Here is a 60,948-nt window from a genome sequence, read left to right on the forward strand (position 1 = left end):
CGGCGGTTCCGGCGGTTTTCCGCCAAAAACCGCCGGTTTTTGCGAAAATTGAATTTTTTTTTTTTCAAATTTCAAATTCGAAATTCTTCCATTTTCTCCCCATTTTTATCTATAAATACCCCCCTCTATCCTCATTTACATTCACCACACTCTTGTGTTAATAAGAGTTTCTCTCTTCAATCTCCCAATTCTCTCTCTTTGTCTCCAATTTCTCATTTGTGCTATTGTGCTTCCATTTAATTACGCAAGTGCTACTCTTATTACGCATTGTTATACACTTATACTTGTTCCCGTAGTTCTATCTATAAGTTGTCTTCCTTTCTCAATTGCTAAAACAAAAAAAATATTATTCCATATTTCTACATTTCTACTTCTACATAGCAATATGTCTTCATCCCGAGAAGGTCGTGTTGATAAGGGAAAGGGAAAGGCCAAGAGGCCATCTCGGAGATCCGTTATTGATGAAATTTCTCAAATGAACATGGATGAGTTGCAGGTTAATATTTATTATCTACTAATTTAATTAATTTTGAATTACATTACATTATTGTTCATAATTTTATTTTGTATTTACAATACAAATATTATTTTGTAGGCTCGAGAAGAGCAAGATGTGGCACATGCTATTGCTCTCTCTCGCTCTCAATACCAAGGCGATGCTTATGTTGGTACCGGTAGTGGTGCTCCCGGTCGCGGTGCCTATTCCCAACAAAGTCCAACCCCTGTGAATGTTGATGAAGACGATGATGATGATGACGACGAGGAGGAGGGGGAGGAGGTAGAAGAGGTTCAAGAAATGCCACCCCCACCACCACCAAGGAGTCGGCGTGGTCGTGGACAACCTCGTCCTCCTCAACCTCCTAGACCAGCTGACAGGTCTTTAACCTCCAACATCATGGTGAAACACTTCAAGAAGGTACAAGATAGTAACGATCCTAACACTTATAATGTGTATTGCAACTATTGCGAAAACGTATACACATTCCGAAGGGGTGGAGGATACGGTACATTTACCCGTCACATGGAGAAAGCGCATCCGGTCGAGTTTGGTATCGCTCCAACCCAAACTCAACTCAACTTTCAACATGGAGTCGGGACCGGGAGTGGGACGGATTCATCCCAAACATCAGGTACGTGTAGCAATACTCTTTTGAAATATGATCACAAAAATGCTCTTAATGTGATGTCTAGATTTGCCGTTATGAAACATTTTCCATTCAATGCTTTTGATAACGATGCTTTTGAGTCGAGTATGCGGCAAGTTTATAATGCCGCTGCAAGAAAATTGAGTCGAACTTCAATGACTCGGGCCGTTGTTCGACAATGCATGGAAAAGAAGGCGCAATTAGGTACGTTTATTATTAACTTAGGGCATAAAGTTTCTATTTGTTCTGATGTGTGGACTGATTGTTTTTGTAAAAATTCGTATATGGGCATCACTGTGCATTTCGTTGATCACAGTTGGACTTTAAACAAACGTTTGATTGCATTTCGGGAATTTCCCGCACCACACACTGCACAAGCAATTGCTCAATTGATCATTCAAGTTTTGAATGAATTTCAATTGATCAATAAAATTTTTTCTATTGGTTTTGACAATGCTAGCGCTAACACTGCTAGCATAGATGAACTAATCAGTGCATGTTCTCCTGTTATTGATGGTAAATATTTTCATGTGCGATGTATTGCCCATATTTTGAATTTATGTGTTCAAGATGCGATCGATTTGTGGCAAAAGTATGTTGATCCTATTAGAACTGCTGTGAAGTTGATTCATAACAAAGCTCCTATTGGTAGAGCTTGGAAGAGATATTGTCATGGTAAGCAATGCAGGTACACCAACTTTCGTTTGGATGTTTCAACTCGTTGGAACTCGACATATGATATGTTGGAGTCGACTTTGAACCACATTGAGTATTTATGTGATTTTTTTAGAAGTTGTCCTCATGTTCCTTCTGATTTGATTTTGATACCCGCTTGTTGGGACCACAGCATGGATTTATTTCGATTATTCCGCGCTTTCAAAAATGCCACTGTTGAGTTATCCGGAGTTTATTATCCTACTTCTGTGCGCGTTTTGGAGCATTGCATGTATGTGGCAATTGGTTTTAAAACTTGTGTGAAAAATACTCAATTCATTGAGTTGAAGGCTATTTTGTTTTACATGGTTGAAAAATGGTTAAAATATTTGTCACGTATTCCAAATGTGTTTTTGATTGCAAAATGCTTGGATCCAAAGTGGAAGTTGCATGGTGTTTATAAAATTTTAGACATGTACTATGGTTGTTTGCACGCTTTGGATTTTTCTCAACTCCGCGAAATGGGCTTGACAAGAGGAGAATGCTTCGAACTAAGTATTCCGGATGTTGATGAAATCAAACTAAGGTTAGATAGTGCACTTCGTTCTCTCTACGCGAAATATGAAATGCGGTATAACACCGCTCACCAGGTACGTGCTCCTCCTAGTCCGTCTACATTTGATTTTGGTGGAGGGGATTTTACCAATATCATGATTGATCCCGACGTAGTATCACAATTGCAAGATCTATACGGTACTACAACCAATAGGACTAGAGCGACTAGTGAATTAGATATATATTTGGAATCGCGCTCTATTTTTCAAGATGCAGGTCCTCCTACTCAACAAATTGACGTCCTTAATTGGTGGGGAACACATGACAAAGAGTTTCTGATACTCTTCATCATGGCTAAGGAGATATTCGTCGTTCCCGCTTCCACCGTCGCCGTTGAACAAGCTTTTAGTGTCGGCGGTTGTGTCCTAGACGACAGAAGGAGCAATCTCTCCGCCAAGAACATGGAAGCCACTATGTTACTTGACGATTGGGCAAAGGCGGACATGAGAGCACAAGAGCCGGATTTCGACTTCCGTGTAGAGAGTGATGGTGAAGAATTTTCTTCCGATGGCTATGACGAGGTCAGAAGCGAGAGCACTCAACATTAGCAATGAGTCGACGAGGGGCGGTGAACGGCGAGCACAGCCGACCAAAAAGGTAAGCAAGGTAAGAGAACTACGTGGGCTTTGATTCCTCAATAAAATTGTGGATACGTAGGCACCTCAACTTAAATTTGAAAAGTTTAACTTCGAAAGTTTAAGTTGAGCTCAAGCCCTTTTCAATTTTTTTCCCCCCCATTTCATGTTTTTTTATTTGTAATTGTAATGTATCATTAAAATATATTCCCCATTTGATATGTATCTTATTGGTGAAAAAGTGGATATCTTTGGGGCAAATGGTACTGGAACACAAATTTATATATGATCTTGAAGTATCATCCAGATTCCATATATAAATTTGTGTTCCAGTACCATCTGCCTCAAAGATACCCACTTTTTCACCAATAAGATATTTATCAAATGGAGAATATATTTTAATGATCTTCAAGTACAATTTACCTTAGGATCAACCATTTTTTCTTGCAAAATGTTGCCCATTTTCTAAGCAAACACGTATCAGCACGCCATATACACATTGCTGCATTTCTAATAGGGGCAATTTGATCTTCCAAAGCAATCAATGCATCTCGAACACACATAGTCAGAACATTATTCAAGCATCTATCATGGAAAAAATCAGAACAAACTATCTATTAGTGCTAATTTTTTCCATGCTTGAATAATATTCTGACTATGTGTGTTCGAGATGCATTGATTGCTTTGGAAGATCAAATTGCCCCTATTAGAAATGCAGCAATGTGTATATGGCGTGCTGATATGTGTTTGCTTAGAAAATGGGCAACATTTTGCAAGAAAAAATGGTTGATCCTAAGGTAAGAGAACTACGTGGGCTTTGATTCCTCAATAAAATTGTGGATACGTAGGCAACTCAACTTAAATTTGAAAAGTTTAACTTTGAAAGTTTAAGTTGATCCCAAGCCCTTTTCAATTTTTCCTTTTTCCCCCCTATTTCATGTTTTTTTTATTTACCTTCCGAGTCCCACGAGGCGACGACACTTGTAAATTATATTATATTGTTGTATGTTGTTGTATTGTATACTTATGTATTGTAAATTGTAATGTATCGTTGTCCGTTACAACTCAAAATCAATAAAATTTATTTCATTTTCTCCTTATTCGTCTTATTTGTGCTTGAATTATGCATTGTCTTGTTCCGATTTATTGTATAAAGCCAAATTTCAATTTTTTTTTAAAAAACAAAAAAATTGAACCGGCGGTTCCGCCGGTTCGAAAACCGGAACCGCCAAAATCGCCGGAAAACCGGCGGTTCCGAAACGGAACCGGAACCGCCGGTTTTCGAACCGGAACCGGAACTGGAACCGTGAAATAGCCTCACGGTTCGGTTCCGGTTCCGAAGACGACCGAACCGGAACCGGCGGTTCCGAACCGGAACCGCCGGTTCGTGAACCGTGGGCATGTTTAGTCGCCATAGGCCTCTACTATCCCCCGACAAAAGTACTTCAGACACTCGCGGCCTGTAGTCTCCCCACATTGGAGGTACTAGTCAAAAAGGTCCGCCGTGGTGCCGTATGCTAACTAACGAATAGCAGTCGTGCACTTTTGCAATGGTGTAAGGCCGGGTTTCCCGATGGCGTCCTCCCGAAACGTGAAGTATTCTTCACGTGAAGACAATGTACGAACAATGCTGAGAAAAAGGTACCTCGACATTCGAAACCGGCAGCGGAAAACAGTCGGGCCCCAACGTGGTTGATCGGCAAAATAGTCTTCAACCAGACGCCTGTGAGCTTCCTCGTGGTTGCGTCGGACATACGTCCTAGGTCGAATAGGACGATGGACTTGCTCAGCCGCCGCCTTCTCGCGCTGCATTTGCGAATAGCATGCCGCCATGGCCTCTTCAACGGTTGCATCTAATGCTTCGTCAATCGAACGACCGGAATCAGACGAACTAGAATTATTGGTGTCTTCGCCGGGATTCATTTTCGTTGGATGTGGAGAGAGAATATGTTGAGAGATAGTCGATATGTTCGTATGCACAACTGAATGAGAAACGAGATTTATATAAAAAAACGAAACTGCGTGCCATCGTCCGCGTGCCATCGTCCGCGGCCTTCACAATGGGGCGGACGATGTCGCGGACGATGGCCATCGTCCGCGACCATCGTCCGCTGCGTCTGCAATGAGGCGGACGATGGCGCGGACGATGGCCATCGTCCGCGGTTTAAGTCGCGCCCGAAGCATAGGCCGCGACTATCGTCCGCGGCCTATGCCACACACCCACAGTGGGGGCGGACGATGAATGGCGCGGACGATGCACGCCATCGGGCGTGCCATCGTCCGCCCATTGCAGATGGTCTTAATATTATAGGGCGGGCTATAGGGTGTCCCACTGCAGGTGAATGGGATGGAGGATAAAATGCTGATGCAGCGGAGGGTAGGGCGCCCCGTTTGTGGATGTTCTAACACTATTAAGAGATTATAATCAAAATAAATATACTAATATGGACTCAACAAAAATCATGCTAGTAAAAAGTACTCCTCTTATATCTCTAGGCATGTGATCGAAATTGAGATTTGTGGCCTTTTGCTAACAACAAGCATTTCTTTGTACTGAAATTGAGATTTGTGTTAAGCCCACAAATAAGAAAGTGCAAAGTTAATGACTTTGTTGATTTCATGTCCCCTCTTTTTAGATCATCAATCCAAATGGTGCAAATTGCAATGCATTTTGTCAAAAGTTATTTAAGAAAAAAAGGTAATCCATCGTCATGTATATAAAATAAATAAATAAACAGAATAGTAAAGTGGTCACATTTTTTATTCACCAAATTTCACGTGTAAAAGAGTGCCATGATCACTCCACTTTCCAGAGTATGCAAACCTTAGTGCCATATAATCAAGTAAATTGTTGAATTTTAGATTGAGAGTATCTTTTATTTATATATACGACCACTTGAGAATAGTCTAAATACATCAATGTTATCATTCCCTTTGAAAGTAAATAAAATGCATATATGGAGTCTTTTAAGGTGGGGTATGGTTTACTAAATAAAATATTAGTAAAATATAATTTAGTATTAAGTTGTGAGATTATTTAATAGGACTGGTTTGGCTATAACTAATTATCACATGACTATCAATTTAAAATTAAGTCATGAGATTCAATCTCGTGAACCAAACATAATACAAATTTAATTATAGAATATAATCTTATAAACCAAACACCACTAACAATACTCATGAACCAAGGCTAGGGTAGTCGACGACCCAACCTAGGATTGTCTGAAATATTGTGTCACATGAAATCATACACTAAAGCTTTCTTGAGAAGAATTGTTGGTTGAATAAATGATTGAGTTTTGTAATTTCAAGTCAATGAATTTAAATCTCGTCATAATTTTTTTTTATTAAATTTTTAAAGATATTTTGAACAATCTACAACCTATCCTTGAATCGGGTTATAATGGGACCATCCAAGAAAAATGTAGAGTAAAAACTTTTCAATAATAGTATATAAATAAATATTGCCTGCCTCTGTCACTAGATGAAAGGCCATAGTTACAAATCATAGTCGAGTAAATTCCAATGGAGTTAATTTTATTAAAAAACTTACTAAACCAACTCTATATCAATATATAATATTCAAATAAATATACATCTACACACAAATAAATTCTGTACAACTGAGAAAACAAGATGCCCACAACCCATAACGACAGTACGACATGTAGGAAGAAAACAAATGAATCATATTGTCCACAGCAATAGTTAATAATTTAACAACTATTTCAATGCATTGGATTTGGTCTATATTTTAACTAAAAGAGGGAAAAAAAGAGAATATATACTAGGAAAAAATATAAATAAAAAAAGCCAAAGGTGAGGTCCCCTCATTGTCAATAAATTGGCAAACATTAAATAAAAAATGGCCACTATTGACTTTAAGGGTCTCTACACTTTATCAACTTTGGATCTATTCATGAAAACTTATATTGGAATTAATTATTTGAAAGCAACAAAAGGAAAGGGAGAATTGAAAGCATCGTTGCTAGTATAGCTTGCCTTTTAGACAACTTATATGGCACAATATGTATTTTGAATTTTTATTCATGAATTTTATGTTATATTGTATACTAGTAAATATATACTCCATAATTATAAAAATTGGTTTATAATGAAATGACCAAACCTATAAAGTTGCCCATATTCATCTATTCACGTGACTGTCCAAGTTAAGCTCAAAATCATGATATTTGACTCCAAATATAGCACTAATATTTTAAGTTTTCTTTAAGCCTATTTAATAATTTGGTTTCATTTAATTTCTCGTGCCAATTTAGTAATCAGTCAAAACTATTTTATATAGAAGACTATTTTACTTTATACTTGCATCAATACATTATTGTATTGGACTACGAAACACAACTTATTAAGTCAAACGTTTCTTCTCCATTCTCCAATTAATTATTGTGAATGGGCAAATGGGGTGTGTGCATTGTAATTTAAAAAATATACTACACTATTATAATACTCCACTACTACAAGATAAATTAAAATCTATTTTTTTAGATATTTCTAAATTGATTCCAATAAAATGGGGTTTTGCTATTGGGCCATTAGTTGAAGCCAACTATCAACTTATTGGGCCAATAGAAGGCCCAAAATATCGACAAGCAAAAAACCCCAATGATATGTATACTGTTATGATTTTGCTTTCTCTCTCAAAAAAGAAAATGGCGGTAGCGATAATGGTGTTTGCTCCAACTACCTTTAATACAGTGAAACATTACCGTTTCAGGCGATTATGCTCAAAGGATTGGGATTCCGTCCAGTCATTTCGCTCAAAGGTACTCGTTTTCTCTTGAATCGTTTTTTTTGCATTAAGAATTGGATTGTAATTTCATAATAATTCATTTCATGTGATAATGTATCAAGTGCAGAAGTACTAACTTCGGATTAGCAACAGTATACTTTTGGATTAAACTGATTTAATTCAGCATTGCGTTGGTTCACTGCGTGTATTGGATAGTAGTTTCATTCCATATGATAACGTATATAAGAACTAGCTGCATAAGTACTAACTCCGGATTAGTAATGGTGTAATTTTGGATGAATCTGGTAGTATATTTCAGTGTTGATTTGGTTCTCTTACGTTTGAAAATTGGAGAATTGATTAAGTTCAATAATAGTAGTATTAGTTTGGGTTAAACTGAAACGGTGCTCTCAGTAGGTTAGCCGAGAAGGTTGTTTTTCCTTATTAAGAGGAAACGAACAAATCCTTCAAGGTTTTCTGTCATTATTGCCATTTTGATTAAGAAATTGAAATTAATTGAACTACAAGTTATAGTCCAAGGTGGCACTTTACTATGGTAGTCAGCTTTTATTTGGATGTTTATGGTACTGCATTGTTTGCTTCAATTTAATAGGAATATGTAGTATTTGTGTGCAGTGTGCCCTTAATGTACTAACATGTTGAAAGACGAGTTGTGGGTATTCTTAGAACAGAGTTTGCAGGGGAACTACGAGGATTATGCTGATAGACGTGATGCTCACAGTTCTGATTCACTTGCACATGGCTTAAGTGGAGAAAGATTGCCTCTGGTTCCCAAAGAAAAATTTCTTGAGAATACACCGGATGTGCTGTTGCCCGAAAACACTACTTTATCAATTCTGGTGCTGCATTATGCTTGCAATGGGTTGTTCTCTAAAGCATTGGAAATTTGGGATGAATTGATGAACAGTGCATGTGTTCCTGATGCTGAAGTATTTTTTAATTAATCATTCTGTATGGCAGCATTCATGATTTTAGCATGGTTAACAGAATTCTGCTCCAAATGCAACTGAAAGATGCTAATCTACTTCAGGAAATTTTTAGTTTGGCTATTTCTTATTTTGGAAGGACCGGGAGGCTGGAATGCATGGAAATTTTAATTAAGGAGATGGTCTCAATGAGTTATTCTGTGGATTCAGTGACTGGGAATGCTTATATATTGTATTATTGTGCATTTTGTCCGCTGGCTGATGTTGAAGTTGCTTATGGTCGTCTGAAGAGGTCAAGGATTCTGATTGAGGAAGAAGGTATTAGGGCCATTGCATTTGCATATATAAAGGAAAATAAGTTCTATGATTTAGGTCGTTTCATATATGATGTAGGTATTGGTAGAAGAAATGTTGGGAATCTTCTTTGGAACCTTCTCCTACTATCTTATGCTTCTAACTTTAATTAAGGAGATGGTTCACTCCCGATCTCACTACATTTAATATCAGGACACTTGCATTCTCTAAAATGTCTTTGCTATGGGATCTGCATTTGAGCCTTGACCATATGAGACATGAAGGAGTGGTTCCTGATCTTGTGACATATGGATGTGTTGTTGATGCCTACCTGGATAAGAGGCTTGGAAGGAATTTAAATTTTGCCTTGACAAAGCTCAACTCCAGTAATTTGGTGCCGGTGCAGACAGATCCACTAGTGTTTGAGGTTGTGGGAAAAGGAGACTTTCACTTGAGCTCAGATGCAGTTATGGAGTATACAAAGAAAAAGCAGGGGATATACAAAATGCTCATCTCAATCTACCTTAAGAAAAAATTCCGAAGTAATCAAATCTTTTGGAATTACTGATGAATTGATGAGTAGACCTCACTATCATATCAATCAAATGCATTCTGATAGTTTTCTTCCTGTCAGCTCAAACTCCTTCAGATAATTTATGTCTTCTATTTTCAGCAGACAAAGACTGAACACTACATGGTATTCCTATACATGCGATGGAGTTGGTGAAATTATCTATGGAATGGACAAGAATGTTTGTCTACCTTGGATTGGAATGGTGCTTAAGCTGGTCGTAGGTGGTGCATATGTAGGATCATTCAACATACAGAATTTGTAGAGGCAGTTTGTTTGAGGTTTGCTTTGATTCTAGATAGAAAACTCTTATCCCGACAGATTATGTTCTGATTGAAACCTTTAAAAGATGAAGCCTACAGAAAACCTGAGGATATGTGGTAAACCAAGAGTGGAATTTCCTTTTATTCAGATTTTCCTCTTTAGAGGTTGATTGAAAAGCAAGGGTATGGGCTCAGAGTTCATGTCATGAAGGGTTGAATGAAAAAAATGCCCGCTGCAGTTGGTGTATACTTTTATAATATATCATTATTTAGTTTTTACTTTGTAAAATATTGTGGCATATTTCTATCCATATCTCACAAATTATGTGATTTTGAGGCAAACATCAATGAGTTATGTGCAAACACTTAACCATGTTTGCTTGTGTATTTTGATTCAATTGTCCAGGTGTCTTGACTACCTAGATAGAATACAAATTCGGATTTATTCCGATTAAGCTTATGTAGTAGGGTGCTTCCGTTCTCTAAACTCAAATTTTAGTCCTTCTAACATCCAAAATATGCCTTCCTAACAAAATGTAAACGAGGTATATGTAGGATGGCACATCTTCAGGAGAACAAATAACTATGTCTTATGTTTGTCCGAAACATCTGCTTTATTTCATGTAGCATCTTATATTGCAGATACATAAGATGCACCTAACTCCATAAATGTAAGTTTAAACAAAGTAGTGATAACAAAACTTGGTTATGTCACGAGAATAATTCTGTACTTGTAGGCAAGGTTTCTATGGCAAACATATTACACATTTGTACATGGGGATTTTTTAATTACATTCTTTTGATTGAGTCAGATTGACAACTAACATATAGCTGCAAGGCTGTAGGAATAGAATTGATCTTCATTCTTAGATTTGTAAAAATCATACACACAAAATCTGAATCAGAGTAAGGTGCAAAAAAGATGTCTGTCTTAAAAAACCAACAAAAATGTGTTAGGTGGCTGTCTTTAGATTTCTGTATTGTATGCATCCAGCCACTGAAAGGCCTTTTATGCCTACATGATCCGAGTATAACTTCTGAGGTTGATCAAGAGGCTGTTATATGGAAGAAGAGGGCAGATCATATCAGGAGTTCGGTTTTTTGCAGTTAGTGATAGCTGGGCATGGATTCTTCAGCAAGCATTCTTAATCTGTTCAGTTCGGGTAACACCACAGTTCCAAGATCAGGTCTGTCTTTTCTTCTCAATTCCGTGCACTTAAGTGCTAGCCTGGCAAAAGTTATGGCCTCTTCGACAGGCCAGTCATGAACTTCTGGATCAAGCATCTCAGCGAAGGTCCCCCTCTCAATGGACTTCTCAACATGATGAGTCAATCCCATTGGGGATCTGGCTGTTACAATTTGGAGCAGCATAACCCCAAGTGAGTATACATCAGATTTTAGGCCAAGCATTCCGGTCTGTTGATATTCGGGGTCTATGTAGCAGAATGTTCCAGCAGCTGATGTCATTCGATATTGTGTAACTGAATCAGCTACTGAAGGGGGAACAAGCCTGGCCAATCCAACATCACTTATCTTGCTCACAAAGTTGCGGTCAAGCAAAATGTTGCCTGGTTTTAGATCTCTGTGTACAAGTGGTTCTGGCTTTGCCTGATGGAGGAAAAGGAGTCCAGTGGCTATTTCTGCAGCTATACGGAATCTGAGTTGCCAAGGGAGCACTGGAGTGTTTCCTCGCCTAAATAGGCGATCATCTAAGCTTCCATTAGCCATGTACTCATAGACAAGGCACCCGTACTCTGGACATGCTCCTAGGAGGAGAACCATGTTAGGATGTCGAATGCAACAAAGAACTTCAACCTGCATCACAACAGAAAGAGTTAACTTACTATGAGTTGTAACTGTTTTAACAAAATCATGAACATGTATCAATTATCCTTTAAAACAGGCATGTATTTTCAGCACCTAAAATCTTATTTTTACAAGATGTTCAACAAGTTATGAATGAGTCAGAAGAGGTCCTACATATTTGTTAAGTAATTAAGTTTGGTTCTTCATTTTTTTTTGTAGAGAAAACAGAGATTTTTTCCATCTTCAGCAAGTATTCGGGTAAGAATTCAAATTTTCAAAATGATAAAACATTGCTCCATAGAGTGAATATTGAGATTTTAATAGGTTGGATATAGTGTATAGAACTTCACCTCCTGCTGAAATTGTGATCTTCCCTGGGCTGCATCCGGGCGAAGAACCTTTATTGCAACTTCTGTATGATCTAGGCTGCTCTTGTAAACTGGCCCATATCCACCTTCCCCAATTTTACGAGATTCTGCAAAGTACTCTGTGGCTGATTCGATCTCCTCAATGCTGTACTTGCGATATCTAGCATCATTTTGTGACAACTTATCCAGCACTTTATTTTTCTCATCTGCTTCTCTCAGTGCCTTCATTTCAGCATTGATTCTTTTTTGTGCTTCGAGTTCAGCTACTCTCTGAGCTGCTTCTGCTTTCTCAATAGCAGCCCTGCATTTTTGTTTCTCCATCTCTGCAATTGCTAATGCCGCTTCCTCAGCTTGGTGTGCCTCCTCAAGTTTCTTTTGTTCTTCTACTTTCCAGCGATGAAGCTCCAATGCCTACAAATATGTCCGTATCCCTTATTTATAATCTTTTAATGAAAATATTATGGTACTCCTTTTCAGTTTCCCTATTGTATATGTTCAGGAAATCCAATACAAAGTTTATAACATACTTTCTGTTTGGCTGTGAGTGCTTCCTTGCATGCTGTGCTATACATGTCCATTGTCTGTTTGAGCTCCTGCTTGAGCCTTCTCATCTCTGCTTCCACATCATCCTGCATATATCGTGTAACTAACGTTAATCTAAGCAACAGATTTGGTCATATGATAAGCTTTTGTTTTCAAGTCATGCTTGAAAATCATGTTTAAACCTATTTACTTCTTTACTGCCCTTTGCAGGAGTGATGTGTTCTTACCATGTTTTGGGAACCGGACCATGAAAAGTCTCCACTTTCCTGGGAGGTGGATGAGTAGACTCCAAAACCGTTGGTTGCATCAGATGTTCTAGCATTGGAGAATGGAGATCCAAAACTCAACCGGCCATCTATGTCAGAGCCGCTGGAGAGACGGCCTGGAACGAAGGGATCCTGATCGAATGCTGACATCATGCGATCGCTGCTTGGCCTAGCTGAGCCCACAAATGATATGTCGCTCTCACCCATAGAAAGCTCTCCATACGACCGATTAGCTTTGCCTCTGGTGAAAGGTGACCTGTTTATGCATGCGCTGTTATATTTCCTTGCTTTTTTCTTAAATCTGAACTTGATAAAAACCTGCGTTTACCTGATTGAATCTGTTTCCTCCATTGATGGCCTACCTGCAAATGGTGATGACGTGCTACCTGTCAATAGGGGGAGGGGCGAATGGATTCAGTAGTGTTGTGTAGCACTGTGAAGAAATGAGAATTGGAAGATTGTGAAAAAGACAGACCTCGTCCTCCATTGAGCTGTGCGTTGCGTGAATCATGCAGGCTACCCGAGTTATGAAGTGAACGCTCTCTTTGAGGGGGAATTGACGGAGATCTGCATGACGCGACCTTCCCTTTGGAGATGACGTAGACAGTGCAGAAGTCTGGCACCATTTTCGTCACGTTGCCAGGAATATCAACCGTCTTGAATCTTCTGTGCCAAGAGATTTGTAAGTAGCCATTCTTCTTATATGGAGTATAATATGTGATATTAAAAAAAATAGCATTAACATAAGCTGAAACAGGTAAATCTGTTACCTGACAAAGCCATTCTTGGGTGAGGAACCGATCACCAGCGTCTCGATGGAGTTGTTCTTGATGTACTCGCTCAGGGCCTTTGCTACGTCCGAGTCTTCTAGTATCACTTCATGCACTTGAATCTGAGCCCAGAATTCGTGTAAGATAATGAGAGAAAATTTGAGTCGATAATTCGGGTAAGAAGGTGGCATGTTCTTACGTCCTTGCGTGTGCAGAAGCAGCGGAAAGGAAGGAACAGTTCTTTTGCGGACTCATTGTCGGAGAAACTCATTCGACCTCCCACTGAATCATATCATCATAAAGGTAACAATTAGATTTATATCTTTGAATCTCTAATAACATACATACATATATATATATATACATAGAGAGAGAGAGAGAGAGAGAGAGAGAGAGAGAGAGTACGTGGGAAAGAGTTCTTGAGTTTGACATGAACAAGGGTGACATTTTTGCCTTTGCCCAAGAGATGATCGACAGCCCATTTCAATGCAGCTTGGCTCCCTTTGTCTTTGTCTATGGCTACTGCAACCGTCTCTTGGTTCTTCTCTCCATTCCCTCTTTGGCTTGACATTTTTTCAATCCTGATTCTTTTATTTTCTTCTTTGAAAGAATAAATAATTTGTTGATTGGCCAAAAGAGAGAATGGATATGAGAAAAAGGCAAAAATGTAAGAAAGTCCCTCAAGATCTCTTTGTTCCCTCTTTGGAGATGATTAAGACAGTGAATCCTGTTACAGATTCATTGAGGCAAATGAAATCCATATTGGATGGAGTTTTGTGTAACTTGGTTGTTTCATTCCCCTAATAAGATGGGTTTCAGCTGCACCATCCGCTCTAGGTGATAGATAGAGCCCTTCCATCCGAATTCTCCGGCCTGATTATAGTCTCATTTTATCGTTGTAGGTTTAATATAACATCGTAATCATATACATATTGCGGTTTCTTATAAAATAGAAAATCATTTCACTACTAAGATTGAATTTTGTGATTGAAATATAGTTGTATAGAGAGTAATACCATGGTAAATGTCCATGTTGGATGGGTTCAAATTGCATTATAGTACTAAATTCTTAAGATTGCTATATTCAATCATTCATGAATGCGATATATGTATTACCATATCATAATAAAAGATGTCAATTTTTTGAATTGTTATCTTATGTCAATCTACTTATAGTGGTATTTCAGTCTAATAACGCTCCTTGACTAAATAATTACTATATATTATACGTATTTTATTTAACTTCACAATTAGTTGCACGTCGAAATATTAATCCATAACATTTTATCCTTGTTTTCTTGTAATTTAACAATGCATGCGTATATCTATTAGACCCAAATTTCTTTAGGATCTCTTGTTGTTTCCTATGGGTAACGAGAATAATATTCTCTGATTTCCAAAATTTCAATTCGATCCAAATTTTAAATCCTTCCCAAGATTGACTTGGACAAAATAATTGTCAAAGTAAAGATGGAGAAGGGAGTAATAATACAGTACTAGTATAAAATGATATATAATGGAAATATTGGGTGGTCATTATTAAACCTTGTATAAATATTGAAGATGTGAAAGAGATGATATCTAATTAAATAGTATGGAGTAAAAAAAGTGAATGGCTAGGATGGATTGGATGGTTGGTGTAAATGGTCTAAATAACGAGGGAGGGTTGTTGGGACCCACAATTTTCATTTATAGGACTTAACATTATTTTCCTATATCCAATTGTCGAGATACGATAATAATATTCTTCACTTTATATGACTCTATGAATTTCATTTTCTGAGTCGGTCTTTAAATTGTTCAATTCGTATGTATTTATTGTATTTTGCCCCATGCCATTTATTCCATACAGAATTTTATAAATAATTCGAAATGAATTGCAATTAATTAAGAAATTGATTTTGTGTTTTAAAACGTTCATAAAAAATAAGGAACTAATTTTGTTCATAATTCTCCAATGTAACTAAGATCAATAAACTAATTATATACAATCCATTAACAAATCTGATCTCCTAGAGCTGATTTACTAACACCTACCAAACTAATCTCACACTATCATCAGATGATAACTAAAAAAAACCCACTACCATTAATATCAAGCTCAGCACATTAATCATATATGAATTATGTACATATATATTAATCAACCCCCTAAGACCATCCACAATAGAAATAGCCCAGCAATAGCCCAGCCATAGCCTAGCTACTGCCACATCATCAGCACTCAAAATCCTCCTGCCACATCATCAAAACCAGCAAATAGCCCAGCAATAGCCCAGCCATAGCCTAACCACATAATATCCACATCACTATTAACAAATATATACAAAATGAAATAATTAACAATCACACAATATACGAAATTTAATTTACGAGACATATACGGGAAAAGTTTAATAATAATATTAAAATTTAAAAAAGTACAATAATTTAAAAAATACATTAATTTAAAAAAAATACAATAATAAAAAGGAGTGCCTATTCACTCCTCGTCTCCGTCGTCGCCGCCTCCGTCGCTGTCGCCACCATCGCCGCCGCCGCCGCCGGTCTCCCTCCGTGCCACTTCCAACTCGTCCTGCAGGCTCATGAGCAAGGTTTGAAGCACGCTCTTCTCCACGGGATCCGTCGCCACCCGCCATTCGGCCATCGTCTTGATCAACTGAGCGCGCGTTTGGGCGCGAGCGAAGAATTTGAGATCATCGGTGGATTGGCCAAGGGGGGATGCCGACTGGACCTCCTGGGAAGCCCCGGCGTTCCCCCTCGCCTCCCGCTGAGCGCGCTTGCGCCCCATCGGGCGAGGTCGGCGACCGACCGAACGCGGCGTGGGGAACTCCTGCGTCGTCTCGGGGACGTCGTGGGAACCACCGCTGCTGCCGCTGAAATCGCCGGTGTAGTTCAGTCGTTGCTTCTTCGGCCAGCCAGAGTCGACACCTACTCGGAACTTCTCGGACTCGTTCAGCACAAGATAGCAGTTCCAGTAGGTGAAGTCCTTGTATACCCCCTTCAGTGGGAAGGCTTTCTCAGCTATTCTCCTGCAGTCCTCCTCCGTTTGGCCACTGCTCATCATGCGGAGTGCGTTGGTGTACAAACCCGAAAATCGGGAGACCGCTAAGCTGATATTATTATAATCAATATTAATAGCTCGATTATCTAAATAAGTAACTTTTGTGCGATTAAATCCGAGCCACGATAGATTGTCGTCGTTGTTTGTTTTGACGTTAGGCAAGTAAATATAACACATAAATATGTTATATCTATATGAATATAATAAATTTAAATAAACAAATAAAGTCCCATAATTTTAATGTCCTATACATCCAACAAAATTTAATTTATACAATGTATGTTTTAAGAAAGCGGGTACTTTAACGCGGGCACCACGAGCTTGAACCGAGTTTCCTCCTGCACTAAATTAAACAATAAATATACAAATAAAAAAAAGAAGGGATTAAATATAAAGAAAGGAGTAGATAGACCTGATCAGATTTTTTTCGGCAGCAGCAATTAATGTGCATTAAGTGAGATGTCAGAATAATCTTCATTTTCTCTGGCAGAAGAATATTTGGGTGATTTTGTCACGCCACTTGTTATATTCCTAAATATATATATTTTCCAACCAACAATTACTTTCACTACCCCACCAACAAACAACATACTCCTCCTAATTACTTCCAACAAGGCAGAAAAAGAGAGGACGTAGAAGTTGGCAGTAAAGAATTTTCCTAACACACAAAAAAGAAAAAAAAAAGGCAAGTTACAACAACATAACTTTTTTTTTTCCTTTTCTTCTGCTTTCCACATATACTGTCACGCCCGCATTTCCTAAGGATAGGAAGTACGGTGGACCGCGACTAGGGGAGGAATAAAGAAGCGGGGAAGAAAGGGGAGAACAAGAATACTTGACCCGAAAACGTTTAATTAGAGGAAGTTCACTTCAAAACAATGTACTGTAGCGACATTTCTAAAGTTAAAGTAAACAGAGTTTAAATGAAAACATTGTATCGGGTTACAAAGCAGCGGAACAGACCAAGAGATAGATAATGCCGGGTATGACGACACGACACCATCCAAAAGGCAAAGTAAAAACACAATTTTGACTTTAATTGCTCAACATCCGTCATCCCCATCGTCGCTCAACCTGCACATTAAGAAACAACATGCAGGGCTGAGTACTTATTGCACTCAGTGGACACACGCCAAAATCATAGTTTGTCATGCCATAACAGTGTAACCTTGGGGTTTTAAGTGTAAAGAAAATAACCCAAGTACACTAAAACATATTTCATAAATTCGACTGCGCAGTCATTTTCAGATATTGCCACCCTTATTCCCACCATCATACACTATCTGATCCAACGGGTGACAAGGGGCGTGGCCACACCCCAGGTCAACTAGACCGGCCAACTTGCTCTCAGATGGCTCCCGATCTCGTGTACACTAGCCTGAGGGTTCGCAGCCCAACAGACCCGAATTCGATTAAACATATGTGGTAAACCACTTCAGATAGGTTTCAAAACAAAACAGTTGGCAAGACAAACAGTTCATCTCCATAAACATTTCCGGAACAGCGTCCGTATTAAAGATAACCCACAAAATAGTAGGGTAGAAAAGCCCACCTCAATTGCTTAGCTTTTAAATAGTTCCCTTCTTCAACCACAATTTCCTCGTAAAAGATCACCCTTTTGAAAGATAAATAAATATCATAATTAGAGTCAGGAAAGACGAGGTTTAAACGACAATGCATGATTCCTACGTGGATGACTTCAACATCTAGCACGTTACACGTACACACACTTAACAACATCTTATAAGTCAATCACACAAAATCACACGTCCGAAACACACCACGCACGCACCCGACACGCATACCACGCACCCACGACGCGCACACGACACACACCCGAAACACTCGTACTCCCGGTATACCCTCCTTGTGCAAACGGCTCACTTGGCTCGGAAAAGGTTCGGAAAAGGCTCGGTGTCTCGGCCTGGCTCGGCACCTCGGCCGACCGTCTCGGCCGCCTGGCTCGGCACCTCGGCCGACCGTCTCGGCCGCCTGGCTCGGCACATGTCTCGGCATCTGGCTCGGCCCTGGCTCGGCACCCGTCTCGGCACCTCTCTCGGCACTAGCTCGGCACCTGTCTCGGCATCTGGCTCGGCATCTGGCTCGGCGTCTCGGCCGCTGGCCCGATCAAGTGCACACCAGTTTTCCCCCAACCAACGATTCTCAAACCGTATACGACATTCACAACACACATTCTACATCCCAAAACACACCCGAAAACATGAGATCAACCCTCCAAAACTCTCCACAACACCACCCTAGGCCAAACCCTAAAACTCTCGGCCAACACACACAAAACACTCGAACCAAACGCTGATTCCTCCGAGCCATCCCTTGGCCAAACACACCCACATACATCATAATATCAAAACACCCAGATTCACACCCATTGCACAAAAACACATCACCCAGAAACGTACATCTCGCAGAACTGCGCAGTTTACTTACAAAAATCATTATAAAATCATCCGACGTCCAATGAAGCTGAAATTTACACACCACACAGAAGACACACCCAAGTTTACACAGTTAAAATTTCGTACCAAAAGGAGATCGTTTGATCAGTCAAAAAGGGGTCGGAACCCACTGTCAGTCACCACCGAAAACATACTCAACATAAACACATGATCACAAAACCTATTCAGCATTTAAAACATTCAAAACGTCCTAAATGCATGTGGTTCGGGTATGGAAATAGGGTTTTGGACTACCTTCTCGAAGAGTTCAAATGTAGTTCGAAAGCCTTCCCTACTCCGACTCCAAATCGGTACGCGAGAGTGTGATACCTTGATGAATTCAAGAAATCAATGAGAGGGAGTGAGTGGGGGAAAGGTGAGAACCGAGAGGGAGGAAGAGAGAGAGAGACCTTACCGGTGTTGAGAACAAAAGCGAGAGGGAGATGAGAGAAACCGATGAGTGATTGGAAAGGAGATAATGTATCGGTTATGTGGGAGTGGGGAGGTTGAGAAAATAGTGGGGTGAGGGGGAGGGGTTTCGAAAATAGGGAGAGAGAGGTTTAATTTGTTAATTAGGATTTTAATTCATAGCTTAATTAATTATTTTAATTACATGTTGCTTAGGTAAATAAAATCATATCCACAACAAGATATTCACAAAAAGAAACATCCCTTAAAAAAAACAATATTCAAAATATTTTTTTTTTTCGGATATTACATTCCTCCCACCTTAAAAACAATTTCGTCCCGAAATTTGCCTAGATCACTCAAACAGCTCTGGAAACTTCTCTCTCATCTTATCTTCTAATTCCCATGTTGCTTCTTCGACTCCATGATTCCTCCATCGTACTTTCACCGAAACAATTGACTTATTCCTCAATTCTTGCACCCTTCGATCCAAAATGGCCTCGGGCTTCTCCTCATAACTTAGATCGGGATTTAGGACCATCATCTCTTCTTGGTGAACTATGTGTGCGGGGTCAAACACATACTTCCTCAATTGTGACACATGGAAGACATTGTGCACCTTCCCAAAGCTTGGTGGTAGGGCCAATCTGTATGCTACCGCGCCGACTCTATCCAAAATCTCATACGGTCCGATAAATCGGGGTCTCAGCTTTCCTTTCACTCCAAATCGAGTTATTCCTTTAGAAGGGGCAACTTTCAGAAAAACTTTCTCTCCAGATTCGAATTGTAGATCGGTCCTCCGAGCATCGGCGTATGATTTCTGTCGATCCTGCGCCTCCTTGATCCTCCCACGGATTTGTCGAACAATCTCTATCATCTCTTCTACAGAGTCTGGTCCGAGAATTCTTCTCTCACCCACTTCATCCCAATAAAGTGGCGATCTACACTTCTTTCCATACAATGCCTCATATGGAGCCATCTTGATAGTCGCTTGGTAACTATTATTGTACGCGAACTCAACCAATGGCAACACTTCTTCCCAACCCCAACCTCGATCTAGCACCACGGCTCGCAGCATATCCTCTAAGGCTTGAATCGTTCTCTCTGACTGCCCATCGGTTTGTGGGTGGAAGGCAGTACTAAAATTCAACTTAGTCCCCAACTCGCGCTGCAGGCTCGTCCAAAATCTAGAAGTAAATTTAGCATCGCGATCGGATGTAATTGTCGCTGGTACTCCATGCAAGCGTATAATCTCCCGCACATATATCTTAGCCAACTGGTTGGATCCATAGGTAGCACGAACCGGTACAAAATGAGCAGATTTGGTGAGGCGATCTATAATCACCCAAATCACAGTGTTTCCTCGCTGGGATTTTGGCAGTCCTGTCACAAAGTCCATTGCAATATGTTCCCACTTCCATTCTGGAATCTCAAGGGGTTGCAATCTCCCATAGGGCCGTTGGTGTAGCGCCTTTACTTGTTGACATGCTAGGCATCTCTCCACAAAAGCTGCAACATGCTTTTTCATACCGTTCCACCAAAATTGCCTCTTCAAGTCTTGATACATCTTGGTGCTTCCTGGGTGTGCAGCGTATGGGGTTTCATGTGCTTCTCTCATGATTTCGATCCTCAGGCCTTCATCCTTAGGCACACACAACCTTCCCTTGTATGTGAGACCATTATCCGCTGCCTCGTGAAAGTTTCCGAGTTCACCCGCCCTCACTTCTGAGCGAATCTTTTCTAGTAACGTATCCCGCCGTTGAGCTTCCACAATTCTGGCTCTTAAGTCGGGTTCCATCACCAACGTGGCTATTATTCCTTCCACAGTCTCGGGCATTCTCACTACTTCCAACCGCATCTTACTGAACTCTTGGATTAAACTCTCCTCGATAGTAAGAAAGGTGGCCAGCTGAGATTGCGACTTCCTACTAAGAGCATCGGCCACTACGTTTGCTTTTCCCGGATGGTAATTTATACCACAATCGTAGTCCTTCACCAACTCGAGCCACCTACGTTGGCGCATGTTCAACTCCTTTTGCTCAAAGAAGTACTTTAGACTCTTATGGTCCGTATATATCTCACAACGGACTCCATAGAGATGATGTCTCCAGATCTTCAGTGCATGTACCACGGCTGCCAGTTCTAAGTCATGCGTCGGATAATTCAGCTCGTGGGGCTTCAATTGCCTCGATGCATATGCAATCACTTTCCCCTTCTGCATAAGTACACATCCAAGTCCCACCTTCGACGCATCCGTGTACACCTCATAGTCAGTCCCTGACTCCGGTACAGCTAGAATTGGTGCGGTGGTCAATTTCTCCTTCAACAACTGAAAGTTCGCCTCACATTCTGGTGTCCAAATCATCTTGACTCCCTTTTTCAGTTACTGTGTCATTGGCCTGGCTATCTTCGAGAATCCCTCAATGAATCTTCGATAATAGCCCGCCAGTCCTAAGAAGCTTCGAATTTCATTTTGTGTAGAAGGCGACTTCCATTCCTGCACCGCTTCCACCTTGGCCGGATCTACACGAATTCCATCTGAAGTTACTACATGTCCAAGAAAATTCACTTCCTTGAGCCAAAACTCGCATTTACTGAACTTGGCATATAGTTTCTCGTCCCTTAGGGTTGCTAGGACGGTTCTCAAGTGCGCTTTGTGCTCCTCCACGTTCTTTGAGTAAACGAGCACATCATCGATGAAAACTAGGACAAACCGATCCAAATACGGTTGGAACACGCGGTTCATAAGGTCCATGAACACTGCCGGGGCGTTCGTCAGTCCAAAAGGCATCACAACGAACTCATAGTGACCATATCTTGTTCGAAAAGCCGTCTTGGGTACATCTTCTCGCCGAACCCTCAGCTGATGGTACCCAGACCTCAAGTCCATCTTAGAGAAGACTCATGCCCCTCGAAGTTGGTCAAACAAGTCGTCTATCCTTGGTAGTGGATACTTGTTCTTCAGCGTCAGTTTGTTTAGCTCTCGATAGTCGATGCACATCCTCATCGTTCCATCCTTCTTCTTCACAAACAACACTGGTGCTCCCCATGGCGACACGCTAGGTCTAATGAATCCCAATTCCAGTAGCTCTTGTAGTTGCACCTTAAGCTCCTCCAACTCTTTTGGCGCCATCCTATAAGGTGCCTTGGATATTGGTGCCGATCCGGGCTCCAGATCGATCGTGAATTCTACTTGCCTGTCGGGTGGGGGTCCCGGCAATGCATCGGGGAAGACATCGGGATATTCACTCACTATCGCCACATCTTCTATCTTCCTGTCTTTCTTCTCCTCCCCATTCAAATAAACAAGGTACGCTGGACATCCCTTCCTCATCATTGTAGTGGCTTGCAGCGCGGAGACAATGGACTTGCGTCGGTTCATTGAGATTCCGTAAAACCTCGTCGGCTCTTTTCCTGGGGTTTCAAACGAAATTTCCCTTTCTCTACAATGAAGGGTAACGTGGTTCTCCGCTAACCAATCCATACCCAAGATTATGTCTACGCTACCCATCGTCATTACTTGTAAATTATGAGCCAACAAACTGAGTTCACCTATTCCAAAGTTCACACACGCACAAGATCGGGATATATCTATAGTCCCGCCTACCGGTGAGGTCACACTCATAGTGGGTTCGGTCTTAACAGTAGGTAATCTTAATGTATCCACACAAGAAGTTGATATAAAGGAATGCGATGCACCCGTATCAAACAAGACAACTATAGGCATGTTGAGAAGGGTGCCCATACCTGCCAAGTTTTCTTGCCCAAAGGTTTCTTTCCCGTTTGCCGGCTGCTTCCCCTTCAAGGCGTAGGCTCTTGCTTGCGACGGCAGTCCTTGGCGGCGTTGTGGCGGTTGAGGTGCAGGTAGTGCCTGGGATGGTGGACGGAAGCCTAACTGGTTCTGTCTCGTCCCCGTTCCCATGTTCTTATTTGGGCAACTTCGGAAGTAATGGCCACTTCCACCACAGCTGAAGCATCTAGGGTCTCGACACTCTCCGGTGTGGTACTTGAAGCATCTTCCACATTGAGGGTTCCTCGGCGGAAAGCTTGCCCTCGGGTGATAGGTATTCTGTCTCCCGCCATTGTAGGGTGGGTTCTTCATGTGTTGTGGCCTCTTGCCACCATACTGAGTGTGATCACCATCCCACCTCCTCTTCTCTTGATGACCTGACTGAGCTTGTAGGGGTGTCGCGTTTGTTGTCGCCACCACTTTTGGTTTAGGGAGTGCATCTTCCACGTCCAGTGCACAAGTCAAGATCTCCGAGTAGGAGAGTTCTCCTAGACAAGCCAATGCGGCCTTTATCTCATCCTTGAGCCCGGCCCGGAACTTCACCGCCCATTTCTCGTCGGTGTCCATCAACTCGGGCGCATATCGTGCCATCTGTGCGAGGGCTCGGTCGTACTCAGTTACAGTCATTCGGCCTTGGCTCAGCGTGTGGAATTCTACCACCTTGGCCCGTCTGTACGTCTTTGGGACATACTTGTTATCAATCTCCATTTTAAACTCCTTCCATGTTAACGCTTCAAAGCGTGCAGGATTCATAGTTCTTTGCCGAGTCTCCCACCAGTAATCGGCATCACCTGATAGTTGAAAGGTGGCGCAAGCAATGCGCTCCCTATCTGTGCACTCCATGACCCTGAAAATACGCTCGAGGCCGCGTATCCACTCTTCGGCTTTTGAGGGATCTCCCTGTCCATCGAATTTAGGGGGATTCTGCCTGGAGAACGTAACTATGAATCTTTCTTGCTGAGGCGGGGGTGGAGGTGGTGGTGGAGGTGGTGCCTCAGCGTTGGGTCCTTGTCGTGGGTGGCGTCCACGTCTTGGCGGCATTCTGATTCAATATCCATAAAGTGTTACTACAAATATCATCCACAATTACCACCTTCTCAAAAATTTCTCAAAAGAAAAACTTCGTGTGGTTCAAGATACAACACATAGGATATAAATCAAATCCAAATCCTCATTAAAAGAAAGAAGGTTAAACGTTGTTTCACAAGAGCAGTTCACACTAAAAGCAAAAACTAAAAAGACATCGAACTATTTTATTTCTAGACTACGACTCGATCATCTTCATCCATAGGCCCTTCCTCCGGATCTTCGTCATCGTCCTCCTCGGAATTCCCTTGCTGAGCCACCTCGGGTTCCTCCTCGGGATCCTCTTCGGTTTCCTCCTCATAGTTATCTTCAAACCCTTGCTCACCCTCGTACATACTCACGTACTTGTCCTGATACACGATCCTCTCTTGCACATCCTGTGGGGGCTGCTCCTCTCGAGAGTCTACCAGTGCACAATACACGGCCTTCCGAAAGCCAGCCATGTCGCCCACCATGTCATCGGTAACGGGCTCATGCCACGTGTACCTCCTCGCCGTTCTTTCAGCCCACTCCTTCCAGCTGTCAGGGAGCAATTCTATTAGCTTCTCAATGCCGTCAAGCTCTGTCACTCCGAACTCCTGAGCTGCCCTCCAGAGGGTGTCGAAGTGCGCTACGAACTCAATCAACGGTATGTGATCCTTCTTTCGATACACTCTATACTCTCTGAGCACCCTCTGTGCCCTAAGTCTATCACGATCACTCCGTCGCGGGGTTCGGAACATACGCGCCATCTATAGAAAAACAGAAACAATCGCCTCGCATATAAAAACAGGGTGCATAACCGAAGAAGAGAGAGATATGTGTATGCAGACGTATCACTGTTCTAATTCCAAGCCCGCTGGTGTTCAAAGGCCATAAGTCCTTATCTACTATAGGTCCAAGAAGCACTAGTGAAACCTCTCACGTCTAAGTTCAATCATTCAAAAGGCCAACACATTCACACGTAAAAGCTCACATCAACATTCACGTCGTCATAGCATCACACATCAGCCACATGCTTTCATATAAATTCAACACACAATAACAGTTCATAACTCTCATAATTTCCAACTTTTCACATCACTTTGTACCCTTCCACATGCATCAATATTTACTTAAACTTTCCAAAAATCATTTTCAAAACCCAAAATCACAATTTCCTCCACTTCCATATACTTTCCAAAAATTCAAAATTTTCATTACCTCATTTCAGGTTGAGTGCGATGAGTCGGATGTTGAGCCAATGACACTTTTGAAAACTTACTCAAAACAGAAAAAGACTCTTGGATCCAGAGCAGAAAGAAAACCTAGGCTCTGATACCACTCTGTCACGCCCGCATTTCCTAAGGATAGGAAGTACGGTGGACCGCGACTAGGGGAGGAATAAAGAAGCGGGGAAGAAAGGGGAGAACAAGAATACTTGACCCGAAAACGTTTAATTAGAGGAAGTTCACTTCAAAACAATGTACTGTAGCGACATTTCTAAAGTTAAAGTAAACAGAGTTTAAATGAAAACATTGTATCGGGTTACAAAGCAGCGGAACAGACCAAGAGATAGATAATGCCGGGTATGACGACACGACACCATCCAAAAGGCAAAGTAAAAACACAATTTTGACTTTAATTGCTCAACATCCGTCATCCCCATCGTCGCTCAACCTGCACATTAAGAAAACAACATGCAGGGCTGAGTACTTATTGCACTCAGTGGACACACGCCAAAATCATAGTTTGTCATGCCATAACAGTGTAACCTTGGGGTTTTAAGTGTAAAGAAAATAACCCAAGTACACTAAAACATATTTCATAAATTCGACCGCGCAGTCATTTTCAGATATTGCCACCCTTATTCCCACCATCATACACTATCTGATCCAACGGGTGACAAGGGGCATGGCCACACCCCAGGTCAACTAGACCGGCCAACTTGCTCTCAGATGGCTCCCGATCTCGTGTACACTAGCCTGAGGGTTCGCAGCCCAACAGACCCGAATTCGATTAAACATATGTGGTAAACCACTTCAGATAGGTTTCAAAACAAAACAGTTGGCAAGACAAACAGTTCATCTCCATAAACATTTCCGGAACAGCGTCCGTATTAAAGATAACCCACAAAATAGTAGGGTAGAAAAGCCCACCTCAATTGCTTAGCTTTTAAATAGTTCCCTTCTTCAACCACAATTTCCTCGTAAAAGATCACCCTTTTGAAAGATAAATAAATATCATAATTAGAGTCAGGAAAGACGAGGTTTAAACGACAATGCATGATTCCTACGTGGATGACTTCAACATCTAGCACGTTACACGTACACACACTTAACAACATCTTATAAGTCAATCACACAAAATCACACGTCCGAAACACACCACGCACGCACCCGACACGCATACCACGCACCCACGACGCGCACACGACACACACCCGGAACACTCGTACTCCCGGTATACCCTCCTTGTGCAAACGGCTCACTTGGCTCGGAAAAGGTTCGGAAAAGGCTCGGTGTCTCGGCCTGGCTCGGCACCTCGGCCGACCGTCTCGGCCGCCTGGCTCGGCACATGTCTCGGCATCTGGCTCGGCCCTGGCTCGGCACCCGTCTCGGCACCTCTCTCGGCATCTGTCTCGGCATCTGGCTCGGCGTCTCGGCCGCTGGCCCGATCAAGTGCACACCAGTTTTCCCCCAACCAACGATTCTCAAACCGTATACGACATTCACAACACACATTCTACATCCCAAAACACACCCGAAAACATGAGATCAACCCTCCAAAACTCTCTACAACACCACCCTAGGCCAAACCCTAAAACTCTCGGCCAACACACACAAAACACTCGAACCAAACGCTGATTCCTCCGAGCCATCCCTTGGCCAAACACACCCACATACATCATAATATCAAAACACCCAGATTCACACCCATTGCACAAAAACACATCACCCAGAAACGTACATCTCGCAGAACTGCGCAGTTTACTTACAAAAATCATTATAAAATCATCCGACGTCCAATGAAGCTGAAATTTACACACCACATAGAAGATACACCCAAGTTTACACAGTTAAAATTTCGTACCAAAAGGAGATCGTTTGATCAGTCAAAAAGGGGTCGGAACCCACTGTCAGTCACCACCGAAAACATACTCAACATAAACACATGATCACAAAACCTATTCAGCATTTAAAACATTCAAAACGTCCTAAATGCATGTGGTTCGGGTATGGAAATAGGGTTTTGGACTACCTTCTCGAAGAGTTCAAATGTAGTTCGAAAGCATTCCCTACTCCGACTCCAAATCGGTACGCGAGAGTGTGATACCTTGATGAATTCAAGAAATCAATGAGAGGGAGTGAGTGGGGGAAAGGTGAGAACCGAGAGGGAGGAAGAGAGAGAGACCTTACCGGTGTTGAGAACAAAAGCGAGAGGGAGATGAGAGAAACCGATGAGTGATTGGAAAGGAGATAATGTATCGGTTATGTGGGAGTGGGGAGGTTGAGAAAATAGTGGGGTGAGGGGGAGGGGTTTCGAAAATAGGGAGAGAGAGGTTTAATTTGTTAATTAGGATTTTAATTCATAGCTTAATTAATTATTTCAATTACATGTTGCTTAGGTAAATAAAATCATATCCACAACAAGATATTCACAAAAAGAAACATCCCTTAAAAAAAACAATATTCAAAATATTTTTTTTTTCGGATATTACATATACATATAGTAAGATTTTAGCCCCTGTCAAGAACTAGCATTTTACAACTCCTAGCAAAGAACATTGAATAGCAAATCCTAGCAACTAACAACTACATTAAAGAATATAGGAATTTATTTCTAGGAAAGAACACAGAGGCTTATCTTAGACAAAAAAAAATAAGCTGCCTTATCGCCAAAGTCTACTTTCCAAATTTATGATGGCCAAAAACACAAATTTATAAATAAAGGATGGAACTTTAGAAGATGTAAAATGAATATCATTTTTTTACCTCTCGGAAGTCGGTGTAATGGCGGCAGATCCGAGAGAGAAGAGAGGGAGGGAGCCAAGAGAGAGGAATGGAGAAGAGAAGATGATGGAGGAAGTAGCCGACGACGGCGGATCCGCGACGGAGGATTCGTGACGACGGCGGCTGGTCTGAACGACGGGAAAATATGGAGATGACAGCGGAGACTGTGCTGCGCACGGTGGTGGTGGTGGTGCGTCGTCGTGCCCGCAGCGGTGCGGCAAATCTGACCGAGAGGGAGAGAGACAATGGAGAAAGAAGGGGCGCCGCCGCTGGCAGGGCGGCGGATCGGCGACGAGAGAGAGAGGGGAAAGAAAGAGGTTGTGCATTTTGTGAAATTAGGGGAGAAGGTGAATAGTGATTAGGTAATAGAGAGTAGTGATACGTGTGGTGGAAGGGGAGTATGGCTAAATTAATTAATGAAATGGGCTTATCCCTTTTTAGATGTTGGGCCTTTAATTTAACTAGGATTTGGTTCTTTTATTTTTTTTGGTAAAGGGAGAGTGAGCTTTGTTATGGAAATTATAGTAGGCTAAAATAATTTGAGAAGAGCCCAAATTTAAATTTCAATTAGTATGAGCCTAATAATAATAATAATAATAATAATAATAATAATAATAATAATTACAATAATAATAATAATAAATAAGTGCTATTAATTAAATTTCCCGATTTAATTAATATGCAAGTTTCTAAAATTTTCTAACGGTGAACAAATGATAAAAGAAATAAAGTAGGGGCATGCATTCCTATAAGTAGGGATGTCAATCGGGCCAACCCGTTCGGGTTGTCGGGCCATTCGGGTACGGGCTATTCGGGTTATGATTTTTTCGGGTTATAAAAGTTCGACCCTAACCCTAACCCTTCGGGTTTCGGGCTAACCCACCGGGTTATTCGGGCCAATGCGTATTTTTAATTCTTTTAATATTTTCAAAAATATTACGTGTTTTAAATTTTCTTTAATTATATACATATTTTTAATTAATCATTCAACAATGAAATACATATTTTTAATTTTCTTTAATATTTTTAAAAAAGATTAAGTTATTTAAATTTAAATAACTTATTCATTACATAATTATTTACAGAATATCTATCAATAGTATGTTTATGTTTATGTATTTAAAACATAAATCAACACTTTGTTTCAAAGTTCAAACATAAATCAATTCGTAGAAAATTAAATAAAATTTTCATAACGTGAGAGGTGCATCGTAGATGTAACAAAAATATTTTGAATTGTTAAAGAGTAAATTATCAAGATGTTAGCTAGTTGGAGTAACTCTAAGTTTTCTTGAATTATGATTGGTCAAATTTAATTTATTCCAGCTGTAAATAAGTCAAATAATAATTTATCTTTGTTTTAAGAATCATCAAAGTACGCATAATTCAATGACGAAGCGGCGTCAAACACTTTGCACTATTATATTGGAAATATACTAAAAGAAAGTTTTTATATACGAGTATTTATGAATCCATGAACCAAATGGTGATTTTTTTCGTGATCTTATATAGTCGGTTGGCGTATTTGGATTTTGCATGATTTTAGAGGGTTGTCTTGGATGATTTTGATTATATTTCTATATTTTGGTATGTTTATATGTTTGTTGAGAAATGATAGAAAATTGATTAGAAAATGTACACAAAATATGTGGATGTGCAGCAGCCTTATTTGAGTCAATGTTTCTCTCGATTTTGAAGTCTGATAAACCTATAATACATATCATTCTCTTCGTCTTCGAAAGAGCTTCGCGTGGATATATTGCACGCCTCAATCGGAGCTTTGTAGAGAAAGTTATGACCGTTACAAAAACTGCTCGCTGTGCAGAAGCCTTCAACCCGACGGGCCGACCCGTAACCCGAACGGGTCAGTCCGCCTAACCCGACAACCCGAACGGGTCAGCCCGAATGGCCCGATTTTAAATTCGGGCTGCGAAATTACAACCCTAACCCTGTATTTTTATCGGGTTATTCGGGCCGGCCCGCGGGTTCGGGTTACATTGACATCCCTACCTATAAGTATGTGAATTTCTCGAGTCTTATTAGTACGTTGTTGTTTTCAAAAGGCTATCTCCGTGAGTTAAGGGTGGAGTCAGAAAAATTCAAGTTAAAGAAACTAAACGATCAAGGTGAGCTTTCTTATACTAAAAAAACAAATCGTATTATATGAAAACACGAACACATGTTCGTGATTTTTAAAGATGTTGTCTTGCCATAAATGATTTTGTATGATGCCTATCTGTTTGGCTAAGGCCAAGTGAATTATGAATGCTGATATAAGTCGAATTCGGGTCCCAGTGAGGGTGGTGTCCCCGCTCGGACTAGTGTACACAAGCTACCTCTGACATGTTGGGCAGAGCAGGTGACCGTGGAAGGTCGCCACCTTCCCGGCACAAGAATACCTCTGACATGATGGGCAGAGAAGGTGACCGTGTGAGAACACCATCTCGACGGCATAATGTGATCAGATATGGCTAAGTACCGAAAAAAGGGGTTGCAACCCAATGTGATATTTTTAGTAAGCTCGGGTCTTTTCAACAACACCCCGAGTGTTACTGTGATGATGGCTTGACAATATTTTTTAAATGTATATGTGTAATTTTCGGCAATGTGTTCACTGAGTACTTTTTGTACTCAGCCATGCATATATTTCTAAATGTGCAGGTTGAGCAGCGAAGTGGTGGAGGAAGTGCTATTGAGACAAGACATTTAATTCAGTCAGATTTTGACTCTTGGAGGTTCATGTCTTCATACATGGAACCGCGTTCATTTGCTTCCATTGTGCATCTTAAAAGACTCAAGTCTATTTTGTTCAAAACTCTGATTTTATTTTGAGCTTTTCCCATTTGTTTGGTGCTATGGTCGAGTTGTGTTGCTTTTCCCTTTTCTTCCCCGCTTCTTTAGTCCTCCCCTAGTCGCGATCAACCGTGTTTTCTATCCTTAGAAAATACGGTCGTGACAGGTACCCCCCCGGGCATCATCTGCATCCCGGGTGCCCATCCCGTTGGTGCCCACCCCGGTATCGCCGGATACCCCCCCGGCGGACCCCCCCCCCCCGTTGGCGGCCCGGAATACATCTGCTGCCACAGGTACATGTTGTAGTACCCGGGCATCTGAACCCATCCACTTCCCACGGGGATCGACGGAGTTTGTGACCCGCTACTCCCGGAACTAGGCTCGTTGTTGAGATCCATTTCCCTTGTTGATCTTGTACAGAAATTAAGATAGAGAGAGTACTCGTTAAAACAAGTGGTGCGAATGAAAATGACGAGCAAAGCGCGTATATATAGTGTTTCGAAAAAAAAAATTTAATTTCGCGCTAGGCGGTGCGCTGGGCGATCCGGGCGCTGCAATAGCGCCGAGCGGACCGCCCAGCGCCACGCGACCGCCCAGCGCTGCGCGGTTTACCTCTCCATTCGCCCGCTGGGCGACTGCTATAGACCGCCCAGCGAACCGCCCAGCGCCGGCGCTCGGCTGGGCGGCATTGTGGATGGTCTAAAAACCAATCTAGTTAATCCATCTCTACATTTCCATATTCAAACAGTTTCTCTCTCCCTTACCTCCTCAATCAGCCGCGCCGCCTCCTTAATATCCGGCCGCTCCTCCACATCCGCCTTACAACACTCCAACCCTATTTTCAACAGCTTCGCCATCTCCCCCTCGCACCCTCCTCCCCTCCCCATGCCCGCGTCGAACACGTCGACGCCGCCAGCCTCGTCGTTCGCCACCGCCGCCACCCACGCCGCCACGTCGGCGTCCGGCGCGTCCGTCCTCTGCTTGATGAACGCCGCCGGAAACCGCCCCGTGAGGATCTCGAGGATGAGGATCCCCAAGCTCCACACGTCGGTCTTCTTCGTGATCCGGCCGGAGCGCTTGTACTTCGGCGACCTGTACGAGATCATGTGCTGCTCAGCGTGCTCCTGGTTCACCACCGGGGCGAGCCCGTAGTCGGTGGCCGTGGGCGGCGGTGAGGATGAGGAGCTCGTCGTGGAGGTAGAGGAGCCCCCGGGCGATGCCCTTCGCGATGCGGAGGCGCGTCGGCCAGTCGGGGATTTTCCTGCCGGGGCGGGAGTGGGAACGGTTGGCGTGGAGGAGGGCGGCGAGGCTGGTCTTGTCGACGTAGTCGTAGACAAGGAGTTTCTCCTCGCGGCGGTAGTAGAAAGCGACGAGCGGGATGACGTTCGGGTGGTGGAGGCTGCCGAGCCGCCGCATGTGCTCTTGGAAGTCGTCCCGGCTCACGTTGCCCATGTGGCGGTAGCGCTTCACCACCACGCTCTGCCGCTCCGTCAGGGCGGCCTTGTAGGTCGACCCGAAGATGCCGCTCCCGAGGATCTCTGCCGACGCCTTTAGCAAGTCCGTCATGTCGAATGTGTCTCGGTCCTCTTGGAGGAACGTCATCCGCACGGCGTTGCCCTCCGATTTACGCACGGCGGGGGCCAACGGCAGGCAATACCCTCGACACTCGCCACGCTCCATTCTCTCCGGGTCTGGACCCGGGACCAGGACCGCCGCTCGAGCAAGCTCGTCAGGGTCCTGCATTAAGGCGCAGCGACGACGGCGGGCACGGCAGAGGATGGGTATCGCCGCTACTAGGGCCGCCGATGCCGCCACGACCACGATTGACATCATTACTACCGTAACAACGGAAAGCCGCAACGGGTGGTCCGGGCATAGTAATAGTGGTTTCCCACATAAATTCTTGTTACCTGATACGAATAAAATATGAGTGAGAAAAAAACGAAATGGATTAATAATCGAATTCATCCCGATCATTAGTGATTATACTATCTATATCACAAAATCCTTTCAACTTTTCAATTCTATTGTACAATCCAAATAAACTTTTCAACATGTTCAATTTTATCATCAAAATTATCACTTCAATGCTTGAGTGAGATGACCACATGAGTTACAAGTAGGATAAGCACACTCATCATCACAGAAGATAAAATTAAATAAATTTCAAATTTTGAAATAGAGTGAATGAATAGTTAGAGCACCCGCAATGCGGGCCGCCGGCGTTCCGCGTGCCGTTCCGCCGGAACGGTTTCGCCGCGGAACGCGTTGCGGCGCATGGTTTCGTCCCGGTTCCGTTCCCATTCCGTGCCGGGTGCCGACGGAACGAAACGCGGCACGGTCTGTGCCGCCACGCGCTTCGGCGACGTGGCGCTCCCCGCGGCGTGCATGAGTCCCACTCGCCGGCCCGCGAGTGGGACACGTCACCTGCTGACGCAATAATTATTTTTTTAAAAAAAATTGATTTTTTTGAATTTTTTTATAACGGTAATATTACCGTTTTTTTTAACATTTTTAATTATTTTTTATTTTTATTTTTATTTTCTTATTCTATAAATACTCCTACTTCATTCTCATTTCACACACAACCAACATCATTTCCTCTCCAATTTTCATATTCAATCTCTACACAAAATGTCCGGCGACGTCAACTACGGCGGTGACGGCTCCGGTGGGTGAGATCTCAACGCGTTCGGCGATTGGCAGACCATGTACAACAAGCCAGCCGTGGGCGCCGTCGGCCGCAAGGGACGAAGGCGGCTAAGGCGGCTAGAGCGAGGAAGGGCCGAGGCGAATCAAGCCAGCCGGCCTCGGGATCGGGCTCGCGGGGAGGCTCGGACACACTTATGGTGGCGTACATGACCGCCACAATGGCGGACACTTCCCGCTTCTCGTACGCCCAATTCGCGGCCTGGTGGAACGGAATTGTGCATATGGCAGCACAACTTGGCCTTCCGACTCTCCCTCAACCTCAACCGCCTCCGGAGGATGATTAGCCGGCGGAGTAGTTTTTTATTTTCCCACATTTAATTGTGTGTTTATTATTGTGTGTTTTTTATTTTTTTTAGGATTTTAATTGTGTGTTTTTTATTTTTTTTAAGTTTAAGTTGTAATTTTTTGAATGTTGTGTGTTTTTTAATAAAGTGTGTTTGTTTTAATTGAATTGGGTTGGAAATAAAAATAAGAAATGAAATTGAATGAATAGTAATTTAAGGAACGATTAAGGAACGACTAAGGAACGGAGGGTTGCAGGTTCCGTTCCTTAGTTAAGGAATGAAGTAAAAAAGTACAGTGGGACCCGCAAATAGTAGTTTAAGGAACGGTTTATGAACATTATAGGCACAGCGTTGTGGATGGCCTTAGTACTACTAAGATTAAGGACATACTGAAGAAATTAAGAAGTGGAGATTAATTAACCTGCAAAAGCAGAAGTATCGAGATGGCTGAGGCCGGTAGGGATTATTCCGGTGAGGCCGTTGTTGGCGACGCTGAAGTTCTTCAATTGACCATCTCGGAACTGCGGCAATCCGCCTTTGAACCTATTGTTCTGCAGCATCAGCTCCTGCAGCGCCTGGAGACCGGCCAGAGACGTCGGAATCTCGCCGGAGAATCTGTTGTTATCCAAATCAAGCAGCGCCAACGCCGACATTCCTACAAACGCATTCGCCGCAATCGCGCCGGACATCTTATTATTCGAGAGATAAATAGCTCTCACGCTGGGGAGCGCCGCCAGATTAGGCAGAAGACCGCCGAATCCGTTGCGGGAGAAGATGAGGACCTTCAGATTAGGCAGCAGCGCGAGCGCGTCGACGTCGATCGCCCCCTCCAAGCTCATGCCGTGGAGCTGGAGGCCGCCGACGGTTCCGTTCTCGCACAGGACGCCGATCCAATTCGCTGTGCTGAAGATATGGCTCATAAGACATAATAGGTGTACTTATGGAACATGGTTTGGGATAAAGGGCCTGATAGCAGCTGGCAGAAACTTCAGATTTAGTATGAGCTTATGTCTCATGTGCGAATATTTTGCAGGTATGGCTCATGTCGTGCTTAGATTTAGTATGCATAATAGGTGCTCGGTTTTCCATTTACGGGTCAAGAGTCGAACCCAGACAAGCTTACAACAACATAATGTCGGCGAATCGAGAGAGAGAGAGAGAGACCGTGTGACACTACGAGACCAGGATTTAATCACTAATTAGCACAGCTAAATGCAATGAACGTCACAACTCATATTTAATACAGTACATATTCATGAAAGCTTCAAAATGAGTTACGAAAATACAGTACATATTTAGGTAAGCTAATTGGTTAAATTCAATAAATTGGGTTTTCAAAATAATTAATACTCGAATATATATGGTTGATTCGTCGCTGTTGGACCACGCTGTGTTGATGTTTCAGCTGGAAATTCAATTCGCCTAAAACCCATATCAATAAATACTCTCAACAACTAATTTTGTTTGCTCATTTGACCTTTTATTTTCTTCATTATCTTTTAGTTCCACTTATATTGCCATTAACAATAGAGAATATTTAAGTGAGTTTCAAATAATTATAAATACAGTACATGTGAGATTTTAAGTAGAAACAATTAATGATTTGGTAAAATATTAATTTACTAAAAACATGGAGTATTTTTTATAGCTTTATTCTTCAAAATACAATAAAACCATGCACGTTATGCAAGCCACATAAAGTAACTTTAATAAATATTCGTAAAAACAACAATAATAAATTAATAATTCTGTTTAATGCTTAAATACTCTTAAATACTTAATCTCTTCCACCAATTTTAAATAGAAATTATTTATGACTGTTAATTTATTTTCTCCAAATTCTTTCCACCAAAATTATTTAGAGGCACACACTAAATTATTATTTAAATAATGTATCAAGAGTTAAAATAAAAAAAATTAAAAATTTATTTCAAATAAATTTTTTTTACAGATTTTTTATTTATGTTTTCTCATTGACTAGATGGAATTATTCTTTAGTTGCGATGTTTTTTAGTTAAAGGAAGGACCACTTTTAGTCTCATTCATCATTTTATTAAATTTTATTTGAGTCATCAATCAAATCGAACATGTCTTCATTATTATCCCCGGCTTCATCGCAAAATCATTAATTTCAAATGTCGCTGAACCTCAAATTATATGAAATTAAATGCAAGATGATCAAGAAGCTTCTATAGAAAAACATAAAACTATAGATGAAAGAAGTATTAATAATTTTATAATCTAACAATCTTTTGGGTAACCAAAAAAGATATCACTGTCACAATCTCTATGAGTGTATGAAGACAACGTAACACCACAGAATCTCTAATATCTTATGTGTTAATTTGTCACATCTTAATCAAGACTAATACTTAATAACAAGAAACTATATTGAGCTTTCTATTTACCATTAGCTTAAAAGAAAGAGTTACTCTTCTTGTATATAAAAATAATTTGTTTTTTAACCACTTTTAGAATAATAGTATTTGGGTCACAAATAGGGTCGGACCACGATGGGAGAGGTCCAGTTCGGCCCATGCGCATTGGCGGGAGGAGGGGCGGCACCGGGTCATGTCTTGGCACCACTGTAGAGGTCTCAAACCTAACTTTGGCGAGGGGTCGGGTACAACTAAACCACACGTTACAGTGTATTGGACCACCCCAGAAGGTGGATGTCGGGTGCAACTAAACCATGCACTACAACGTATTGGACCACCCAGAAGGTGGGTGGGGGTGGGTGAGGAGATCGATTTTTGTTTTTAATTTTCATATTATATCTATAAATACATGCACAATACATTTTTTTGCATGATCCAAATAGGACATTGTTTGCTCAAAAGCCGGAGGTAATTGTGGAGTGGGATTTGAATGTACTTTAAACATGCTGGATGATAGTCAAAGGTCCAGTACGTATGTGGTAATCATTCATAACTGACATCATGTATGTATGTATGTATTATACTGCATAATATGACAACAGAAGATGAATGAAACAATATGATTTATCGGTCAAATAAAGATGTCAGTTCTAGCTCTAGAGCCGCAAGCTAAGAGCATCCGCAGCGGTGGCGAAAGTCGCCACCGCCGTCCGCGCCGTTGGCAAGGCGAAGGACCGCCGCCGCTGCAGCCGCGCCGCTGGCACGGCGCTGCTCGATGTATCGAGCACGTCCGTGCCAGCGGACGCACACGTGTCGCCCTCCCATTCGTCAACGGCATAGCCGTTGAGTTTAAAATTTTTTTATTTTTTTTAAAAAATCGGTTTTTTAATTAAAAAACCGATAAAAAATAAAAAAAAATTCACTTCCCCAAAAAAATATATCCGTTTATAACCGTTTTTTACAACTTTTTAATTTTTTTTTCATTTTTTTTACCCCAAAAATACACACTTTCATCTATAAATATCCCCAATTTCACTCCCAAAAATTCACACTTTCACTACACAATTCTCATCATCATTCTCTCATCTCCTTCTCATCTTCAATCTCTCATATCCATTTTCATCTTCCTCTCACACCCTACAACACCACTATGTCCGGTCACGACGACAACCCAAGCGGCTCCCACGGTTGGAACCCCGAATGGTTCGGTTCGCAACCGTTTCCTAGTCCGGATACGGAATATTCGGCCCCTCCTCAAACCCAAGATTCGGGCGTTCCGGGTGGCTACCGGCCATACCCGGTCGACGACCAAGGTGGCTCCGATGGGCGATACGGGTGGACTCCGGAGCCTAGGCCTCCCGTCCCTTCCCAAACGCAGACTCCTCCATCTCGCGCCGGTGTCCGCACACCGTACTCACCGGCGGAGATGGATAGATTGTTCAAGTCGTACTTGGAAATCTCCGAAGATGCGGTGGTTGGCACGAACCAATCCGGCGATCACTTTTGGTGGCGCGTCTCTCGGCGGTACAATGCAAACCGGCCGCCGGGAACGATCGAGCGCAACGAGAGTATGGTGCGCAACGGCATCGGCCGAGCCAACGACGAAATTGGCAAGTTCAACGGCTATTTCCTCCAGGAGTCGCGGAATGCCGGGAGCGGGCGGAGCGAGGTCGACATCATCACTGCCGCGCTGAGCACCTACCAATCCATGAACGGTAAGTCGTTCAAGTACGTTAATGTTTGGCAGGAAACGAGGACGCACCCGAAATATCTGGGAGGCGTAACATCCTCCTCTAGCGGCTCCTCCAAACGCTCACGGTCGGCATCCCTATCCGACGCCGGCGAAGAAGTGGCTAGCCAACTCGCCGAAGCTAACTTGGGTAGCCCCGACGCCGGACCAAGCGGTTCCCGACGCCGACCGCAAGGAAGGAAGAAGGCGGCGGCCGAACGCCGTCGCGCCGCGACTCCATCTGCCCCCGCTCCCGAACCCGCACCCTATGTTCCACCTCCACCCCCGAACAACTCGTTGTGGACCCTTTTGGCCCAACTCAATATGGCCGATAGGTCAACTATGACCCCCACGCAACTTCAAACGCACGAGTCCATGATATTGGGTCTCCAAAAACAATTGGGGTTGGTGCCGCCGGATGCGTAGTCTTCATCGGGTAATATTAGCCAATAATTATGTAATTTTTAATTTTTAGGAGTTTAATTATGTAATTTTTAATTTTTAGTATTTTAATTATGTAATTTTTAATTTTTAGGATTTTAATTATGTCTTTTTATTTTATTTGTAATTTGTAATTTGTAATTTTAATTGTGGTTTTTTTAATGAATTTTAGTATTATGAAAATGTTTTTGTGTAATTGAATTTTATATTAATTGTGCTCGTCCTTGCGAAAGAGCACAGATGTGGGTGTTGTGCTCTTGCCAGAGAGCAGGCATGAATAGTACCGCCCGGGCCCACAACCGTGCCGCTGGCAAGAGCACGGTTGTGGGTGCTCTAACCCTTAAGTCAAGATGCAACGCCTTAATTTTGAGAAATTGCATGTCAAAATACTTTTATGCGCGAAGAATAAGCTCATGAGCGCCTTTAATGAGGTCTCATTGAAGTAGTCTATCATGCCCCCAACTAATTTCGGAATTGAAATTTAAACTATATACTAGTATTTCAGAAGGTAATTTTTGGTATTTATGAATTATGCAATTTTCGATAATTAAAAATGATGAAAGAAAATTGAATTGTGTTATGATTTGGGTTTGTGATTATAAGTTCTGGCATGATCTGAGATATGATGATTGGTGAATAATAGTTTCCATTTTCCAATTCTTTTATACTCCTAAAATTGATTTTTAAGAATGATCGATAAGCATTGTGTGAGAATCCTCACGACAATTCGGGTCATACATTTAATTACGTAAAACACGTGTGACCCAACCAGTTTATTAAATCAATTTAAATAAGAAAGTGCCTCGTCCACAAAAATCATCAAAAGTAGGAACAATTGAAAAATGACAGCTGCATAATAGGCTGTTAAGTAGTGATGTTTATATTCAAAAGAATTTTGAATTACCAATTTTGTCTTCTTCTTTATAAACAGGCAGGCAGATCGGCTATAATTCTAGTTACAGCCAAATCAGCATGTGGATGTCCACTATCCATTTTCCAATTTTATTTGGCTTTTGTAGGAGTATCCATTGGAATCAACTACTACAAATTTTAAAAATTGAAATTTAAACAATGAAGATAGTCACTAAAGTTAAGGTAGAGTAGAGACACTGTAGTAATCGTCATTAATAATTGATGGCGAACACAAACGAACATGAACCCCAACCCTCAAAGGTGTCTAACTCCAAAAATTGAATTTAATAAAAAAATTTAACATTCGTAGGTCGAAAGCGTGTATATCGACCCCCTAATCCCATCTGAATTTGACATTTATCGAAACTAAGAGCATCCGCAATGGGGCGGACGATAGGCCGCCCGATGCCTCGGGCGGGCCATCGTCCGCCCACTGCATCGTCCGCGGACGATATGCGGACGATAGGGCATCGTCCGCGCCATCGTCCGTCCACTGTGGGCGACGCGGACGATAGCGCGGACGATGCAACGCGTTTTTGCCGTTTTTAATTAATCGTGGTATTTTTTAATTATTTTGCATTGACATATTTGAAAACATTTAAATTAATTAATAAAACAATAGTAAAACCTATAGGGCGGCATTTAAGGTGGCTTATATGGCGCCCCACTGCAGATGGAAGGATAAGAGAATAAAATGCTGACGTGGCGATGCATAGGGCGGGCTTTAGGGTGTCCCTTAGGGTGCCTCACTGCTAATGCTCTAATGGAATGCCCATATAAATAGAACAGAAAAAATATGGCTATTATCAAGTAAAAAATTTCATCCGCCAGCGGTATAAATTTTTAGAAATAAGTAAGAAGTAAGTATTTCGAAAGTCAGTCACATTTTTATATATTAGTATTAGTTAGGATTAATATTATCATAAGTGAGAGAAATTATTTAGTTTAGTGAAATGCGACGGTAACGAAGAAAAATGAGATATTATATTGCGGACAAAGAGTAATTAGTAAAGAAAATGCTTCAAATTCCGAGGTAATCAATAAGTCGATTGGCCATAATTGGAAATAGTGTGAGATCGAGTATAGATTAATCCGATTGACATCTCTAAGAGCATTGCAGTGGGGCGCAGTAAGGGACGTTCTAAAGCCCACCCTATGTACTGTCATGTTAGCATTTTATCCTCCTACTCTTACATCTACAGTGGGGCGCCCTATAAGCCGCCCTATAGATTTCACTATTGTTTTGTTTACATTAATTAAAAAAAAGTTTTACACGAGTCAGAAATGAAACGATTAATTAAAAACGACAAATCCTACATTGATTAAAAAATACCACGATTAATTAAAAACGTCAAATCCCAAACATCGGACTATTCGGACTTGGGTATTCATCGGAATCCATTTTATAGTGTAATTTGAGTGTGGAAAAGTGAATGGAAAAGTAACAAATGAAGGTGGGGTAGTGGTATTTATATAAATAAAATTTTCAGAATTAAAAATAAAAATAAAAAATAAAAACGTGCATCCTCCGCCTCGGACATTTGCCCCATTGCAGATGCTCTAATTTTATCAACCACACCGAAAAATATAGTTCGGTTTACCAATTTTATGCCCTAAATTCGTGTGCAGTGATTCATTCAGTCAGATACTACAACTGATCTGAGCAAAAGGCTTATTTCCCACTCATTTTAAAACACTGCTGAATTTGTTTATATAATACTGGAATAATACACCGTCTTCCCCTCTCTCTCTCTAGATCAGATTAGAAGGTGTTTGCTCTACACCATCGCTTGATTCATCGGTTGTAACGTAAGTTGGTTAATCTTCGCCTATCTATTCAAACAACATTGCCGCTGTTGTGCGGGAACTGTGTGCCATTTCTGTGATCTGCTGCAGTAAATTGCGCTGAAGTGAATTTTGATGGACATTTTTTGTTTTGATTTTGATTGTTATCGGTGATGTGTTTCTTTGTACACGGTGATTACAATTAATGTATGATTAGATTAGATCAGCTAGGTTAGTACGTTGAAAATTGCGATATCTGTTAAATCAATCGCTGGCCACCTACCTGGGGGTGTAGCCAGAAAATCACGCCATAGAGGGTAAAATTATATTCAGATTAATTTTATGAATTTTAATAAGGGGCATTTAGTGAAGAAGTTGATATATTATTTGGAAATTTGTACCAAAATATAGAAGGATGAGTGGGGATGAGGAGTTGGCTGTGTTTTTTGCTAGTGTTTTTGCTATTCGAGAATTGATCTGTAAATAGTGGTTTTTTTGGAACTCCAGCGGTCCAGCCTGATTTAATTTGTTTTTCTTCTCTAGAGGGCTAAATGATATAGAGAAGGGGATATAGAGTGAAGAAGAGAGAGTTATAATGTGGAAGCTGAAGTTTGCGGATGGATCAAGCCCGTGGCTGCGCTCTTTGAATGGACATGTGGGCCGCCAAACCTGGGAGTTTGATCCTAGCCTTGGGTCCCCGGAGGAGTTGGCTGAGATTGAGAAGCTCCGAGAGCAATTCCGCAGTAATCGCTTTGAAAAGCGTCATTCTGCAGATCTTCTCATGAGACTTCAAGTTCAGTGAGATATATAATTAGCTTTATTCATTTAATTTTATAGTACTTCTTTGTGCCACTTTGATAACCTGATAGCCCTAGCTTGTTTTCCCCAACAAGCCTGAAATTTGGACAAATGAGTCTAGTTACTTTATGTCACGTATTGATTGAGAGGTTTTTGTTTTTTTTTTAACTTTATATTGTCAAAGATTGTTAACCTTGTAGAAGCAGAGTATTGTTTCCCTATGTTATTTTTTCAACAATTAATGATTCTTAATGTGGTTGGAGATTGGAATGTCACTATTATCAGCAGTAAGATTTCACTGCTGGTATGTAAATCTGTGTTACAAATGATGGTTGACTTATGAATGTAAATTTATTCTTGACTTATTCAAGATACTGACTATGGGACTAACTTTTTTTACTTTTAATTTATTTTAAATCCTAGTTTTCGAAGGAGAATCATGTTACCAATAATTTGCCCCAAGTCAAAGTGAAGGATGTGGAAGATATTACTGAAGAAAAAGTAGATAATACATTGAGGAGGGCCATCAGTTTCCATTCAACTCTGCAGGCTCATGATGGTCATTGGCCTGGAGACTATGGAGGTCCAATGTTTTTATTGCCTGGCCTGGTAAACATTAGAGTTTTGTCCTTTATGCTTTCCTGTGCTTAATTTGGAGCAAATTTTTTTAGATGAACACTGGAATTGGGGATAGGTTATATCTGTCTGTTTTTGTTCTGAAAGTTGATCGTCCAGTTTGATGACTTACTCATAGTTAACTAACTTGAAGAAAATTTATAATTAGTTAGTCATGATATGCTTCTCTCATTGACGTATGTGGACCTTAATTGGATATAAATTAATGAGAAGGGGTTTCCATGTGCTCACATCAATGAGCTCCATGAGTTGGATTCTTATTAATCAGTTCAAATCTTTCTAGTGCATGTGATGCTATGTATTATATGCTAAACATTTTTTTCTTGAAAAATTGAATTTGTGATTGCACATCAATTTTCATCTTGAAAGAAAGTAGTTTTGACGCTTTGCTAAAGTATCTTAAACCCCTGACGTCCTCATGTTTTCATACCCCCCCCCTGGAGCAGGTAATTACGTTGTCAATCACTGGGGCGCTAAATGCAATATTGTCAAAAGAGCATAAACGTGAGATTTGTCGCTATCTCTACAATCACCAGGTGAAGACTATATTAAGCACACACTTTTCCATGATTTGGTTCTAGGGTGTCAAATCTACTTATTGGTCTATCACGGAAAACTATATGTTTGATGCTAATATGCAGTTATGCATTGTAACAGAACAGAGATGGTGGATGGGGTCTGCACATTGAGGGGCCAAGCACTATGTTTGGTTCTGTTTTGACCTATGTCACTTTGAGGTTGCTTGGTGAAGGAGCAAATGAAGGAGATGGATCAATGGTGAAAGGCCGAGATTGGATTTTGAATCATGGTGGGGCAACTGCAATAACATCTTGGGGAAAGATGTGGCTCTCGGTTCAGACTCATCCCTTATTGTTGTTCATGTAATTTGCGTATAGTGGCATCATAGCTACTGTATGCTAACTCTTGATTGTTTGTTCTTGTTTCCTTTGTGTATTAGGTACTTGGGGTCTTTGAATGGTCTGGAAACAATCCTTTGCCTCCTGAGATATGGATTCTTCCCTACATCCTTCCATTCCATCCAGGTAAAACATACTATCATGAAACCATTGCCCTTCTTTTCTTTACATTTTCTAATAGTTTGTTATTGTCAGTACAACTTATTTATTTGTTTTTTTTTGTGTAAGAGTAACAAAAATATACTTCAATGGTCAAGAATACCTGCTTTCTGCATTGTGTCTTTACTTCCATCACAGTGATTCTCAAATGGGTCAAAAGCATATTATCGAACTTTTTACTCAATTGTGTTAGGATAATAACTACTGGTCTTAGTTTTGGAAGCTAATTTTATCCCACATTTGCAACATAACCCAAGAAGCCACCATAAACTATCAAACCCTGGATATTATTGTGCATGTTCATACATTTTAGAATATCTAGGTAAACTACAAGTAGAAGTATGACAAATTTTACAGCAATCTTCTGAAGTAGAGATGCTCATGAAATTTACATGCCCACCAGTTGGAGTAGATAGATGTCACCTATTATAATGCAAGACTTTCTTCATTATGCATTATTGGTAGACTTGTGATATTGGGGCTGATAGTGATAGTCTGCGAATGTTACGAGCAGTTTCTAGTAAATATTTTACATCTCCATAAAGTTTTTGGTTAGAGAGAAAGTCCTTAGTTATGATGTGTTCAACAAATTATTTTTGTACAAGTTACACAATATTCTTCAATTTGTTTTGCAGGAAGGATGTGGTGCCATTGTCGGATGGTGTATCTCCCTATGTCCTATCTGTATGGGAAAAGATTTGTTGGCCCGATCACACCTACAGTTCTTTCTCTGAGGAAGGAGCTTTTTACTGTTCCATACCATGAAATAGACTGGGATAGAGCTCGCAATGAATGTGCAAAGGTCAGCAAAGTCCATGCATGTATTCCTTCAAATTGGTGTGGTAGTTTGTAACCACAATCAGTAGTAAAGTTTTGGGAAAACGTATAGATGGCATTGGCAAAGTAACATCTGATCTCCATTCTCACAGAGAGTTTATTTCTTTCTTCAGTTCTTGTAATTTGTAAGCATAACCTCATTGCCTGTCACTGCTGCAGGAAGATCTATACTACCCACACCCTCTTGTACAGGATGTACTTTGGGCGACTCTTCACAAAGCCGTGGAACCTGTTTTATTGCGTTGGCCAGGGAAAAAGTTGAGAGAAAAATCATTGCGGAGTGTTATGGAGCACATACATTATGAGGATGAAAACACGCGCTATATATGCATAGGCCCTGTAAATAAGGTTGAAAATCGTTATATCATAGTTCTGTTAGAAGCTAGAGTAGTGAATTTTTTTAAGTAAGGTTGAAAATTGTTTGTATGAAGTACTATATGCTTATCTGATTGTGGTAGTTGAATTTTATTATTTTCTGAAGGGTGTTCTGCTTGTATAACATGTCAGACTGACATTTTGTGTACCTTCATTCCCCAGAATGGAGTCATCTGTAAAAAATATTGGCATGGTTGATTTTGTTTCATTGTTTTACCTAATAACCATTCTGTAGAATACAGCAACTGCTAAAATATCTTGTCACCTATTCTCATATGTCTTCTTTCAAATGAAATTTCAGGTGCTGAATATGCTTTGCTGCTGGGTGGAAGATCCAAATTCAGAAGCTTTCAAGTTACATCTTCCAAGGATCCATGATTATCTATGGCTTGCTGAAGATGGCATGAAAATGCAGGTTGAGTTTCTCGGATATATATGTATTGTTTTGGTTTACTTTTCTGCTATTTCTGCTAGAATATCATTTGCAAACTAGAACATTTGTTAGGCACAGGACCACATGACTTGCACAATTGACAAACCCAGCCTGTTGTTCAAATATTCTAAAGTTTACAGATTTGTGATATGGAATATACTCCTGTTTCATTGAGTCTCTAAGTCAATCATACATTATTTTTTTAATGATTGTTACAGTGAGATTATCTTCTATTGAGCATTTGCAGGAATAATATCATACTTAAATTTCAGGGGTACAATGGGAGTCAGTTATGGGATACTGCCTTTACTGTCCAGGCAATTATTTCCACAAAGCTGGTTGAAGAATTTGGCCCAACTTTAAGAAAAGCACATAGCTATATAAAGCACTCCCAGGTAAACGGTGAACTCTCTTTTATCCCATTTGTTTATGTTTCATCATCCATGGAAATATCTCAGTCTTGATCCTACCTTTAAAGGTGTCAGACGATTGCGAAGGTAATCTAGATTCATGGTATAGACACATTTCAAAAGGTGCCTGGCCATTTTCAACTGCAGATCATGGTTGGCCTATTTCAGATTGCACTGCTGAGGGATTAAAAGTGAGATATTCAATATGAAGAGCTTTTTAATTCATCTAAATTCTTCTTGTTTGGATTTCTCAATATTAGTACAACTTCCTTGTAATTTGTGCCTGTTTAATGTTTATCCAGGCAGCCCTGTTACTATCCAAGCTACCTGCAGAAACTGTCGGTGAACAAGTAGATGCACACAGGTTGTTTGATGCTGTGAATGTTATTTTTTCACTGCAGGTACTTTTCTGTTATTGACCGCCATTTAATAACTTAAATGGCATTGCATAAGTAGTAAAATATCTTTGTTGAATGGACAAAGAGAAGTTATTTAAATATATTATGTTGAATTATGCTGGTGAGATTCGTTTAGAGAAACCGGATGAGAAAAAGTGATATTGAGCTTGAATATAGATTCGAAGTAAATTTTAGACATTGTTCCAGTGCCGCTGATCAAGTTGAAGCTTCTTGTCTGCAAAGACATGCTCACACGTGACTTCATAATAAAAGATATCTAACTTTGTCATAACTTATAAATAATGATATCTTTTCTATTTCTTTTACTCATAAAGAGATACCAACCAGGACTATAGGAATTTTCAGTTACTGGACTTCCATTGAGTTAGAGAACATGAAACCTGACCAAGTTTGTGAAAGTCAATTTCTTAATCACCTGTAATGTGAGGAAATTGGCACACTTATCTCAGGGTGCCTTCTTCTAGGTCACTTCAGTTTAAACATCTTATTCATCCTTTCCTGACTGCTTTCAAAGTTGTAATTTGTGAACACTTCACGATGATGAGGCAAATGTTCCTGACATATTTTGCAGAACGCGGATGGAGGATTTGCAACATATGAATTGACAAGATCCTATAGTTGGTTGGAGGTAAGTTATTCCATGTATAAAAGTTACCTAGTATTTCTAGCTATTATTTCTTGCACCTTATTTTCTATACTTCTCCAACAAAAGTGAATGCGATTTGTTATAGCACTAAAATTAGCTGGAACTGAACATGTTGTAACTGAACCGAAGGTTTTAATGAGTGTTGCTAAAAGGTGATTCAGTCAATGGTAATCGAGCCTCTGGATTGTTCTGGCTTGCATGCTGAATAACTCTCACCCATCCTGTTTCTCTAGTTATGCACTTATGAAAGTAGAACTCAAAGGTTAAGCTATTTTAAGCAAGGCACAAAGATTGCTATCCTACTATCTTATGCATGATATAATCATCCATTTCTGACATTACATGCCATATTTTAGTTATTATGGTCTAACAGCAATTTGTTGTTCTAATCTGTTGTGCTTTATAAATTCTTTCAAACTTGATGAATAACCATTGATATGACACTGGATGTTTTCTTTCACAGCTAATCAATCCTGCTGAGACTTTTGGTGACATTGTCATTGATTACCCGTAAGATACCTCTGCTTCTGCAATATCTGTTGAAAACTTCTTTGAATGTTACTTTTCTCTGCAGTCCAAGTCATTAAAAAACCACAGAAAAGGTCAATTGGTTTAGCAATCATGAACATATTAATCTTTTGCATGATAGATTTCGGTTTCGTTAGCTCCCATCATCTGCTACTATGAATTCTCTCAAACAAGTTGATATGGCACTACTCATCAGAAACCTTTAATAAATTTGAATCCATTGACCTTGTAGCTATGTTGAATGCACCTCGGCTGCTATTCAAGCATTAGCAGCATTTAAGGAATTATACCCCGAACATCGAACTGAAGAAGTGGAACGCTGTATTGAGAAAAGTGCTAAGTTCATTGAGAAGATTCAGGAGGCAGATGGGTCCTGGTTAGTTTCCCTTTTTTTGTAATCTTCTCTCTTCCTCCAATCACTGGACTGATATATCTGCTCTTAGCTCGATTCTTTAATCAGCTTTTTTATTCCCGAGTATGCGTTTACATTACTTTCTACTTGATGTAGTCTTAAGTATTAACTATCAACTATGACCGCGAATGTTTTGCAGGTATGGTTCTTGGGCAGTATGCTACACTTATGGAACATGGTTTGGGATAAAGGGCCTGATAGCAGCTGGCAGAAACTTCAGTAATAGCTCTACCATACGCAAAGCTTGTGAATTTCTATTGTCTAAACAGCTTCCTTGTGGTGGTTGGGGAGAAAGTTATCTTTCATGTCAAAACAAGGTTGAGAATTTATAAGCTCATCGCTTTTTTTTCCCTCTCATACGGTGTGTTCTAATTTGTTAGTATATCAAAATTTCTAATGGTTAAATGTCATGATCACTATCTTTTCAGGTCTATTCTAATCTAGAAGGCAACAAGTCTCATGTGGTGAATACTGGTTGGGCTCTGATGTCTCTCATTGATGCTGGACAGGTAACATTGTTTGGATTACCTATATGATTTGTTTTGTTCTGTTGTTTCGATTTCTTTTCCGAAAGGCAGAAGTTAGTTTATACATGCAACCAGCACCCTATGAGAATAATGAATTAACTGGAACATCTGTAATTGTGAAATTGATTATAGGTCTATTCAAACAGGCTACAATAATTTTACATTGAGAACTAAAACGTCAACTTATGTGTGTCGTGCAGGCTGAGAGGGACCCCTTGCCATTGCACTGTGCAGCAAAAGTCCTCATAAACACGCAATGTGAAAATGGAGATTTCCCACAGCAGGTAAGTTTGTTTAGTAGCTGTAATGAAATCCGGCACATATTCTGTCTAAAGCTGAGAAACAAAAGAAATGTTAATCTTTTGCCTTTAACTTTCAGGAGATCATGGGTGTTTTCAACCGGAATTGTATGATCACGTATGCTGCATACAGGAACATATTCCCCATCTGGGCATTAGGAGAGTATCGATCTCGTGTTCTGCTCAACTAATGAATTTGCTGCAATCGAACCCCGACAGGTTTTCCAGCTTTAATTTGCTTTGTACCACATCTGACTTGGATCAATAATCCTGTGCCATCATCTTTGGTCTTAGTTGATTTTGTTACTAAGGTTTCGGTTGAAGTAGCCAGGTAAAATTGGTTTATGCTTTTCGTAGTCAAGCTTCATCTATGTTAAGTGTCCCAGGTTGATGATTCGATTCATGGTTTCATGTTTTGTGTCGATGTTGTTGTTGCTGATGTTTCGTATCGTAAGGAAGAAAATGAGATTTAAGTGATACCCTTTGGATTCTGGAAAGGAAAGATGAAAATTTTAGGGCAGCATGTTAGTCCAAATATATTTAAGAAATGAGCAAAATTTAAGAATTGTAAAGGAAAGTTTGTGGAAAAAGTTAATAAAATGAGTCGTATTATTATGATATCAGTTGCACATATGGTTGGCTGATGTGTGACATGATATCAACCAATAGCTATCCAATATGCTAAAGTAAAATCCTTTCTATTTTAGATTTAATCAAGCAATGTTGAGAAACTTGCTCTGCTAAAAAACAAACATGTAAATCGCTAATACGTGTTTGTATTCACAAACTACATTTGGAAAATCGTGCATATTCGTCAGTTGCCTTTTATTAAATTTATTTATTATGTATAGATCACTATTAAGGGGGCCTTATTAATCATGAAAAGGACCTAATTAGTTTGATAATTACGTCAGCTTAAATATTCGTAAATGAACATTAAGAGAAGACATAACTAGATTTAATTTATACTCCTAATATTTTGTTAGAATTATAATATATAAAGTATTCAATCGGTTTTGCTAATATAACATACTTTCCTTTTTAACTATGTTCCAAATAATGTTTATTTATGTATTTGAAATCAATAAAGTAATATTCTCTTTTCAATTAATATACTTAACTACTTTTTCTCTCCTTTTTAATTATGTTCCAAATAATGTTTATTTATGTATTTGGAATCAATAAAGTAATATTCTCTTTTCAATTAATATACTTAAACTACTTTTTCTCTCCCCAGTTACTATATTGAACTTACTTTCTCTCCCCAATTACTATTTTACTTCAAACTCTTTTTCTCTCTTTAATTAATCAAAATTATCAAAACACCTCAAACAAAATGATCAAAATAAGTAAATTCAGTAACAATAGTTTTGTGATTATATATTATGTTGTGATATAAAATAACAGCATTTTAGTTGAGCATTATAAGAGTTTTAAGAATAAATTGCTTAAATTATCTTTAGTTTAGTTTTGAAGAAAACGGTAGATTTAATCATTAGGAAGCTATTTGCAATGGGCACTGGCGGGCCGGTGCCGGTCCACAATTTTATTATTTTAATAATTTTAAATTAAAATTCAACTCCTAATATCTAATTATCAGTTCAATTTCAAAATCAATGCTTTGCTTCATCATGTTGGATCTTTAATTCTATGCTAATTTAATCATTAATATTATAATAGAAATACTACTAATTGTTTGGAAATTGATTAAATTTCTGTATTTAATTTTCTTCATGTAATCACAGGATTTGAGATGTTAATGACCTCACCCTTAACTTAATCTACTATTTGATTTTTACAGAAATATTGTTGTTACGCTTCTTTTCATACTTATATTTTGGGACGTGTGTTAAAAAATATACTTTATTTTCGCATATCAATGCAAATTATATTATATTACTATTGTTCAGTGCTCTTTTTTCAATGATTACAAAAATGTACACTATATTTCAAGAATGCAATAATCTCATTTTCCAACCTTTTAAAGCACGCAGTTGAGAGTCGAAATCACATATCAGAAAAAGACAAAGCATGAAAACCGTGGACTCCCAAACAAACTCGTGATATATCAATTTTTGACTACGACATTCGGTTCATTAAATTAAATTAAATTAAATTAAATTAAATTAATAAGATACTCAAGAAGAATTATTTGTAATTGTAAGCATCCTGGCACCGGTTTCTTAGAAACATGTCACCTGAAATTGGCAGGAAAACATTTACTTTTATTATTAAAATATGACAAAACTTTATATTTTGTAGTATGTTATTTTTTTATGATGGTTTAAGGCAAAAATCTCGAAATAATTGTATATGAAAACAAGTGTATTTATGGAAAATACTAAAATTAGACCAAAATTTGTATTTTAGGGATCAATATCCTTTATATGTGCACATTGTTTTTTTTAAATAGACACAATTAATACGAAATGTTTCATTTGTTGCATTTCAAACAGTCAATTTAAATCACAAAACAACGCTTAATTTATATGTCTGGATCGACCTGATATTACACGGATGAAGTCATGTCAACTTTTCGTTTTGGTATTTATGGTCGATGGTGCTTGGTGGACTCACATAAACACCATTGAGGCTTTAGTATTCTAATATAGTAGTAGTACCTTATTACCTATGTCTCATCTTAAATGAGACATCTCCCCTATTAGTATGTCTCCCACCCTAAGTGAGATATTTCATCTTAGGGCATCCACAGTAGGGCGAACGATGGCACATCCACCGTCCGCGCCCTATGCTTCGTCCGCGGACGATAGGCCTTTGACCAGGCATCGTCTGTGGTATCGTCCGCCCCACTGTGAGCGAGGCGGACTATACCGCGGACGATGCAACGCGTTTTCCTTTTTTTATATATTTTTTTAATTCTTCAAAATTTATTATATATACACCACAACTCCACTCTTCCATTCACTCCACTCTTCCATACACTATAAAATGAATCCTGATGATTACCCAAGACCGAATAGTTCGATGTTCAGTGGTGGTGCACGGTGGCCGGGTACAGACCCTGATGAATACCAGCCATTTGACTCCAACACCCAGTACGATCCCGATTTCAGTACGGATTCGTACCGGCTGTCAGACATGGAGCCGTCTCCCACCCGCGTCCCCGCCCCACGCCGCCGCCTCGGGCTCCACCACCAAGAAGAAGCGGAACAGGCAAAGGTCCCATTGGCAGCAAGGCTGCCAAGAACAAGGGCAAGGCGAAGGCGACATCCTCACAGTCCGTGGCCCCGGCCCCGGCCCCGACTTCGGCTGCAGGACATGCCTATGCGGAGTTGGTGGCGGCTGCCAACCGGAGGACGTTGTTGGACACGCACCACGCCCTCATGCAATGCGAGGACCCGGGCAAAGCCGAATACCTCAAGTGGATGATCAATGATCTGCGCCGCAAGCTGGGAATGCACTAGTAATGTAGGATTTAGTGAACTTGTTTTTTATTTCTAACTCTTGTAACTTTTTTTTAATTAGTAATGTAAGATTTGCCTTTAATCGTAGTGTTTTTTTTTAAGTTTTGCATGACATATTTGAAAACATAAAAAATTAATTAACAAAATAGTAGTGAAAATTATAGGGCGGACTTTAGGGCATCCCACTGCATGTGTAAGGGTAGGAGATAAAATAATGATGTGACGGAGCATAGGGCGCCTCATTGTGGATGCTCTTAGCAACAATCAGCTCATTTATTTCTTCTATTTTGTTTTTTAATTTTTATACTCTATTCTACATCTTACTTTATAATTGATTCTCTCTTTTTAGTCCTTATTTTATTACTCATTTACTGTGCAATTTGATTCACTAACGTAAATTATCTTCTTTTGCCAAAATAGAAACATATTGAGACCAAGAGATTTTTTTTGTTTGCAGATGTTCATAATATCAATTATTTAAATTACTCAAAAATATATTTTCAAATAAAATTTTGAAAACATAGTCTTTATCAATGTTTTTTTCCGTGTCTGCCTCTATTTAAGGTGATGACTCGGATGCAACGTCGACAAAAAATTTGACATCGTCGAATGCTAGTAGATGGAATACACCCCGGAATGAAATACGAGTCCCGTTTTTTCATTTTAGTTCATCCACGAATAAGAGTCTCGGTTCATAATTACTATAAATGGTAAAGAGACCCTACGTTCCATTAACTCATTCCACTCACATATCATTTAAAACTAATATATATAAGTGAGACCTATTTCACTAATTTTTTTCTATCCACTTTTTTTAATATTTCTTAAAACCCGTGCCGGATAGAAATGAGGCTCTTATCCATGGACGGAGAGAATATTTTACAATACTAATCAATTGTATTTTCTGTGAACGGTTAGTAGTACTAAACAGAAGCATGCCCCATGAACTTGGCCCTCTCAATTTCAAAACCAGAAACTCAAAACTCAAGCGCCAAAACTCCAAACAAGGCTCTCTCTCTCTCTCTCTCTCTCACACACACACTGGCCCCCTTCTCCTGCGTACGGACGGGTAGGATATCCTCGAATTGCGTTAATTTTTTTCTCTTTTGCATCCTTCACGAGATTCATTTACTATATACTATTTCGAATTTGCTTTTGTTTTATCTGTTTTGAATTTGAAATTTAAAGTAGCTTCATTGGCAGAGTGCCAGCATTATTCTGGTTTAATATTTGAGCATATAAGTTAACTACTCTGCTTTAGCTACTTCAATCTCGATGCAATGCTTTTTGTCGATGCTGTATTGTATCACATTATTACTTTCTGCCGAAGGAGGAAAATGGGGGTGGAATTAGCTGGCGTCTTATGTAAGTTTTTTTGTGAAGTTTTACCGGTTATTATTGTGAAATTTATCTCGTTACAGTCGTGTGTGTGTGTGTGTGTTAGCTGTTGCTGATTATGTATTCAAATATATTGCCGATCTGTTTTTAAGATTTGGAAAGTGTTGGTGTTTTTTTTTGTCTCTCTTTCCTGTGTGGAGAATCTATATTAATAGCTTTTGGAAGAGTCTGGATGAATTATTGAATTTTCTCGGAATCATTTCAAATATTGATTCTCGTCTGTCTCGATATAGGTCTAATGCGTTAATTTCGTTTTGATGTTGTACTGAAATCTATTGTAAATTTTAAGGGGATGTAGTGGAAGGTCGGTTCCTAAGAGTTCATGGTGGAGTGAATTTTAACTGGTGAACAGTTTAGTGTAGATTCAGAGAAAATGAAGACACACGTGAGTTTGGTGAAATCGAAAGCAACTTCAAGGGTGAGTAATCAGCAAGCTGTTTTTCAGCTGAAACAGCGTGTGGCTCTTTCAGTCAACAAGCTTGCAGATAGGGATACTTACCAACTAGGGGTGGAGGAGCTTGAGAAAGTTATTGAATGCTTGAAGCCGGATGGGGTTGCTCCATTTCTATCTTGCATATTAGACACAGACTCTGAGCAGAAGAGTGCTGTCCGCAAAGAATGTATCCGGTTAATGGGAACTTTGGCAACTTTTCATGATGGGCTGATCGGATCGCACCTTGGAAAGATTGTAGCTAGCATTGTGAAGCGGCTAAAGGATTCAGATACTGTTGTAAGAGATGCTTGCGTAGAAACAGTTGGTGTCTTGGCTTCAAAACTGAGTGGCGGTAGAATGGAGGGTGACGGCGTTTTCATCACACTTGTGAGGCCACTTTTTGAATCCCTGGGTGAGCAAAACAAGCAAATGCAAACTGGTTGTGCATTGTGTTTGTCCCAGGTCATTGATAATATTCACGACCCTCCTCCGTTAGTGTTGCAGAAGATGTTGGGAAAGACAATTAAGTTTCTGAAGAATCCTCATTTCATGGCGAAGCCAGCAGTCATTGAGTTGAACAGGAGTATTATTCTGGTCAGTCTCTGCCTAATACATCTACCTTTTCTTTGTACTTCCATTTAGCCTTTTAGAAATTGACTGTATTATAGGTTGCATAAGCATTCATTTAGAATAATGATGCGATGGTTGTAAATTGCCAAATCCAATCTTTCATCTCAGCCAATCATGTTGTAAATTTTGTTTGGGGTCAATTTTTTCCTCAGATTGTGCTTACTGTATGGCTAACATGAGAATGCAATAATTTAGTAGCTTGTAGCTCAGAGTGGGGCACTTGATTTTATTTTATGAAACTCAATGTAGACAGCATTATAACTCCCTTCTTGTTTAATATTTTAGGCTGGTGGTGCTCTGTCACATAGTTCACTGACAGCTGCACTAACAAGCATTCAGGAGTTGCTGAAGAACAGTGACTGGACAACACGTAAAGCTGCTTGTGCAGCACTGGGAGATATTGCTTCTTGCGGTGCAGCATGCCTAAGTTCATATCGGCTGTCTTGTATTCGCTCTCTTGAAGCATGTCGGTTCGATAAGGTCATCTATTTATTAAACAACCCATTATGCTGCTAGTATTGTTATATAAATGCTTAATTTGGTCCGTATTTCAATCTAAATAGGTGAAACCAGTTAGAGACATAGCTTTGCAAGCCTTGCAACTCTGGAAAAATCTTCCTGGTCCTGATACAGCTGAAGCTTCTGAAGCTGGATCTTCTGTCAAAGGTATTCTCGTTGATGCTCTGTCTTTGATGTGGTACAAATTACCCGAAGCACAGAGCTAACTCCATCCAAAAAAAATTCATTGTTTATGTGCTGTGTTAACTACCCTTGGTGTTATTTTTCCTCGGTTGATGATAAGTACTTTGAAATGATCCATTGTGTGATTTCAACATCTGGAAGTTTTCTTTCTATGTTCTCATCTCGGGGATCACATGCATTTTTTGCTTTATGTAATGTTTTCCACTTCCTGCAGAAACATCCTATAGAGATGACTATACTGATGTGAGTAGTGCCTGTGACACAAGACTGAAGGATAGTAAGTTGACGAAATTTGGTAATGGAATGACTAAGAAAAATGTTCCCCTCTCTTCTAGAAAAGCTGAAAGAACTTGTATCGAGAAACCTCTGAACTCTGGAAGAACTGATTGGAAAATAGATGTTGCAGTTCCAAAGAATTGTAGTTCAGCAGCAGAGAATCCAAATGAAGAATCTGAGTGTAGTTCTGTCACCAAGAGATGTGAAAGAATAAATTCTGATGCCAGAAGTATTAGTAGCACCAGATATGAATATGTAGACGTGGATGACAAGCAGGAACATTCATCTGTTTCTGATCTTTTCACTGAAAGCATCAAAACAAAGGTTGTGACAACACATTGTGATGCTTTTGACGATGCCAGTTTGGTGAAGTCAACTGGGACTAGCCGAAGGTTTCCTGCAGATGAAGTTAGCATTGGAGAACAAAGATACTCAGCTAAATTGCATGATCGCAGGAGCTTAGATTCGACAATTACAGAAGCAACTTCACAAACTATGCATGGGTGTTGCTCACAAACAGAAAAGGAGATTGCATTAATCAGAAAGCACCTTTTGGAGATTGAAAATAAGCAGTCTAATTTGATGGATATGCTCAAGGTAACTCACTTTTTTTTGGTTTTGCTATTGCTTTCATGATATTCATGTGACTGTTCATTATATTAAATCATTCAGCTGCATGCAAAACTACAATCACAAGAGTTGCCCAATATCATGTGGCCTTTGGTTTCATGCACGTGATAATCCCAATGAAAATGTACAAACGTTTACATTGACAAGAGGCTTAAGTAGTGAACTATATAATTTTACACTCATAAGGACAGAATGCTCGCATTAAATGAAATATGAGTATTATGGTAAATTATTGTCACAAAGAATCATATCATATGGGTTTAGGATGTAGAAGTGCATGTAAATGCTCTTTCGTATTTTACTATTCGCTAGTCTTTGAGAAATTTGGAATTTTACAAGTGATTGATAAAACTTCTGTTTCTGTCTGCAGACATTTACAAGCTCAGTTATGGACAGCGTGTCAACTGTCCAGTTAAAGGTCTCAAATCTTGAACTGGTGGTCGATAAAATGGCGCAGGAACTTGTTCATGGGGGAAGATATTCAGATGTATTGGCGGCCAAACTTCTGAAGAGAAGTCCCAGCATTGCTTCCCCTAGACTATCTACATGCACCCCACGGACATCGGTAGATAGCAACAGGCATTCCACACTGATGCCAACTAGACATGCTGGAGTTTTGGAGGACACATTTGGCAGAAGCAGAACAAACAATGCTGGGCGACTGAACTCTGACATGTGGGCTGATGCCAATCTCAAGCCAGTTAAAGGTTTCCCAGGGAAGGCAACTCCTGTGAGTTTATACCCAGAAATTCACGAAGAACAGATGAGGAAAAGTGGCGTATACGATCCTAAATCAAGGCTAAACAAGCTGGAAACAAAGAACAGCCCATGGAAAACTGTGAAAGAGCATTTCTGTAATGGGGATCTGGACTCAGCATACGCTGAAGCTCTGTCTTCGAGGAATGAACAACTTCTCTTTGAGCTTCTGGATAGAACCGGACCTTCTCTGGAGAACCTATCAGAAAAAACTGCAAATAGCCTCTTAAGCAATTTAGCCATGTATCTAATGGACCAAAGATTCGTGAGCTCAATAATTCCTTGGTTACAGCAGGTACGTTACTATTTATACTGAGTCATCCATAATGAATGATTAGTATGCTATTTCTAAATCATCACTCTGTATTCATCAGCTTGTGGATCTCAGTAACATCCATGGACCGACCTACCTAGTGCTCTCCTCAAAGACAAAGCAAGAATTCGTATACGGAGTGCAGGAGGCTGCCAAATTGGACATATTCAATCCTGCAGAGAGAAGATGCCTTGTTGAAATAGGCAAAATGTTGTGCCAGTTTTGGGGTTAGCCATATTTACAAGTTTGAATAACACTGGAATTCATTTCTTTTCTGTAATTCAAATCAGAAAGCTTGCACATTGTTTGATGTGAAAGGCTGGGATCTGTTTAGGAATCGGTCGTGTTGAAGTTGTTAGACAAATCTATTGATCCACTGCGTCTCAAGATTTAGGGGTCGGAGTTTCACAACTTGCCTGTTATAAGCATGAAAATATTCAATCATTGTGATGTCTTTCTAATTGTGTCAAAACAATTTCCTTTCATATTCTTATTTTGGATGTACAAACACTAGCTTTCTTTTCCATTGATAGAATGAGTTGCAATGTTCAGACTTGTGAAAAAGTAGTACAGACTTAACCGTCAAAACAAGAACCTGTTTGAGTGCAGTTTCCTAACCACAGATTTCAACGACAAAAATCTCACAGAAGAGATACAATAGTTGGTTCTTTTCAAGGTTCGTCGTCTCCTTTGCTCTGACTTCTGAATCGGTTACTTAACCCTTTGTGGGGATTCTGAGGCATGGCTTTTGGGACTTCGTAAAGGGTTATACCACCACTGCTTTCTATTGGGATCGATTCTTGGGTGACGAGGGGTTGCAGGATCTCGATGACTTGACTCATGAGGGGTCTTCCTTTCGGGTTCTGGCTGAGACACTGATATGCCAGATTGGCCACTTTCATGAGAATCTTGGTGGAGTACTGCCCCTCGATTCTACGATCCAGTATTCTCGAAAGCTTCTTGCTATGGTTGAGGAGCGGGCGTGCCCACTCCACGAGATTATGCTCTCGGCTTGGCCTGCTCTTGTCCATTGTGCGTCTTCCTAATAGCATCTCGAGCAGGACAACTCCAAACCCATAGACATCACTCCTTGCTGTCAAATGTCCTGAACGATGTATAAATGGATGATCAATCAATCACCAGTCATTAACAATGCATTTAGTGATGGTAATCAGAAATGAAACGATTAAGCGTAATGTCCATATCACGTCTGCCATCACGAGACTCACCAGTCATGATGTACTCAGGAGCAGCGTAACCATAGGTGCCCATAACCCGTGTCGAGACATGAGTTTCATCTCCTGTTGGCCCAACCCTTGCCAGCCCGAAATCAGAAAGCTTCGCGTTGAAATCCTGTGTTCATTATACACTTTAGCCACTGAATGACCGATGGAGATGACCAAATTTTGCATAGCCAGAAGAAAAGCAAAAACACAGTTATAAGACCTCATTTATACTAATTAAAAACACACACTAACCTCATCTAGCAAAATGTTTGAAGTTTTGAAATCCCTGTAAATGATAGGTTTTTCGACACCATGAAGAAAAGCAAGGCCTCTTGCAGTATCCAAAGCAATCTTTAGTCTTCTATGCCATGTTAACGTGGTTCGTCCCCCTACGAGCATAAACAGCATAAAAGCCATAAGAATAGTTGATCTAGTAATGGTGAAACAATCTTCCACTAATCTCACTTACTAAAGAAAAGGTGTTTCTCGAGGTTCCCGGATGCCATATATTCATAGATCAAAAGTCTATGGTCATCCTCGCAGCTGTAGCCGATAAGTTTCACCAGATTAGGATGTCGGAGATTGCCTAAATAGTTTACTTCTGCCTGCAAAGGACAACCTCAACATTCAGCGATAACTATCTTTTCCCACATTTGATGAAATCGAAAAAAGGTTTCACTCAACAGACTCTTAAATCTGAGGCAGCAAAACCGTCTTTTTACAAAGAGATTGGATGCAGCCATCCAATCGCTTATCTTTTTTTCTTGACAAACTAGAACAACTAGAAGTATGAAAGAGGCACAGTGCTATCATAATAGTGCATTCTATTCCCGAGCATAACGTTTATCTTTCGCGAAAAAGAACATATATTCACATTCACTTCTAATTTAGGTTATTACCACAGAAACTCACCAGCCACTCTCGGTCCCCCTGTAGACTTTCAGGATCAAGCACTTTAACAGCAATCTGAGTCGTCTTGTAACCAGGCCTCACGTTCTCGTCTATAACTCCTCTGTAGACAATACCAAATCCGCCCTTACCGAGAATCTGGTCTAGCCGGAAACCCTTTGTGGCCAGCCTCATCTCCTCGTACGTGAAGATATCAAGATCGCCATTCCCAGGACTTAGGCGCAGATCCTTCACATTTTTGGGGATGATCACAAAAGTGTTTGAATTCGATTTCACCGGAGAATTGGACTCCGCATAGATACCTATACATAATAACAGAACAATCCCACACAGCCATCATAAAACTACACTTGACATTATACACTTGCCATAGATGAAAGCTTAAACAAGTCCAGAATCAAGATTCAAAAACACTCATTTCTGAACATTCTATAAGTAAAAACAAATGTTTTTATATCCATTAACAACACCAAAAATGCAATCTTTAATTCAATGTTCAAACCAAAGCAAAACTTCCCAAGTCTAATTAATTCCAAACTGTTACCATAAAGAAAAGGGAAGCTTCACTCAATACCAACATTCAAACATCATAAACATTTGTTCACCATTCCACAATTATCACCACACACACACACAGATATGATGAAAAGAAAGGATCCCAAATCAAAGGCCATAACATAAACAAACAACAAATATGAGAAGAAAGAATGAGAGTGAATGAAAACCATTAACCATACCATGGTTTCCACAAGAAGAATTCTTCTCTCTCTGCTGATATTCCTCTCCTTCAACACTGAGACAAGAACCCATTTTGCTATTCCCACTTTCACCAGATTCGCATTTGGATTCCAATGGTTAGACAATAAAAGAGAGTAATAGCCAAGATTGGATTTTTATCACTCCATTTCCCTAATGAGCCAAACAACAGCATAGAAATACAAATGGGGCGGCGGCGGATGGGAAGATTTCACCGGAATATGAAGTGGGTCGCCGGAATATACTCCGATTACGAAATGTGAAGAGATTAAATGTAGGAAGATATTGTGCAAGAGTGAGTAAGACACTATGTTTGGAGAAGTGTGAACGATATCGTTTTCTAGCTTATAAATGTCCAGGCAAACCAGCAGCAAATAATTACCGATTTAGTAAATGTTGGTCAAAAATGGAGTAAAAAGGAATTTATTTTTATTTACTATGAATCTATGATTTGCAATGGAAGAAATTTCCAAGTAGGAAGAATATGACTTGGCACCACTGAGCCCAAAAATGACTTAAATATTCCCTGACATTGCCATTGCATTGACAATGACGGCCCATAGTCAAATCCATAAAACATCTATTGTACTTCTTCTGTCCGTACTAAGAGTCTCGTTTGAGTTCGACCGAGTTTTAAAAATGAGTAGAAAATAGATAATGGAATATGAAATATTTTTACAAAGTATTAATTTGTAATAAAAATGTGAGTTGAATGA

The 60,948-nt window shown here is 40.3% G+C and overlaps 4 protein-coding genes, 1 long non-coding RNA gene and 2 pseudogenes across 12 annotated transcripts; 4 read left to right on the plus strand and 3 right to left on the minus strand.

The window, feature by feature from the left end:
* Window positions 1–7,661: 7,661 nt before the first annotated feature.
* Window positions 7,662–10,162, plus strand: LOC121796203 (annotated as a pseudogene).
* Window positions 10,163–10,480: 318 nt separating this feature from the next.
* LOC121796202 (U-box domain-containing protein 52-like) lies at window positions 10,481–14,436 on the minus strand. The gene is made up of 9 exons (XM_042194981.1): window positions 13,979–14,436; window positions 13,773–13,855; window positions 13,574–13,695; window positions 13,279–13,469; window positions 13,132–13,189; window positions 12,765–13,059; window positions 12,522–12,623; window positions 11,977–12,405; window positions 10,481–11,635 (listed from the first exon to the last, which is right to left on the minus strand). The coding sequence occupies exons 1-9, from the start codon at window positions 14,142–14,144 to the stop codon at window positions 10,928–10,930; spliced, it is 2,154 nt and encodes a 717-aa protein (XP_042050915.1). The 5' UTR covers window positions 14,145–14,436; the 3' UTR covers window positions 10,481–10,927.
* On the plus strand, window positions 13,364–13,899 carry LOC121796204. The gene is made up of 3 exons (XR_006049714.1): window positions 13,364–13,485; window positions 13,561–13,712; window positions 13,789–13,899. It is a non-coding gene; the product is annotated as an uncharacterized LOC121796204 (long non-coding RNA).
* Window positions 14,437–31,735: 17,299 nt separating the features above from the next.
* Window positions 31,736–35,389, minus strand: LOC121796410 (annotated as a pseudogene).
* A 5,748-nt stretch (window positions 35,390–41,137) lies between these two features.
* On the plus strand, window positions 41,138–49,202 carry LOC121796205 (cycloartenol Synthase-like). The gene is made up of 19 exons (XM_042194982.1): window positions 41,138–41,406; window positions 41,926–42,175; window positions 42,604–42,789; window positions 43,263–43,352; window positions 43,474–43,668; window positions 43,775–43,859; window positions 44,528–44,694; window positions 44,889–45,077; window positions 45,406–45,519; window positions 45,810–45,932; window positions 46,016–46,138; window positions 46,250–46,348; window positions 46,938–46,994; window positions 47,476–47,522; window positions 47,773–47,916; window positions 48,092–48,269; window positions 48,381–48,461; window positions 48,680–48,763; window positions 48,859–49,202. Exons 2-19 carry the CDS (start codon window positions 41,978–41,980, stop codon window positions 48,967–48,969), a joined length of 2,271 nt encoding a protein of 756 aa, XP_042050916.1. The 5' UTR covers window positions 41,138–41,406; window positions 41,926–41,977; the 3' UTR covers window positions 48,970–49,202.
* A 3,935-nt stretch (window positions 49,203–53,137) lies between these two features.
* Window positions 53,138–57,808, plus strand: LOC121796206 (TORTIFOLIA1-like protein 2). Of its 8 annotated transcripts, XM_042194983.1 has the most exons (8): window positions 53,138–53,272; window positions 53,465–53,568; window positions 53,964–54,628; window positions 54,950–55,144; window positions 55,228–55,330; window positions 55,581–56,239; window positions 56,643–57,323; window positions 57,403–57,808. In XM_042194983.1, exons 1-8 carry the CDS (start codon window positions 53,139–53,141, stop codon window positions 57,571–57,573), a joined length of 2,712 nt encoding a protein of 903 aa, XP_042050917.1. In that variant the 5' UTR covers window position 53,138; the 3' UTR covers window positions 57,574–57,808. The 8 variants fall into 8 exon arrangements, with proteins under 8 accessions (XP_042050917.1, XP_042050920.1, XP_042050918.1 ...); XM_042194986.1 differs by lacking the exon at window positions 53,465–53,568 and having other exon boundaries at window positions 53,151–53,272; window positions 53,891–54,628; XM_042194984.1 differs by lacking the exon at window positions 53,465–53,568 and having other exon boundaries at window positions 53,155–53,272; window positions 53,959–54,628.
* A 33-nt stretch (window positions 57,809–57,841) lies between these two features.
* Window positions 57,842–60,582, minus strand: LOC121796208 (probable serine/threonine-protein kinase PBL17). The gene is made up of 6 exons (XM_042194991.1): window positions 60,214–60,582; window positions 59,480–59,778; window positions 59,037–59,172; window positions 58,820–58,956; window positions 58,571–58,694; window positions 57,842–58,446 (listed from the first exon to the last, which is right to left on the minus strand). The coding sequence occupies exons 1-6, from the start codon at window positions 60,284–60,286 to the stop codon at window positions 58,013–58,015; spliced, it is 1,203 nt and encodes a 400-aa protein (XP_042050925.1). The 5' UTR covers window positions 60,287–60,582; the 3' UTR covers window positions 57,842–58,012.
* Between the last annotated feature and the right edge of the window lie 366 nt (window positions 60,583–60,948).

This window comes from Salvia splendens, chromosome 3 (genome assembly GCF_004379255.2).
Source record: "Salvia splendens isolate huo1 chromosome 3, SspV2, whole genome shotgun sequence".
Taxonomy (NCBI): Eukaryota; Viridiplantae; Streptophyta; class Magnoliopsida; order Lamiales; family Lamiaceae; genus Salvia; species Salvia splendens.

Bases quoted from the DNA above. Each gene is read 5' to 3' on its own strand.
- LOC121796202 (XM_042194981.1), bottom strand. From the start codon at position 14,144: ATGTCAAGCCAAAGAGGGAATGGAGAGAAGAACCAAGAGACGGTTGCA. The intron at 13,190-13,278 runs GTCTGTCTTTTT...CCCTATTGACAG, and splicing joins ACAGCTCAATGGAGGACGAG to GTAGCACGTCATCACCATTT. The intron at 12,624-12,764 runs GTAAGAACACAT...CGATATATGCAG, and splicing joins GGTCCGGTTCCCAAAACATG to GATGATGTGGAAGCAGAGAT.
- LOC121796205 (XM_042194982.1), top strand. From the start codon at position 41,978: ATGTGGAAGCTGAAGTTTGCGGATGGATCAAGCCCGTGGCTGCGCTCT. The intron at 43,860-44,527 runs GTAAAACATACT...TTTGTTTTGCAG, and splicing joins CATCCTTCCATTCCATCCAG to GAAGGATGTGGTGCCATTGT. The intron at 45,520-45,809 runs GTTGAGTTTCTC...CTTAAATTTCAG, and splicing joins AAGATGGCATGAAAATGCAG to GGGTACAATGGGAGTCAGTT.
- LOC121796206 (XM_042194983.1), top strand. From the start codon at position 53,139: ATGCCCCATGAACTTGGCCCTCTCAATTTCAAAACCAGAAACTCAAAA. The intron at 53,569-53,963 runs GTAAGTTTTTTT...AGTTTAGTGTAG, and splicing joins GGAATTAGCTGGCGTCTTAT to ATTCAGAGAAAATGAAGACA. The intron at 57,324-57,402 runs GTACGTTACTAT...TGTATTCATCAG, and splicing joins TAATTCCTTGGTTACAGCAG to CTTGTGGATCTCAGTAACAT.
- LOC121796208 (XM_042194991.1), bottom strand. From the start codon at position 60,286: ATGGGTTCTTGTCTCAGTGTTGAAGGAGAGGAATATCAGCAGAGAGAG. The intron at 59,779-60,213 runs GTATGGTTAATG...TATTATGTATAG, and splicing joins TTCTTCTTGTGGAAACCATG to GTATCTATGCGGAGTCCAAT. The intron at 58,957-59,036 runs GTAAGTGAGATT...TTATGCTCGTAG, and splicing joins CGAGAAACACCTTTTCTTTA to GGGGACGAACCACGTTAACA.